The sequence below is a fragment of the Vigna unguiculata genome, chromosome 3 (genome assembly GCF_037176805.1).
Source record: "Vigna unguiculata cultivar grain cowpea cultivar isolate G323 ecotype 2 chromosome 3, ASM3717680v1, whole genome shotgun sequence".
Taxonomy (NCBI): domain Eukaryota; kingdom Viridiplantae; phylum Streptophyta; class Magnoliopsida; order Fabales; family Fabaceae; genus Vigna; species Vigna unguiculata.
In genome coordinates this window covers 14,248,994-14,310,202 of record NC_140794.1, presented here as the reverse complement: position 1 = coordinate 14,310,202, position 61,209 = coordinate 14,248,994, and the positions used below count along the sequence as shown (strand labels likewise).

Sequence of the window (61,209 nt, the reverse complement as noted above, 5' to 3'; positions counted from 1 at the left end):
GGAGGAGAAGGTGAAATGCATAACTTGTGCCATGAGAAAAATGTGCAAAAGAGGACGATAAAACACGTGAGTCTAAAAAATAAAGGGGATATTACATCGATACCCTTATACAACTGTCGATGAGCCTTTTTGCAACCAAGGAGACGTTGGTCGCTCCTCTAGTCTTGGGGGTTGGTGTTTCAACCACTCTCCCCTTTGTTCTCATGAATAATCCTCATGTGCGACGAGATCCTATGTACTAAGAAAATGTTCTCAGTAGTCTCCTTTTCCTTTCCATTATCATCAGCTTCCACCCTCCTCCTTAGTTTGGCATTCTTGTCCTCCAGAGCATCCATCTCCTCCACACTCATTTTCCTGAACTCAACAAACTCTTGTTGCATTTTTGCCTGCGCTTTCAGGATCGTCGTTATATTGATCGTGGAGGGTCCTGATTCTTTTGCTCTAGCCATCCTGCTTCGCGTAGACACCATAAACTTCTTTCTTCATAAAATATTAGTCGGTCCCATGGTAGGCGCCAATTGTTATTATAGAGCTAAATATATCCTACGGAGACTCCAAAACACTTCAAACCTTCAACTCCAAGGGTACTCGTCCTCTTTCTAAGTACTCGTCATCCTTAAGCTGGGTAGGGGTTGTACTTGCAAAAGACACTCTAACGCTCAAGTTAGATAAATATATTAGCAATGTAGTAATTAATGAAAACATAATTAACATACCTCGTAAAATGTTTTATTTATATTGATGTTTATAGGCCCTTACCTGGGTGGGCTTGGGCCACAAGGCCCAATTACTTATGGCTGATTGTGGCCACTATAGTTAGCGTAGTGTTATCCTAGCCAAATAGATAGGGACCAGATACATGTTGGCTTAGTAGGCCGACAAGTACCTGGTCAGGAATAGTTCTTGTCGAGTCCGAGGGTAGCTTAGTCATATACAATACATAAATTATGTTAACAATATTCATCAAATTAGTTTATTAATTGATTACCTAATTTAATTTTTAATTGTTAAAATTACATAATTAAGATTTAACAAATTTGAAGCTAATGAGAGAAGAACAACGCTAAATTCGATAATGGTAAAACAAAATCTCAAATCATAATATGCATGATCGTTGGAACTATGAATCAAATGAAGAGTTTAACTTTCCATTGGTATCCATGAATGGAAGATAACAATTCAAGGAAAAAAAGTCATATAGAGAAAACAATATTTTTTATTTACAATGTGAAAAGCCTAAAAATGAATTTGGATATTTCATTCAACTATACATAAATTCTTTTGTACTAATTTGTAACGTAACTGACTACAATTCATTATGCCTTTATTAATCATAATACAATTGAATAAAAAAAATCCAAAAATACAAAAATCACAAAGTCAAGAATTTAAAATTTAGAAGCATAGTTTTTTACATGATGGTTGACCTTATTATAGTCTCACTGACACAAAAATAGCTTATTATGTCTGTCCATTTATGTCTGACCAACAAATATCAGACGTAAGAAATTTGCGGTGCATTTTTATAAATAATTTGTCATTTTTTATGTCTTACGTAAAATTTTGATTTTTACGTCTGATCCTTTGAGGTCAAACGTAAATTTACGTATGTTTCTCAATGAGTTAGACATAAAAATCAAAATTTAAATTTAATGGGAAGGGGACAGAAAAAAAATATCATTAAAATAATCCTAGAAGCAGTTTCTTTCCCACTTTCTCCTTCACAGAAAGTGCACAAAACCCCTTGCGAACGACGACAACGAGAGTTGCAACCTCTGTAAGGCCTCCGTTGTTGCTTAAAGCTTCTGTTTTCTTTCTCTGTGGTGTTCGTCGCATTGAAAAACATCATTTCTACTGACTATTTTCGACATTGAGGTTGATATTCTTCGACTTCTCTCTTGAACTTGGCATTCATGTGATGATGTATGAACCTGATATACTTTAAGCTTTGTTCCCTTTGGATTTTGGTCTGTGCGTGAAAAGGAACCTTTGGTCTGTGCGTGACGATGAAACATGTATATATGGGTTGATTTTTTTGTGAGTTTGTGGTATTTAATAATTTTGATTTGTGAAAAAGAACAAGAAGGAGAATATTGTAGATCTTTTTCCTAGATTTGTATCAATACTAAGATCATATCAATTCAAACTTTATAGTAAAGGTTATTCCCTATACAATATAGAAAGTTCAAGATGAGACAAAACATTTGAAATATATTGGAAGATTTTACATTTAAATGTTCTAAGCTTACTAATTTCTAATCAAGATGAAAACATCTAATTTAACCAAAACTATGATTAACAAAAATTAAATTGATAGAAAAAAAGTTAGACTTTTTTGAATGCTTCTAAGAACATTTTTTTTTCTTTCTTTTAGTGACCTAATTCTTTTATAATATCAAGCATGGCTTCCACTACACTCCACCCTATGTTGAAGTATTATTTTATGAAAATGTAATGGTTTTAAGGGAATGAAAGTGGATAAATGGAATGGAATGAGAAAAGAGTTGAATTGTATGATTGTTTGGAGTTTTGGCTTCTGTGGAAGAAATATAAATCCTTGTTAGTTTATAGTTATGCATGATATATGTTGGACATAAGTCATCACTCTACTAGACTTACAAACTCACATAGAGTGTCATGTCTAGGTGGTGAGAGTTGAAGGAGGTTCTTATGGCAAGAATTTGAATCGATTTGTTAGGCCAAGTGGAGCTAGAGCTTTTGCTGCAATCCACTAAGAGGTTTTATGACTAGTGTAAGGTTTCTTGTGTCTAAGTTAATGCATAAATTTGTACATTAAGTGTAGAATCAATATATCGTATATGAAGTTTGTTTGTTCTAGAATATAATGGATGATTTTGGTGCAGTCAGTAATGTGGTATGTTTTAGTTGAAAAATTTAGAATATATGTATGTTGGAAATTATAACTAGCTTACTCTTTCTTTCTTTTTTCACTCCTAAAAATTCTCATATTACATGGAAATTTTCTTGCAAATTTGTTAAAAAAATTTGCAAGAAAAGACTTTTTTTGCTATTTTTCTAAGAATTTTAATTGATAGGTAATTCCTTCGTGTGTAATTATTTCCTACAAAATTATAAAATTTGCAAATATTTCCTACAAAATTTGTTGCAAAAAGTGTTTTATACAAAACATTTTTCAAAAAAATTGGCAGCAATTTCCTGCAAATTTTGTTCATAAGAAAATTTATAAGTATTTTCTAAAAAAAAAAAATCAAAACAAAATTGGCAGGAAATATAAATTTTTTTAGTAGTGTTTGTGTTGATTGCTATGTTTGATGATCATTATTATGGCTTGAGCAAACGAGATTGTAGGTGAGTAAAGATGTGAATTACTAGTGGGAGTCTTGAAGAGTATTTTTGTGCATGTATGAATATACTCGTGTAATCATAGTTCTTTTGAATTTGAATTATGTAGAAAGTAACTTCTTTTTGATAAACTTTACAAAAATGACTGTAATTACATCTTGGATATATTTAAGCAAGTCTCATGTTTGCTTAGTTAGTATAAATAAAATTTCTCTCTATTGTTTGTGTTACATTCCTCGTATAATATAACAATGTACATACGTATATGTAACGATATTAGCTTGTAAGGGATGTGTATTTACAATTTTAGCTATATGGTGAGATCAAAGAATGTATAGAAAATGAGATAATTTTCTTTATAAATTTCACTCTATTTTTGATTGATAAATATAATATATCTTGGTAATATATTTAGCAAAAGCATTTTTCTATTATTAAAATGCCGTGATTAGAAAGTAGTTTTGGGAAGAAGAGGAAGAAAGAGGGAGAGAGAGAAAAAAATGGTAAAATTGAATGAGCCAAGAGAGGAAGAAGTGGGTATTGGTGGAAAAATAGAAGATAGAAAGAAGAAAAGTAACTGGCAGGAAGGAACGCACACCCAACTTCCACGGCATGAAATTCTCTCCACCAATCACCAACAAGAAAAGGGAAGAAGAAAAGAAAAGATAAAAGGCAAAAGAACGTTGTTCAATCTCCCCCTCACTTCTCCCACTTTCACCACAAAATGAGAGAAATCCTCCACATCCAAGGCGGCCAGTGCGGCAACCAGATCGGAGCCAAGTTCTGGGAAGTCATCTGCGGCGAGCACGGCATCGACCACACCGGCAACTACAGCGGTGACTCCGAACTCCAACTCGAGCGCATCAATGTCTACTACAATGAGGCCAGTGGCGGAAGGTACGTTCCACGTGCCGTCCTCATGGATCTGGAACCCGGCACAATGGATTCGGTCAGGTCCGGCCCCTTCGGTCAGATATTCCGGCCCGATAACTTCGTCTTCGGGCAGTCCGGCGCCGGTAACAACTGGGCCAAGGGTCACTACACCGAGGGTGCCGAACTTATCGATTCCGTCTTGGATGTTGTGAGGAAGGAGGCCGAGAACTGCGATTGCATGCAAGGTATCCACAAAATTTTATTTTTTACCATATTAATTATCCATATGGAATGCACAATTCTTCGTTTGTGTTTTGGGAATTCAAGTTTTTTGTTTCCAATTACAGGGTTTCAAGTGTGCCACTCTTTGGGGGGTGGAACCGGCTCCGGCATGGGAACCCTTCTGATATCGAAGATCAGAGAAGAGTATCCTGATCGTATGATGATGACGTTCTCCGTTTTTCCTTCCCCCAAGGTATCTGACACAGTTGTGGAGCCGTACAACGCCACGCTTTCTGTTCACCAGCTCGTTGAAAATGCCGATGAATGCATGGTTTTGGACAACGAGGCTCTCTACGATATCTCTTTCCGTACCTTGAAGCTTGCTAATCCAACTTGTGAGTTTCAGATTTATTTTTCTGAATTTTGTTTTTGGTGCCCTTTTCAACATGGTATGCTCATAATGCTTCGTTTGTTTTTCTTGCTTGTTGCAGTTGGGGACCTTAACCATCTCATCTCTGCAACGATGAGTGGAGTTACTTGTTGTCTACGTTTCCCTGGACAGCTTAACTCTGATCTTAGGAAGCTTGCGGTGAATCTGATTCCATTCCCTCGTCTCCATTTCTTCATGGTTGGATTTGCACCCTTGACATCAAGAGGATCCCAGCAGTACCGGAACCTGACGGTGCCGGAACTCACTCAGCAGATGTGGGATGCTAAGAACATGATGTGTGCTGCGGATCCACGCCACGGTCGTTATCTGACCGCATCCGCAATGTTCCGTGGAAAGATGAGCACGAAGGAGGTGGACGAGCAGATGATAAACGTGCAGAACAAGAACTCTTCTTACTTTGTTGAGTGGATACCCAACAATGTGAAATCCAGCGTTTGTGACATCCCTCCAACGGGTCTTAAGATGTCTTCTACTTTCGTCGGAAACTCAACATCGATTCAGGAGATGTTCAGGAGAGTGAGCGAGCAGTTCACAGCGATGTTCAGGCGCAAGGCTTTCTTGCATTGGTACACTGGTGAGGGAATGGATGAGATGGAGTTCACTGAAGCTGAGAGCAACATGAATGATCTGGTAGCAGAGTACCAGCAATACCAGGATGCTACTGCTGACGAGGAAGAGTACGAGGATGAGGAAGAGGATGTTGCTTGAGGAGGCGTCGTCTTTCACTTGTGAAGCAGTGAAAAAACATTGACTTATTCATTTGTTTGTTGTTTTTGTATAAATCGAGGGTCATTGTTTAACCTGGGTTTTTGTTCATAAGGCCTCTGTTATTCAGCCATCGGATGTTTTTCTGGGTTAAAGTTCATATACATTAACGTATGCAGTTCTCGTATTTCTGTTCCCTTTAACATCTTTTTCTATCGCCATCATCATTATAACTGCTTCGCTTTATAATTCATTCTTTAGTTTTCACGTTACTTCTTTTAGATTTTGTTTTTAATTTTCGTTTTAATTATTCAATTTGTTTTGTTTATTTAATTATTTATATTTTAGTGATGAATTAGATTCATCCTTACATTGATTTTTTTCTGGAAAAATACTTACATTCTAAAGTTTGATTTTTTTCAAAGAATGTCCATGATGCACAAATCTTTACAATTTTGACGTGACCTTATCATTTTGTTAGTTAGGAGAAATTATTCTAGTACGATTTAATTTATCTTGAAGTAAATGGTTAATTAAGTAATATCTTCTTTTAATATTTAATATGCATACAAGCTTATTCCATATTCTGAATTTGAAAATTGATTCTGTATACGTAGCTTTTGTATTCATGTAAATATAACCTGTCACAATCTTCATTTTGTGGAGAATTATAAGTTATGGAAAGTGTTTCCAACCATATTCTTCATGCAGGTTTATTATTAAAGTTTTGAGAAGTAATTGTAAAATGAAAACTTTACGTCAAATAAAATCTTAAAATTTTTATATTTGATCTTGAAGATCTTGGGTCACATGTGTTCCAAATTAATTAAATTTCTTTGTATTTTAATGGTATTTTTTTGTATTTAGGGGTTCTTTTAAATTTAAATTTGTAAAAATGGGTTTGTTGAATTTTTTTTTTTTGCAAAATAGGGTCCAGTCGTCATGGTGGAGGACGACATTACAGATTAAATCGTCCTCCACTGTGCTCTTGGAAGTCGGTTTCCATTCACTTCAAAAGTGAAGTTGTCTTTGGACTTCACGACTTCACTTTTTGGTTTTTATTTTATTTTTTTTTACGTTCAGCTTTATGTATATTTTTTTTAAATATATATTATTTAGTTTTTTTAAATATTTGTCTATAGTAAAAATATAAAAAAATAGTTTTAAAAAATTCTAAAATACTTAATCTTTAAATCATAATACAAAATTAAAAAAATAAAATGATACAAATTAAAAAATATTAAAAAATCTTTCGATAATTATATTTGAATATTTAATTTGTTTAGGTTTATTTTATTTGTGTTTTAGTTAGTCTACTAACTATCAAATAAAAAGTATCATTTAATAAAATACTAAATTTGTAAAATCAAACGGAGAAGCAGAGGACGTTTTGACCAAATCGGAAGAAACTGATGGAAAAATCGTCAATGGATGAAAGGAGGATGTCACTTTGTTTCTCTACTATAAACAAATATTTTAAAAAAACTAAATAATAAAAATTTAAAAAAATATATATAAAGCTAAACGTAAAAAAAAAAAACAAAAAAAAAAACAAAAAGTGAAGTCGTCATACCCAAGGACGACTTCACTTTTAAAGTGAATGGAAACCGGCTTTCTAGAGCACGGTTTCACTTTTTGAAAAAAAAAAAGGAAACCGACACGGTGAAGGACGACTTCACTTATAATGTCCTCCTGCATGACGACCCTATTTTGCAAAAAAAATTCAACGCACCCATTTTTACAAATTTGAATTTAAAAGAACCCATAAATACAAAAAAGCATATTTTAATACATTTTAAATCTTTTCAATGAATGGATGACTATTATTTATGTACTTGATCGGTACTATTTCGGTGCGGAACCAAACGATCTCAAGAACTCTCTGTGTCGAACCTCCTCCTGTTCCTCCCTGGACTCCTCTTGGATCTCCCTGCCGTCTGCACTCCGGGGGTGGGGGTACCTGCAGGCACTCCGACGCTCAAGCCAGAGAGTGATTGATATGGGGTGTAATTGGTTAGTGAGAAAAGCGTACCTTTACCTATTCACTAGGCCTTAATTTATACTAATTTCTTAATGGACCTTTTATTATTATTTGCGGGCCGTTCGTATTCGAGGATCAATTCTTTCACTTTCCGACTGAGGTTGCACGCATCGGTTCTTTCCTTATTGGCTGAGATTGTTCTTCTGTGTCTTTGTTAAAGATCAGCTCTTTCCATTCTGAGTTTTGTCCGTATGTACTTTTGTCAAAGATCATCTCCTTCCTTTTTGGGGTTTGGCCGTTTGTACTTCTCAAAGATCAACTCCTTCCGTTTTGGGGTTTGGTCGTCTGTACTTCTCAAATATCAACTCCTTCCTTTTTTGGGGTTTTGCCGTATGTACTTCTCAAATATCAACTCCTTTCTTTTTTGGGTTTGCCCGTCTGTACTTCGCCAAATATCAACTCCTTCCTTTTTGGCTGAGATTGCGCGCTGCTCCTCTGTACCTCTACGCCATAATCACATGTTCCATCTGCCATTCCCTTGGGCCGGGATGTACTCGGCCAAAAGGGGCCAGGATATATCCGGCCATCACACTTATTTGGCCCTTTGTGTTGTGTTGGAGAAAAGGTGAAAAGCAGGTACCCTAGTGACTGGGCTACAACGAATGTGCCTCATACTTGGGCCGGGGTGATCCTGGCCATTTCTGTCTTATTGGGTCGGGATGTACTTGGCCATACACCAACACCAGCCCCCCAATCTCGTAGTGAACGAAGTGAAACAAGAGGTTGAAATGTGTAAAATCGAGTATGAAGGAAAGAAAGAGTGTGGTTGGCCGAGATGTACCTGACCATTCCTGGACGGGATATACCTGGCCATTCCTGGCTAGGATGTGGTTGTGACACTACCAACATGTGTCTTGGCCGAGATGTACCTGGCCATTCTTGGCCGAGATGTACCCGGTCATTCCTGGCTGGGATGTGGTTGTGATGCTGCCAACATGTGTCTTGGTCGAGATGTACCTGACCATTCCTGGCCGAGATGTACCCGACCATTCCTGGTTGGGATGTGGTTGTGATGCTGCCAACATGTGTCTTGGCCGAGATGTACTCGGCCATTCCTGGCCGAGATGTGGCTGGCCTCTTGCCCTACTAGGTTAGTAAGTCTGCTTTTGTGAGTTGTTATGTGTCATCTTTGTCGTATTTATTTTATCAATATGGGGGGATCATCTAGGACGATGAAACTTCCTTTCCCATTGATATAGATATGAGGGGATCATCTAGGGCGATGAAGCTTCCTTTCTCATTGATACAGATATGAGGGGATCATCTGGTTTGATGAAGCTTTCTTTCCCATTGATATAGATATGGGGGAATCATCTAGTTTGATGAAGCTTCCTTTCCTATAGAGAGAATGCTAAGAAAGTATTTGTTTGATGCACTTGATTTAAATGTGTGCGTGCTTCAGCGATGGAAAATGTAAGCGTAGAGTAATAATAATGAAAAATTATGGTTTATTCATTGCTACGATGCCTCATTAAAACCTTCTTGACCAAAACCCTCCTTAGGTTAAAAAAAAAGATCAAGGTAGGAAAGAGTACACCATTTATTATGCAATCAATCCACAAATCGTTCGTAAGAAGTCTGAAAATAAAAAATAAGCATTTAACAAACTAACTGTAATACTTCAGATGTGAGGCGTTCCGGGTTGTTGGAATAGAGACACCTGATAGGTGTTCCCATCTGTATGCGCATTTACCCACAACTTCCTTGACACAGAGTGGCCCTATTCCCAGTTGGGCAAGAACTTCCCCTCGTGTTTTCGGGCAGCACTTGCCATTCGCCACACTAGATTTCCTGGTGAAAAGACTTGGGTTTGATTTTGGTATTGTAGCGATGTTGGGCTCTCAACTTGGTGTATGGGTCTTTCTCTTAAGCTGTCTGTGTAGCATCTGCGTGCAGTTGGCTGGTCTACATGTACAGTGACTATGTCCCCCGAAGTTGACGAAAATTTTATAGCTAAGTGATATGTGGATATCACCGCACCAAGCATGTTCAACGAAAGTCTCCCTAGCAAAATATTATAAGAGGTGTGAGCGTCAACAATAAGGTATCGAATTTTTACCGTTCGCGTCGTTCTCCCTGCTCCGAATTTGGTGAACAAATCAATGTAGCCCTTTGTATTCACTCGCTCCCCTGAGAAGCCCATGATCGACTCCGAGTATTGTTGGATTTCTACTTCCGAAATTCTTAACTTTTTGAAAGTGACCCAATACAGGATATCCACTGAACTACCCTGGTCTACCAAGGTTTTACTTATTGCAAAGTCATCAATCTCCACTGAGATCACCATTGGGTCATTGTGTTGGGGGTCAATGGCTTGAAAATCATCATCACAGAATGTGATGGGTGGCATGTGCCGCCAAGGACATGTAGATACGACATTGACATTTTGGATTGCTCGGATGTACTTTTTTCTCGCGGACATAGTGGCTCTGCCTCCTGCAAAGCCTCCTGATATATAGTTGATCACCCCTCTCAATGGCTTCTCCCTCACATCCTGTTCATCATCTTTCTCGGGCTCAACCCTCCTTCTGGTGCCTTCTTCTTGCCTCTCCTGGTACCCTAACGTTCTTCGTGGTCGCTTCTCATATCTACCTTCTCGCTCTTCTGTGGAAGAGAATCCCCTTTCCTCCCGTTTGACAAATCTTCTCAGGTATCCTACTTGTATAGGCTCTTCGATTTTATCTTTCAGGGTAAAACAATCCTCCGTCGTGTGCCCATAATTTCGATGATACCGATAATGCTTAGTGGTATCCGCGTTTGGGGGAGTCGGGACCCTTTGAGGGGTTGCTATTAGGTCGGCATTCAAGGCCTCCTCCAAAATTCTCGCTTTGTTAGACACGAGGGGTGTATACCTGTTGTACTTTGGTTGTCTAGAGTCCTTGAACCTACTGTCAGGTCGCTGCGTTAACACCCTTTCTCTGTCAATGTATTTCTTTTCCCGAGTGTCTGATTGGGTCGTACTGCGAAACTCCTTTAATTCTTCCATCTGCATAAATTTGGTTGCCTTGGTTCGAAGCTCGTCCAGATTGCTCACGGGCTTCTTACATAGACTGTCAACGAACGAGCCAGGCTTTAACGCTGTTACAAGGTGGTGCATGGCGACCTCAGGATTTAGATTAGAGATATTCAACGATATCATCCCGAAGCGCTTCATAAACTCTCGCAGAGATTCTCCCTTCTCCTGTCGTATATTTATTAGCGCTAGAGAAGTGAGATGGTGTGGCTTACTGGTGACGAACTGAATGCCGAAACGGGTGACCAACGTATCAAAACAATCAATAGAGTTAGGTGGTAATCGTGTGAACCAGTTGAGTGCAAAACCCTTCAGGGACGTTGGAAACACACGATAAAGAATTGCGTCATCTGAAGTGTACAACCCTGCTTGGGTGGTGAATACGTCCACGTGCTCCTCTAGATCAGTAGTGCCATCGTACCGGCTCATAGTCAATCCCTTCTAGCGTACAGGAAGTTCTACCTCCATGATCCCGTCCACGAAGGGGTGGCGTCTAGTTGTTCTGGGTCTTGCGCCTGTTTGGTGGGTGGTGGTATGTACCCTGAATTCATCTCGTCTTGTGCCGCCTTCTCCTTCTCCATTACTGTGAGATTCTTCCCTTTGTTGGGAATTTTGCTCAAGTTGCCTTCGCAACCGCTGGTTCTCCTCTCTCAGGGCATTTATCTCTTCTTCGTTCTTGCGTCTCAATTCTTCCAACTGGCGGTTCATCTCTCGTTGCATCTCTGCTGCTACTGTATTTTGATCGACTGTTGCTCTTGTCGACACCATCCTTCTTGAGAATTGTCTGGCCCCACGGTGGGCGCCAATTGTACCTGATCGGTACTATTTCGGTGCGGAACCAGACGATCTCAAGAACCCTTTGTGTCGAACCTCCTTCTGTTCCTCCCTGGACTCTTCTTGGATCTTCCTATCGTCTGCACTCCGGGGGTGGGGGTACCTGCAGGCACTCCGACGCTCAAGTCAGAGAGTGATTGATATGGGGTGTAGTTGGTTAGTAAGAAAAACGTACCTTTACCTGTTCACTAGGCCTTAATTTATACTAATTTCTTAATGGACCTATTATTATTAGTTGTGGGCCGTTCGTATTCGAGGATCGATTCTTTCACTTTCCAACTGAGGTTGCACGCATCGGTTCTTTCCTTATTGGCTGAGATTGTTCTTTTGTATCTTTGTTAAAGATCAGCTCTTTCCATTCTGAGTTTTGTCCGTCTGTACTTTTGTCAAAGATCAACTCCTTCCTTTTTGGGGTTTGGCCGTCTGTACTTCTCAAAGATCAACTCCTTCCGTTTTGGAGTTTAGTCGTCTGTACTTCTCAAATATCAACTCCTTCCTTTTTTTGGGTTTTGTCGTCTGTACTTCTCAAATATCAATTCCTTTCTTTTTTGGGGTTTTCCCATCTGTACTTCGCCAAATATCAACTTCTTCCTTTTTGGCTGAGATTGCGCGCTGCTCCTTTGTACCTCTACGCCATAATCACATGTTCCATCTGCCACTCCCTTGGGCCGGGATGTACTCTAGCCAAAAGGGGTCGGGATATATCTAGCCATCACACTTATTGGGCCCTCTGTGTTGTGTTAGAGAAAAGGTGAAAAGCAGGTACCCCAGTGATTGGGCCACAACGAATGTGCCTCATACTTGGGCCGGGGTGATCCCGGCCATTTTTGTCTTATTGGGCCGGGATGTACTCGGCCATACACCAACAATTTGTTTTAATTAAAAAAAGAGAGAAGACTTTCTGTTTGAATTTTAGGTGTTACAACGAACAATAATTATAGAAAGATTACCACTGAATAAAAATTTAATCCAATAAAATTATATAAATGTGAAAATTTGCTTTCAAGATAAAGGTAAAAATTAATCACATAAAACAAGATACAAAATACATGATGAATAGTAATTAAAGGTAGAAATGAGAAGATAAGAACAAGAACACATAAAAAAGTCAATTAAGAATAAAAGAAAAGATGCAAAGTTAGAAGAGACTTGTAAAAGTGGTAGAAGAGTCATTTTTATGATAAGTTCAACAAAAAAAAAGCGTCACTTGTCTTTTAAGAGTTCGAAATAAGATTCAAAGAAAATTATCATTTACAAAATATTCTCAAACAAGCTCAAATTCTCATAAAATTTAAAGTAACATTATATAAGAAATGCCTATTTATAGCCAGGTTGGAACATTACAAGCCAAATGACACTCAAATGTGCCTCTAATCAAATGCAAATAAATGATCTAGAATCCATTCGTATGTGGCCAAAAATTATTAAACAAAAAGTAGAGGAAACTTGAAATTTAAAATTAAAAAATATAAAAAGAAGGAAGCTCTATCATGCTTGAATATATGCCTTCATGCTTCCTCGGATATGTCTTTCTCACCCTTGTTTCTTTCATTGGTCGAGATTTTTTTACACATAGACTCCAATTTCAAATTTGACTTGATGTCTTGTGTTTGCATCTCTTGTTATTAATCTTGGATTCGCTTCTAATATTTTCATGGCTTTGAGAAAGTTGTATTACCTTATTCTGATTTTATTATTTGCACCTCCTCAAATACAAATGATAAGTCTAAGGAACACAAAATATAGAAGAAAGAGAAATGTTTTGTTGATCAAAGTTGTGTCTTGTCATGCTTCTTGTGATTTTTCTAGAAATGGTATGTTCTTGCTCATTTTCTTCTTGTCTATTCATGAACTCATCACATGTGGTCTTCAAATATAGGAAAATTTCTCAACACTTTATCAATATGATTAGAAATATCATAATATTTGTTGAGAATTCCAAACTTGTTCAGTATGGTCAAAATAGTGTTCCACATTTCCTTGACACTTTTGAAGACATGAACCTTCGAGTATTCCTCTTTAAACAATGAGCATATTAGAGCATTGTGTGCTCTCAAGTTTTACAAGTATCTATGTTTTTTCTCTTTTTTTCATGAGACCATTAGTGTCATTAGGAGCAAGTGGCCTATCAAATGCTAATAAAGGTTGCTTGATGGCTTTTTAAAAATGTTCACAAGCCTTCTTTTAAAGGGTAATCAATAAAAAATGTATATGTAATTTAAGGTTAAGTAATAACATAATTTATATATCAGTTCACCTCAATATAAGCTACATCAAGTTATCCAATGAAAATGACAAAACGTTCCACTAAACAAATTATACTATAAGCATTATTATTGTTGCTTCTGGCTAAAAAGGAGAATGTAAAGCCATTCGTGATTATCCCATTATACAATGCCTCTCCAAGCTATCTATGAAGAGACTCTCCAAACTGTCCATTTAAACTCACCTTATGTTTAAGCACATATACATAAAGTTTCCCTAGAAAAAATGCATAAAGTCTCTCTAAGTTATATAACAAAAGAGTGTTGTTTGAATACAAGGTTCACACTTAACTTAGAGTGAATATTAAATAATTCATTCTCCTTGCTTTTAGAGGTGCTATTTGATGATAGTAAAAAGTTTACAATGACAACAGTTCTTTATCTAAGACATTTATAAGATGAACGATAATTTCAAAACCTAGAAGGCTTTTTCATGATCTAATGCATGCGAGACTCTCTTGTATTTTTTTTTTTTGCAAGGAATAGCTTCCTTACATAGATGTCTAAAATGAACTATATTAGATTGTGTGCTTCAAAGCATCTTGACTGAAAGTTTTTTTAGAGGTTCAATAATTTTTACTGACAACCTCGACTTGTAGTATAAGGAGTTGGTGAAATCACACTTTATATCTCAAACATTTCTTTATATCACTAATAATATCAAATTGAACATCCATACATTGAAGAATAATATCATATATTGATGAGTGGTACTATGTGTTAAAATCTTCCTTGAAAGATGTTATTGGTCAACTCTTAGACTTCATACTATGTAGCATGGCAATGATGTGTCTTATGTTACATGTGAAATGCATTTATTCCACTAGGGATATGTCATTTGTTGTTTGTGATTTTGTAGACTTGTGTGTTCTTTGGTCTAACGTCAAGTGTTACATACATTTGTTATTTTTTTGCATTTTATTTTTTTACTTGTGTCTTGTGCATTCATTCTATTGTTGTTTTCATCGAAGATAATTACTTTGTTCTTGACATAGTCAACTAACACATAATGCATATGTTGTTGAGTTCTTTATTCTTTCACTTGGTCATGCATTAAGCATGTGTCTATTTTAAGCTTGTTTGATCTTATAATTTATGTTCGAACCTTGGTTTTTCATCTTTTCATGCTTTATTTGTCATAAAACATTATCTTTTGTTTGTCTCCATTATAACCATTTTGGGTCACACACACACGCACATGCGCGCGCACACACACACACAATAATAATAATAATAATAATAATTAAATATGTTAGGTCATTATATGGTTAAGAGCATATATGTCATGAAATATTTAAAGTGTAGACACCATAAGCAATATTCTAATTTGATTAAGGGGCTAATTAAAAATATTGAAATTAAGGAAGTAAATGAGAGAAGTTACATAAAGGGTTATGGTCCCCATCATAAGAAAAAAATCAAGAGGGAACATCCAGGTGCTCTACAGTTAGAAGACCAAATACCAAATTTCATCTACTATTTTCAATGGCCAATTCAGATACGCTTCCACATTTTGCTCTATAGGGTTTTGTAGATTATTCTATTAATTAAGGGGTTTAATTGCTTATTTATGATTGGTCTGTTTGAGTGCATAATCTAACAATTGGTATTAGATCATGTTAGTTTTTGATAAAGTTTTCGGCACCTAATTGCATGAACCCTAATTATGACAAATTAAACCCTAATTTTGGAAAATCCTCGTCTTGATGTTCATCTCTCTGGTGGGTTTTCGAAACATAAATCCCCAATTTTGAAACCTACAAAATCCTTACATCTGAAAGCCCCAATTTATTTGTCCTCTTCCCTGCGATGGTGGCACCGTAGTCTAAGGTGAGTTTGTTGCTCAGTAATTCACAATGGCACTTTTGGGTTTCAAACTTGTTTCTTTCTCATGTGGTGGAGGCGTATCAGTTCTTCGTCGTGGTGGGTTGCCTCTTTGGGAGCCACGAAAAATTTGGTTCATGCTCTAGTGCCATGGTGGAGTCGTGAGGAAGACGTGGTGGTTTTGTCTTACAACAGCTTGCTTCGAACAAAGGTGGAAGAGATAAGTCGTTGATAAGTGTCTAGAATACGTAAAATTTCCATACAAACTTGACATTTATCATGCTTTAATTGATCATATTTTGTAAGTAAACAACCTATTTTATCTTATAATTACAGAATGAGGTACTAAAAATAAGAAAAATAAGAAATTAATGAATTTTAGATGATTTTATAACAATTTCTTGAAGAATTAAAAATGATTCAGCTGAGCTCTAGTAAGGCGGTCAAGGAAGGATCCAAAATATGACTTTTGGAGCTGAGCCAAACCAAAATGGTGCTTAACACTTAAGGCAGTGCATGGCTGAGTCATAAGAGAATGTGCTTAGCACTTAAGGCGGTACATGACTGAACGCCAAAAGTTGGGCTGAGCATCGCCTAAAAAGTTCTATAAATAAATACCTTAGGTCCTCATTTGAAACATTGAGGGGAGGCTAAAAAATGTAGTAGTGGGATAGAGTAGGATTTGTGAGTTACGAGGGAGATGCTCTTAATGTAGATTTTATGTGTAGATGTTGTGGGAATTGCATTGCAATGTTCTATGAGTAGTTGAACTCCCTTATGTTCAAGTTTGATATAATCAATTATGATTCTATTCACTTCTACTTAGGTATTTATCTTTGCTTTCATTCAATTTTTATGATTTGATTTATGCTTAATGATGACTTGATCACTCATCTATTTAACTCATTTGGATTGAGTTGGGAAACCGGTCTTAAACTATAGTCCAATCAAATCATCATACATGTATTGGTGCTTATTTAAGTAGCCAAAGGGGATGCTGGATGAAAGGGTCCTACACATGTCACATATTCATTCAACGAGTATTGCACATTAAAGCAAAGATTCATTCTACTAGGAGTTGAGGAATCACACTAGGTTTGAAGTTCTTAGGTTCTAGTGTATCAAGAATGAACCTAGATCTACATAGAAAAAGTACTCCCAGGACATTGAATGATTTGCATAGTAAGTAAACAAGATGATAGTGGTGCATAGAAGAAGATAAGATTAAATCAATTCATAGCCCCTACTCCACTCAATCTATCTAATTATTATTATTATCTATTTTTACACATACTCTTTATCACAAACCAAAAATCCAAAAATCAAACTATTAATATACTTGCTATATTCCTGTGGATATGATACTTATTGATACTATTACATACCAATACACTTGTTGGAAAATGGTTGTTGTGACACAATCATAAGTTGTTCATGGCGAAGATGGAGATGTTCATTGCTAATGGCGAGTTGTAGGAGACACGTCGCGGTTGTGACTATGTTCTTGTTCTCACGCGGTGGCCTCCATCTCAATCATAATGGTGACTCTGTTCTAGTTCTCACACATTAGCCTCCATCTTTGTTGCGGTAGGGACTAGCGGAGAGTCTTTGTGTGATGATAGGTCTCTACGCAAGTTTCGGTCCTTAGTGGAACAAATTTTAAGAATTGGAAAGAGAACATGAAAATTGTTCTTGGCTGCATGGATTTTGACCTTGCATTAAAGATTGAGATTCTCCTACAGACTCTAATACCTCTGAAGAGAGGAAAGACTATGAGAGATGCTTAAATCGCATGGGTCATTCTTTGCTCTATTCTAGGGTCAATTTAGCTTTAGTGCCTAAAAACCTTTGGTGGTTAGATTTGATGCAACTACTAACATCAATGTTTCAATGAAGGGTTGCATAAGCTACAAAAAATTAATTGATTTTGAAAGATGGATCTATGTTGGAGATGGCAAATCGATGGAGGTGGAAGTTATATGGTATTTTAGATTATTATTATTGTGCATTATTTTTTATTTGGATTTGAAGGACACTTTTTTTGTGTCATCATTTAAATGGAATTTGGTTTTAGTTTCCTTTTTGGACAAATTAGGTTACGTTGACTCTCGGTGAAGGGTGTGTGAATTTGTCCAGCAAGTGTATTGGGTCAATTATAGTACAACAAGGTCGTATCCACAAGGATTTGGTATGATAAAGAAAGTCTCCTAAAATTAGATGATGACAATTAGATTCTTAAGGAATAAAAAGGAGAAAAAAAATCCAATGAGAGCAATCATACTCTTAAGGAATAAAAAGTTCTCAAAATTTGATGAGAGCAATTAGTCTCTCAAGGAATAAAAAGGAGCAAAAATCTGGTGAGAGCAATCAAACTCTTAAGGAATAGAAAATCTCATAAAATCTTATGAGAGCAATTAGTTTGTTAAGGAATAAAAAGGAGCAAAAATTCGATGAGAGGAATCAGACTTTTAAGGAGTAAAAGATCTCCTAAAATCCAATGAGATCAATTAATCTCTTAAGGAATAAAAAGAAGCAAAAATCTAATGAGAGAAATCAGACTCTTAAGAAATAAAAAGTCTCTTAAAATCAAATGAGAGCAATTAGTCTCTTAAGGAATAAAAAGGAGCAAAAATCCATTGATAACAACCAAACTCTTAAGGAATAAAATGTCTCTTAAAATTCGATGAGAGCAATTAGTCTCTTAAGGAATAAAGAAAAACTCCTAGAAGAACAAAGAACATCTTGAAAGATTTTTAAGAAAATTGATAGTCTCCCAAATTTCAATAATAGTTGGTTAAACAAACAAGTCTCCCAACCCATTTGATTGAGCAAATAAGTCTCCCAAATTTTGATGGTAGTTGGTTCGACAAACAAGTCTCCCAACCCATTTGGTTGAGCAAACAAGTCTCCCAAATTTAAATGGTAGTTGGTTGAGAAAACAAGTCTCCCAAACCATTGGGTTGAGCAAACAAGTCTGCCAAACCATTGGGTTGAGCAAATAAGTCTCCCAAATTCTGGTGTTAGTTGGTCGAATAAACAAGTCTCCTATGAAATCACCTTCTAAAGGATCAAGAAGTCTCCTATGAAATTATCTTCTAAAGGAGCAACAAGCCTCCTAGAAGCAATCAATCTCTTGAGGGAAAAAAAAAGGCAACCTAAAATCAATGGAGCAAATAAACTCCTAAGAAGTGCTTTACAGTTTTTCAGGGGATCAGAGGTATATATATATATATATATATATATATATATATATATATATATATATATATATATATATATATATATATATATATATATATATCAAGAAACATGATTTTTACTTGGTCAACAACATTAAATCATCCTTGAAACAACATTAAGCCATGGACAAGAACTTTTTAACGGTTCATATTCTCAAACAGTACAAACTACAAAATGTGATATTAAGATCGTCATGCACCTTAGTAGTTCCTTTTTGGAGATCCAAGATTGTTTGGGCTTATAATAGAAGATATATTATTTGAGTCAATAATTAAAAATAAAAATCTTAAGGGCCTAAATTGGTAAACTCTTGACGGCTTCTTCTTGTCCTATGCATATAAATGCTCAGATTGGGGGATTGTGTGGTAATAAGCCCAACATTAGTAAGAGTTTGATCAAGAAATGTTGATTTATTGGCCATTTATAGAAGGTTTCAAAGGGAAAGTAAAGAGTTGTATATTGAAGAACATGGAGAGAAGAATTAAAAAAGAAGGTTATCTAATATTAACAAGAGAAAACAAAAAGATTAGCGAAGAAGAGAATAAAAGAACAGTAAAAAAAATAAAATCCGATGAAAACTAATTATATTATTTGCCTTGTTTTTACACTAATTAATTGCCTTGTTTATCATTACCAAAACTTGGACAATGAAACAACACTGAAATATTTAAGACTTACCTCAATATTCCTTCTTATTTCAAGATTAAGATTATTCAGTTCTAAAACACATCTCACAACTTAACAGGTGAATAAATTCACCTTACTTTCATACCAAATTATTAACAAAAAATCACACATATAAAGGAGATTTAAAAAATAATTATTGATATTGTTGTTGTTGATCCTTATATTTTAGTACACACCAATGCATACCAATATTTTTTTCACAAAATTTATAAAATGGATAAGTGTGAATAAGAAGCAAATTACATTACAACATAATAATCAGTATTTATCTAATAGAAGTACTAATACTGTAATTTCTGAAAAGAAAGTAGTTTCTATCCTAACCTTAATATTAAAAAAAAAAATTCATTGACTAAACCAACATAAATAACTAATATTAGAGAAGCATATATGTCCTAAAACTAAATTAATAAGTCATCATAAGATTAAATAGGAGAAAACGTAATCATTAATAATTAATTTTGATGATTAAATACAATAAACAAAACTTATCGAAGAGCATCTTGGATCTCATAATATTAAGATAAAATAAAGGGGTTAAATATGTTTTGGTCCCTCAAGTTTTAGTAAATTTTGGAATTAGTCCCTCATCAAAACTTTATACCAATTTAGTCCTTCATCTTTTAAAATGCGTGAATTTAGTTCTTTTAACCAAATTTTGTTAAGTTTATTTGACGTTTCAAGTGCATTTCATGATAGTATTTAAGTTAACATTGAAACAAAAATGTGTCGAACAATGTAAATAATTTAAATACTATCATGAAATGCGCTTGAAACGTCAAAAAAAACTTAACAAAATTTGGTTAAAAGAACTAAATTCACGCATTTTGAAAGATGAAGGACTAAATTGATCAAAAATTTTGATGAAGAACTAATTCCAATTTTCATTGAAACTTGAGAGACCAAAAACATATTTAATCCTAAAATAAAGTGGACACATACATGGGTATAAAAAAGCAAATTATAATTAAATAATAGTAGAAAGTTGTTTACGGTTCATAAACCATTTGCTCATACCATAAAACCAATTTCTGATGTAATTGCTGGAAAGCAAATATAATGCTGTAATGCTGCTGTCAATGTCAAGCTGAAGCGAAGCAACAGGGACCTTTTATATATTCATAAACCAACAACAGAAACTTTAGCCAGTAAAAAAGTAGCTTCGATTTATGGTCACTTTTTGGATATTTTAAAAGGCCAATATTTAAATTTATTTCGTTTACAAAATCAATTATTTAATTTTATTACGACCATCACACATTCACAGTAACCATTAACACTTTAATATATGTAGCTTATATTATTACGGTTCAGCATTGAATAATAATAAATAATGTAGTGGATGGATTATTTATTTTTTACTTAATTAAATTTAAAATATATCAAATTTATATAAAAATTCAAATGCTTTTAATTGAGTTATTATAAAAGAAATTTAATGCTCAAAATATTTTTTTCATTTTTCATTTATTATTTGAAATTTGTTCTCAGTTAGTTCTTTTCTCGTCATTAATTTCTTCCAATGTATTAGTTAATTTGTGTATTGCTTTTTAAAAGGGAGCTGGTCAATAAATTAAAAAACAAAAATAGATACGAAAAATTTAAGTTAATCCGAGATCTGCAAAAAGATAAAAGTAATAATTATAGTCTTGTTTGATTATAAACGAAACTTCAGAGTAGTTAGATAAAATAAAAATATTAAATGTTTTTTATAATTACTCGATTAAAAAATATTAAAAAGAATTACTTACATCTTACATATTAAAGGTGAGAAATTAGAAGAAAGAGGGTGCTTAAGGAGGATGATGCGCTGGCAGTGACGGAAACCAGAGAGTGAAAATCGGCATAGTTTTCTATTCCGATAGAGAAAGCGTTAACGGCTAGAAGAGAAGGAAGAGGAAACATAAAATGGAGGTTCAAATTCCATTCTCATTCAGCTGAATTATCCATCACAGAGTATTCCAACTCCCTCTCCTTCGTGAAGAGGGAGCTCCGCTTCTGCTTCGGATCGGACCTTTCTCTCTCTCTGCACTGTTCGTTTCCCTGCCCCACTTTCATCTTCCAGATCTGCATTTCTTATTCGTTATTCCGTTTAATTTTCATTTCTTTCCTTCTTTCAGCACCAAGATGGTTGCCCAGAAATTCCTCGTGGATTTGAACAAGCCTCTTGTGTTCCAGGTAAACCCAGTAACGTGCTTTTCAATCTGCATTTTCAGGAATCGTCACGTGTCTTTACGTTTTCTCTCGCTCACAGGTTGGGCATCTTGGCGAAGACTACGATGAGTGGGTTCACGAGCCTATCGTAAGCAAGGAAGGCCCTCGCTTTTTCGGGAGCGATTTTCTGGAGGTACGCACATTCCTATCCGTTATCCATTTTCGTTTTTTTTTTTATCAGATTGTCACGTTGGATCGAATGTTAGGTTAGCTAACGTTGTCGTGGTTCTTCATTGGGACAGTTGTTCACGCGCACTGCGTGGTGGGTGATTCCGACCGTTTGGTTGCCTGTTGCGAGTTGGTTCATTTCTAATTCTGTAAAGTCAGACCTCCCTTCTGAACAAGTGGCTCCTTTCGTCCTTCTGGGAATCTTTGTGTGGACTTTGGCGGAATACACCTTGCACCGATTTCTCTTTCATGTTAAAACCAAGAGCTATTGGTGTGATTTCTCTCTTTCTCTTCACAACTTCTTAGCTAGTCTAGTTAATCTATCTCTGTATTCATGTGATCGATACAATCTATATGCATGAGATTGATTACTTGTTTCATAATATTGCATCAGGGGAAACACCTTTCATTATCTTCTCCATGGCTGCCACCACAAGCACCCCATGGATAGCTACAGACTTGTTTTCCCCCCTGTTGCAGCGGCTTTGTTAGCTCTCCCGGTAATTTCATTTCTTACCTCATAGAGAAAAAATCATGCTTTTCCATGCATTCAGAGTTGTTACCATGGTTTGAACTTGCGGGTTATGTGGTTCAAATGCGACTTAATTGTGCAATTGGTGACTTTAAAAACCTTTATAGCTTACCTCATACGGGAATCCAATGATTGCCCCTCACCCGGTCATGTAGGATCCGGCTTCTCTAAAGTAAAAATTCAAAGTATATCATTTCAGATGCTTATAACAAGATCAACGGTTTATATAATCATGACATGACTGCATTAGAATACCATCTGTTGATTTTCCCAACCACTTAGATTAGATTTTCTCAATTTACTGGAGTAAGATTCCATAATCTAGATAAATTTTTTGTTATGAGAAACTCTGTTTTAACATACATAAAAAGTTTCACTTGTTTTGCTGCATACAAAAAAGTTGCCAATTAGTTCATCAAGATCCAGTGTTATTATTATGGCTTCAAAAACCTTGTTGTAGATGCAATGCAATAAAATTCATTAATGCTGTGAAATATTGTATTTGTTCACGTACTAAGAATTTTTTTCTTTTACTTGCTTTTACGATGTTGAAGTCTGTTAATATCAGTTTTTGTTCGTGAAAGGAAATGCTATTAGAGGAGGTAAATGAATGTGAGGATCAAATTTGATATCTTGAGAATTTAAAATGCTTTCAATACTTTTGTCACTGAGAAAACAGTAGAATTAGTCTAATGAATTGTTCCCCTCATGAATCAAAACACAAAAGTAGCCTTATCAAGCAAATAGTTTTGTAGCTTCTGAAAGAACATCTTTATACCCGTGATCATATTCTGGTTGGAGCTTCCGAAAGTGACTGCTTCTGGAATGGCTTTGTTGATGTCACAGGGGAACCTAAGCACCACACCGTCTGTAATAGAGTTTGCAGATTTCCTCTGAAAACGGCCAGAAAACCTTTTTTTTTTAGCATTTTGTGACAATGATTGATTACTATAAAGATGTTGGTGATATTTAGAGATACCTCTATTCTGTGCCCGTTCTTTTCTAGCTTAACTTGATAAGCGGTTTCATGAGTTGATTTTGTTGCTTTTGTCTTCCGTGTTCAGATCTGGAACTTAGTGAAGCTTATGTGCACCCCTTCAATTGCTCCTGCCGTGTTTGGAGGTATTTTGTTGGGCTATGTGATGTATGATTGCACTCATTACTACTTGCACCATGGTCAGCCAAAATCTGAAGTTCCCAAAAGTCTAAAGGTAAAGCTCTTCCCCTCCTTTAGCTGTTAAATTGCAGGGTCCAATGTGCTACTGGAAGAATCATCTTGTCAATGAATAAAACTTGGGCTGTTTATCAGATGCATTTCATCAAAAAATTGGTCTTTGTATATAATTCGATTACAAATTGAAGGGCACTGAATTCATATGCCTTGAAATTGAGGCATTCATTTTCATTTTTAGTTAGCCTCTTAAACTGACCATAAAATATGATAGCATTCTCCTCTCTCCAATCTTCTAGAGATTTGTATTGTCTCATTTCTTCTGGAGCAAGATTGTTTCTCAGAGCATGATAAGCATGATGATGATTGCCTCTTTCTTTTTGGTCATGATATAGATTTTCTGTTGCTTATAATGTATTGGCAGCTATCTAAAATTATAAGCCAGGAAAAAGGCATATGGTAATTCCTTCATTATTTTGCAGAAATATCACTTAAATCATCATTATCGTCTCCAGAACTATGGCTTTGGGATCACTTCACCCCTGTGGGATAAAGTTTTTGGAACGGTTCCTCCTCCTCCATCAAAGAGTGATGTGAAACGTAGATAATTTACTGCCATCGTCACATTTGTTCATTGGTTAAGCATAGTATAATCAGGAGCTTCAAACGAGATATGTCGATAATTCATTATTCATGTCTTGGTTGTTTAATTATTTTGCTCCTCGATTGATGTTTCTGAGGGCTAACGTGTGCTACCATCTTGTGTCAAACATCCTGTAAAATCTTAAAAGGGTATCTAATTTTTTGCATAAAACTCGCCTCCGTTTGCATAGTTCTTTATGTTGCAACTCTGCTTTCTGTTTCTGTGTGAATCCTTTTACTTGGGATACCTAGTTCTGTACCTTAACTTCTAATATCAAAGAAATCAACGTAGACAAGCAAGTATCACCACAGTACCTTATGGTTTGACTCGTTTTATATTAAATAAAGGTGGGTTCACTATTTACTTAGCATGTTTTTTCTTTTTACAAAATAACTTCAAATTCATTTTATTATGTTTTTGTCTCTAAATAGTTACTTTTAAATTTTACTAGGATATAGGGTTTAAGGTTCAGGTTCACTGTTTACTTAGTATTTTTTTTCTTGTCTTTTTTATAAAATAAATAAAACTTAATTATGTTTTAAGTTTTCGATAAATTTCGAAACTTGAGTCTCTAATAATTTTATATTTTATAAGTTTATAATATTATAGTATCATAATTTCAAAATTTCTAAACTTTGATTTTATTATTTTTGTAATTTTACAATTTCATAATTATATAATTATATAATTTTATATTTTTTTAAATTTATAATGGCTGAATTATAGAATGTAAAATATTAACGGTAATATTACATAATTAAAAATTATGAAATTAAATTATAAAATTATATTTTTTTGTTTTACATTCAATAATTTAGTAATTTTATTATTATTTATTTATCTAATTTTATATTTTATAATTTTAATTTGTTTTAAAAATAATTTTCATTAAATACAGGAAATCCTAAAAGAAATTCTCGTTATTAAAGTCTCTTCATAAAGTATGTGTAAATTCAATTGAAAGATGGACTTAAAACATAAGTCAATAATTAATATCAAAAGTGTTTGGTTAAAGATGAATAAAAAAGTAAAAGTTAGTATTTTTAAAATAAAAATTAATGTTAATATATTATTATTATTATTACTATTATTATGAGATAGTTTGCCGTGAAAAATTACGAGAAATCTCAATTCATTCATACATGGGACAGCTTTTGTTATGGATAATTATATTATTGATTGTATTAGGCTTTAGGGTTGTTTTTATGTATTTTCTTTTTTTCTTGAACTAACAGTTTTTCTTGTGACGTTTATTGATTTTTTTTAGCTTTTATAAATTTCCATTTTATCAAATAATAATAATAATTATTATTTTTAATTTGTTTTTTTATATTTTATTTCTTAAATACCAAATCGGCTCGAAAATATCTAGTTCAGCCCAAAACTAATGTCCTGTCATAATTTAATTTTTGGATTGGGGAATAGATATAGGGAGGGGCTTCTGAGTGCATCTCCAATCATTTCTCCTTCAGATCAACCAAAGTAGGTGACGATAATTAGAAAAAGCTATTGACCTTCTCATGTTTTTTAACTCAAACCCTGCACCTCCAAATTTATGTTTTGAAAATCTCTTCAAGTTCTCTTCTCTAAGAGTCTAGATTTTTTATTAATTTTTTTTAATATTATTCTCTACTGAATATTAAAAATATATTATATTGATATTTTAAATATTTTTTTAATATATTTTAAAATATCAAAATTAGTGATAATCAGTGTATTATGAAAGTACAATAAAAAAACAACACACTAGAAGAACAGTAAAAAAAAATGAACAAAGAATCCAAATTTCCTTTCTAACCTCCTCCAACGACATTTTGCCCTAATGTTTTGTTGTGTTGCTCTTTGTTCAACATCAACATTGTGGTCCCTCTCTGTTCGAAGTTGTACTCCATTATTCAGTAATCCCCACTCCTATCTTTCTCTTTCTCATTGTTCATTTGTATCATTCACATATTTATATGTATCTTGTTATTTTCATTGAAAATTTTATTTTTGATTGTATGTTCATGTCTTGTTGTGCTGAGTTGTTCAAAATCTTCTTAGTTGCATTCTTGATACATGTTGATTCAATTATTCATATACACTTCGATAAAATATGTTACTAAATATCAGATGTCAACATTCGATTTATATGATAAACAAATTTTGATATCCAATTATGCTCAAACACAGATATGTACATATGGTATTCTTCTGAAACAAATTTCGACATCCATTTGATAATCTTAAGAAAATATTGACAGTAAACTTTCGATATACAAAAAATTAGTTAAACACCAAAAGTCGACATTTGGTTACGACATGTACCAGATAGGGATGGGAACGGGACGGGGCGGACACGGGTTTCATTATCTCATACACATCTCCGTAAAAGAAATTCATCCTCATCCCTATATCCAAACTCAACGGGTATCAAACTTTTGTTTCATCCCCATCCCCACCGGGTAACGGATATAATCTCGTATCCATACCCATTTTCTTACTACTTCAATATTAATTTTAATTAATTTTTATAAAATAATAAAAAATTACGGTGAAGGAAACATAATATTATCAAATATTCAATATTGGAAGGATGTTTATTTCTTCGATATCAAATACTTTAAAGTAAATTATAATTGTTTACATTTTAGATTATAATACCAACTAAAATTTCATGAGAACCAAAACAATTATTAAATTTGCAAATATTAATAAAACATTTAAAAATATTTTTTTTAAAATATAAAAGAAAAACAAAAATTCAAATTAAAATATATTTTAAATGTTTGTTTACCTCAATCTTTTAAATTCTAATGAATCTCTTTTTTATACACCAATAAAAGTTATAATACATCATTTGATCAAAATGATACAAAGAACAAATAATAATTGTAAGACCCACTTTTATTGAGTGACCTAATGTTAAGGGCTGCCTCATTGTTGGACCTAAAGGGTTGGCCCATAGGGTGCCAAGGCCCCTAAAGCAGCTAAGGTTCCTCAATTGCAGGTCATTCTGAAAAATCAGTGCCCTAACTCACCCATTTTCTCTCCACAAAACCTCTGCTAGGGTTTCGAAGTATGCTCATATTCGCGTTCAGCTTGACCTTGGTTCGGCTCACTTTTGCATGTTTAGTTCTAGAGCTGCTGTGCTCCGTGGTTCAGTGTCGAAGTCTCGTATAACCCCTTTTCAGGTAAGGGAAGCTATGATTCGCTTGTATTGTTTGATTTGTTGCTTGTTTTGTTTTCATTTCATGATGGCCTAACTTGATTGATGATTTAATTGATTGGAAATCGTTTGAATGTCATTTTGGCCTGAATGCTTATCTGTTGCGCACGAGAACAGTGGTGAGTACTGTCTTTCTCGCCCAAGCAAGCGTGTCTCGCCTAGGCAAGATTAACAGAGGCTCGCCTAGGATCTTCTGCTTGAACTGTCGCTCAGGCGACGAGTTTGCATTTTTGAGCGAGGGTGATCTCGCTTAGGCGAAAAGGGACTCGCCTGAGCGAGAGATCGCAGAAGCTGTTGTCCCATTCCTCGAGCCCTCGCCTAGGCGAGAAGGGGCTCGCTTGAGCGAGACCTTTTAGCTTGAGCGAGACTGGAGACAGGTTTTGGTACTATTGTTGAGTGATTCACTGATGTGTTGCTTGCTTGTCTTATCTAAATGCTTTACTACAAGGGTTGAGGGATGATGCCATGGTTACGGTATGAGGTTGAGATGGAAATAAGATGTTGCTTTATTGTGTATGAATTGGGAACTGTGAGTTGTATGATTGGCTGTTTATATACATATGCATGTCAACATGATATTAGTATTTATGGGAACTCTCTGATTGGTTGGTGACACATATACAAAGTCTGAGAAGGACGTAATTCCATGACTCTTGTAGTGAGAGTTCATGGTAGTGCCTCACCTAATGGACGGAATCCCATGGGCCTTCCTATTGGGAGTCCCTGGTGGTGCCTCATTCATTGTACTTAATCCCACGAACCTCGAGGTGAGGGTTCATGGTGGTGCCTCACCTAATGGACGTAATCCCATGGACCTTCCTATTGGGAGTCCCTAGTGGTGCCTCATCTAATGGACTTAATTCCATGAACCTCGGGGTGAGGGTTCATGGTGGTGCCTCAACATAAGGACGTAATTCCACGGGGGTATCGTGGTGGTGCCTCAAGGCCAAGACGTAATTTCACGGAGGTCTCGTGGTGGTGCCTCATGTAAGGATGTAATTCCACGAAGGCCTCATGGTGATGCCTCACTGCTAGGACGTAATTTCACAGTTTGATGGTTGTGCCTCATCGTATGTATCCGGATAGTCAAGTCTAAATGCCTTAAGTGGTTTGGGTATATCATGTGTGGATATCTGTTAATTATGTTTGGTTTTGAACTTACCTACTGAGTGTTATAATATAAGGATTTGTTACACTAGCTTACCCTTTCGCTTGTTTGTATGTTGTGTGTGGCTTTCTCCATTGCGATGATCATTAATTTTATTGATGTGAGCAGATGTGAGAACCCCTGGCAGTGGTAATGATAGTAGAGATGCTGCAGCTTGATGGTTATGGATGGGTATTGAGCTCACTATGGGGCCCGTGGCTGAAGGAGTTTATTTAGTTAGAATTTCTCTTGTTATGGACAAAAACTTGTGCTATTTTTGAACTATTGTATTGATGATAAACAGTGTGGTGCCTCATTTTTTTTGTTATGAATATGTTTGGGGTACTGTGTACCTTCATATACCAATTTCCGTACTCTTTGGATATTTATATATGTGGCATTTTATTAAATTGGAATTATCTTTTTAAAATGGGATGTTACAATAATCATAATAAAAGTTTAAAATAAATTATAATTCTTTACATTTTAGATTATAATACCAAATAAAATTTCATGCGAATCAACTCACTTATTAAATTTACAAACATTAATGAAACCTAGTTGATAAAATTTAAAAATATTTTTCTAAAAATATAAAATGAAAACAAATATTCAAATTAAAATATATTTTAAATGTTTGTTTACTTCAATCTTTTAAACTCTAATGAATCTTTTATTTTACACTAATAAAAGTTATAATACATCATTTGATCAAAATGATACAAAGAACAAATAATAATCATAATAAAAGTTTAAAATAAATTATAATTGTTTACATTTTAGATTATAATACCAAATAAAATTTCATAAGAACCAACACATTTATTAAATTTGCAAACATTAATGAAACCTATATGATAAAATTTAAAAATATTTTTTTAAAATTATAAAAGGAAAACAAATATTCAAATTAAAATATATTTTAAATGTTTGTTTACTTCAATCTTTTAAATTCTAATGAATTTCTTTTTTATACACTAATAAAAGTTATAATTCATTACTTGATCAAAATGATACAAAGAACAAATAATAATCATAATAATAAAATTTTAACATAGATCTTATATCTTTTGAATTTCAATTATGTTGGATGATGATAAAAAAATATTTATGACAATTACATTAAATTTTTATATTGTAGTAAATAAAAGTTATTTATACAATTATAGTGAAAAAATTACAGTATGATTGATAATGAGTTAGAAAATAAAAAATAATTAGATAAAATATATCGAAATAGTATTCTACATAATGAAAATAAACAAAAAATAAAAATATTAACAAATTAACAAATGTTTACAAATAATTTGAGAGACTATTGAAAGAAATCGTACAAAGAAAAACAAATGTATAATTAAGGGTATGATAAGTTAAAAAATATCTTAGAGATTTAAGAAAACTTTTCAAATATCAACATATGTATACTCAGTGGCGGAACTTGGACTAAAATTGTAGGGGGGTCAAATTAGATTTGTTATATATAATTTTTTTAGAAGAAAAACTATTCATTTTTTTTCTCTTCATTTCCTCTTCTTATAACAAACACATATAATAGTAGAATTCAAAAAAATATTACTATCATTCGCTATTATATCATGATACGAATTCATGAATACCATTTTAGATAAGACATTCGTATCTCATCAATTTGATTTGGTGGTATTGTCAAATTTGATGTCGTTTTTTCCAGATCACATTCTATTGAATTGTTAAATTCATTATATGTAACTCTGATAACTTTAGATATTTGTTTTATATTGTCTTAAATTCTTGGTTCTTATTAAATTTCTCAAGCTTAGTTAACGTAAATGCATTTCTTTTTCATCTTCATCACAAACCTTTCTCTTTGAAAAAAATGAATCAATTTTTTTACTTTTTATCATAATCTTTCTAATATAAATTTATGACCTCTTACCTATTTAGAAAAAATAAAATTTATATTCACAAATCACAATTATCACAATGCAAAACATAACAAAACTCATACTACTTTAATTAAATAAGCAATACTGTATAAATTCAAAACTTAAAAAAAAAATACCATAGGTAGCGAAAAACACAAAATCCCTAAATTTCATAATTAAGGATTATAATAATTTAGGAAAAATTATAATTAGGGTTCATACCAATTTCATAAAAGAATCCCTAAAATCATAATTAGGGGTTATATTAATTTGGGATAAACTTAATTTGGAAGAAATATCCTAAAAAGAATCATAAACTAACATACATAAATCATAATAAGATACTAACCTTGATTTGTAATAGATCATGCAAGAATGTATACATGAATCTCAATCTATGTGTTTCCAACCTCTATTTCCCAACCTTTGTATTTATCTCTCTTCACAGACTTTCATGATAATTTACATGATGGAAAGATCTTATAGTCAGAAAAAAACCCTAATCTCTTTTATAAATTAATGTCTCTATTAAAAATTTTTATTTTATCTTTTATTATAATTTTCCATAATATAATTTTAATATAAATAATATATAATATAATTTCAAAAAATATATAAATATATATAAAAAAAATTCAAAAAAGAAAAAAATGGGGAAGCCGTGGCTCCCCCTTGTCACATCCTAGTTCCGCCAGTGTGTATACTCAATGGTTGAGAAATAATATAAATTGTTTTGGTGAAACAAAAGAGTTCTTCAAATGACACAAAAACTAATAATAATAAGTAAAAGATTTTGTTTTATATTACCTAGTAAACGAAAGATTTGCGCTATTAAATACTTAAATTGAAAGTTTTAAACATTCTCACGTGAAAGGAAAATTTACAATAAATAAAAATAATAAAAGTAGTAGAAATATTTAAATGTGAGACATAAATTTATTTTAATTGACATACATCTTTTTAACATAATTACATAAAGGTTATGATAAGATGAAAAATATAATTGAGATGCGAATGAGTTTCAAGATAAACCAAATAATTAGAAGAAATAAAAAATAATATATATATATATATATATATATATATATATGGTTACATGATTAATTATGAATATTTTAATAATTTAAATGAGGACGAGTATTATGTACATCCCCATACCTATCTCCATACCCAATTGAAAAAGTCGAGGATTCTCCATACTCAGTCAATGTGGAGATTTCCCGTTGAAATGGGAACGAGTTCGAGCAATACCTACAAGAACAAGTTTATTTGTCATCTCTAGTACCGGACGTAGATATCCGATTTATAACTTAAAAAAAAATTTAATCACAAAGCTTATGTATCCTTTCGGTATCTAACTTTTTTTTCTTAACCATTTCTTTAATTTATTATAATCATTTTTTTTCCTAATTATGCCTTTTTTTATTTAATATTTTTATAATTGTATTGTGATTATTTAAATTTGTTCCTAAACAGTTAATAAGGTTTCAGGGTATTTGAAATAATTAATCACTTTTTTAATTTTTTTAAAAAATAATAAATTAAATACCGACTGTTTACATCAATATGTAACTTTTTTTTAATTGTTTATGTAATTTATTGTAATTCATTTTTTAATTATTTTTATATTTATTTAATACTTATATAATTTTGTTATGATTATTTAAATCTATTAGTAAATAATTAATTAGGGTTTATGGTATTTTAAAGAATTAATCACTATTTTAATTTAAAAAAAAAAAAAATTAATCACATACCAAATGTCCAACATCATGTATCTAACTTATTTTTTTCAAACTGTTTCATTATATTTATTTAATACTTTTATAATTTATTATGATTATTTAAATTTGTTAGTAAATAGCTAATCAGGGTTTAGGGTATTTTAAATATTTAATCACTGTTTTAAAAAATAATTAATTAAATGGATGTCCACGTCAAATATGTAATTTTTTTTATATTTTTTATTTAATTTATTACAATTAACTTTTTTCATAATTATACCTTTATTTATTTAATAATTTTATTATGATTATTTAAATTTATTTAAAAAAAATTAATTAAGGTATTTTAAATAATTAATAACTTTTTTGTTTTTTTGAAAAATAAATAAGTAAATACCAGATGTCGACACCTGGTATGTAGCTTTTTCGGATGTTGACCTCCACTATACTACAAAAATATATGTTGTTTGAATTGTGGATCGAGCTCCGGTCAATATGTGTATTGATCGCGAACATCAGGTATTTAATTAATATATTTTTTTAAATTTATCGTTGGTTCTGGTAATTAATGTACCTATTTATTTAACATTTTTTTTTACATTTCAAATATGTTTTTCTTGGTATTAAAATTATTGTTTTATTAATTATGTTTTTAATATTTTTAAACATATTATTAAATTTAAAATTTTTGAATTTAGCTTTTATATTTTTTTGTGATTTTTGTTAATTAATTGTTTTAAGTTTTATATGATTATGTTGTGTCATATTATTGTATTTGTAGGTGATTGTAATTATGAAATATTTTCATTTGAGTTTTTTGAATTCACAAGTAAATTCGACTTTCGTGTCAGATTTTTCTTCTTTTATTATTGATATGTGCGAAAGAGGATTATACACCTAACTTTACAATTTTTCCTACACATGAAGATTTAATTAGGTGAGTTCGAGGAGTTGCATATAATCTTAGTTTTGTTAGTTTTATTCTAAGATCCAATAAATATAATGGACAACCTGTACGGGATACACCCGACCTCCACAACACTCCCACTATACACTCATGAGTGGAGACACTCCTAATTCTCATAACTGACACCTTCTCGACCCCTGTACAATTAATTTTAGTGATAAGTTTTATGCTATCAAATAATATAATCCTTAATTTTTAAAAACGTTGGATGTATTAATTAAATATTAAAATATAAAGTATAAGTAAAGGAATATAAATTTTATACTATTATTTAGTTATAAATTATTATTAAAATAAGTGGAAACTATGAAAAACTAATATATGAAAAATTAATTATAGTACTTCATCGCATTTGTATTTATTCTATTTTTATCTGATAGTTGTATTTTTAAAATGCTGATCATAAATGAGTCTATACCATGATCATAATATGATTAAACGAAAATATTTAAAAACTTAATAAAACAAAGAGTAAAACACATATAATTAAATAGAAAGATTTATTTTCATTGATTAAACCCATATATATATATATATATATATTTATATAAATAAGAGAATTAATAAAACAATTGATTATAGAAAATAATAATCTGAAATAATTACCTGAATGTAAAAGGTTATAAAAAAATATGTAAAAATCTACTAAACCAAACGATCGATTGAAGTTTGTATAATTTTAACTATTAAATATATATATTTTTTAAAAAATAATCTCAATTAAATATATCATATTTTGTTACTCAAAATCTTTTTCCTGGTCTTAGTAGAATATCATACCATTTACCATTTTTTTGATGTTTACAAATTTTGATTCAATACCACAACTTTGTAACCACCTTTCACCTTTCCAATAAAAAAGAATCACGTTCCCAATTTTTCCATAAAGAGTAATTTTATAATAAAAAGTATTTTATCTACATCCACAGTTGTTATGATTATTTTATTAAACAATTTTATTATTTAACCACTCCTTAAACCATCCCACTCCTCTTTCTAAAATCAGACCAACCACTCCACAAGTGAAGAACCCAAAATTATTTGAGGCTGCATATTCTCACACTTTAGTTTAGTCAAATTACAATTAAATATATATAATTTTTATTTTTTTAAGATTTTAAATGTATATATTAACACAATGCTAAATAACATAGCTATACATCGATTAATGAATGTATAGAATTGTTTCAAATATTTTATATACAAGCGATTGATAAATGTTCACTGAAAGAAGCAAAGACAGCTAGCAATAACTAAAAGTTACTCTTATTCTGAGTCAAACTAACATATAAAATGTTATAAAAAAAACCAAGTGTATGAAAAGTTGTCGAATACTTCCTGAATTTAAGTCAAACAAGTACTTTTTTTCTCTTATGATTAAGTCAAACAAGTATTAGTTCAAGTCTCACTAAGTAGACATTTGGAACAGAAAACAGAAAATCTTAAATGCTCAAATGCACACAACAGATTTCCACAAGTAACATACAGAGAAGTCACTGTCAAGAATCACCCAAGTTATTCCCAACATACAAGAAAATAAACTAATGGCAAACCAACTTAATTGTGAATGCTCATATTATTTGACCACAGATTCAAATGAAGAACAAAAGCAGATTTAACCATAATTTTCATATTGATCTACAGTGGCTTATTATGCTAATGGCTTCAAAAGAGGGATACTCTGTTCGTGCCTAAAGAAATTAGAGGGATCAACTTTAGTTTTGACCTTCACTAACCTGTTGAAGTTACCCTTGAAATACCTATAACCCCACGACCGAGCCTCAACAAAGCTTGTGTTGTTCTTCTTGTTCATCCCTATATCCAAGTCTCTGTAATTCACATATGTTTCTCTTGGATACTTGGAAACATAGGGAGCTGTGCGGGAATAAAATTTCCTGATCCAGTTCATGTGCTTTGCCATACTCTTTTCTCCATCAAGCCAACCTGTTACATACTGAACTTTGTAGAGAACTCCCTTTCTGTGAGGGAAAGGGGTGGCAGATTCTGCAATCTTGCTCATCATGCCTCCATAGGGGTTCCAAATCATTAGGGGTCCATCTTCCTGCAGAAAAACTTTCCATAGGGGATTCAGGGACTTCTCTGGGATCACTTCCCTTACAAAATCTGATTTTGCTTTGAAGTAAGCCTTTGATGTGGATTTCCCTTGCAGCAAAACTTCTGGGGCTGTTCCATCTGGGTACCCAGCAATGTAGAGAACAGATTTGATCCAACTAGTCTCCACACAATCTTTTCTTCTCAAACCCAACTCAGGAAAACCATGTTTCATCACTTGCAGAAGCCTATCAGCACCACCAAGAAAAAGAGCATTGTACGAGGTTGTTACTGTTCTTTTCCCTGGAACACTCCCATTCCCTGTCTGAATCAGCACTCTGATGAAAAGATCTTCATCAATCTTTGGAGCCACTTTCTGCCATCTGTGAAGAATCTTGTTCCCTCCTTGTTCAAGGGTCTTGGTCACCGTGAAAACAGTCACAGTTTGTGGCACAGGAACCAGCTTGATCTTCCACCACAGAATAACTCCAAAGCTTCCTCCACCACCTCCTCTTATTGCCCAAAATAGGTCCTCCCCCATGGCTGCTCTATCAAGAACCCTCCCATTAGCATCAACAATTTTAGCATCTAGAACATTGTCAACGCCAAGACCATACTTTCTCATCATGGAACCGTATGCACCTCCTGTGATGTGCCCTCCAATTCCCAAGGATGTGCAAAGCCCTGCAGGGAAGCCATGGACTGAACTTTTCTCTGAAATTCTGTAATACACTTCTCCAACAGTGGCCCCAGCTTGGATCCAAGCCGTGTTGTGTGCAATATCAACATTCACTGCACGAAGTTTGACCAAGTCCAGGATCATGAATGGTTTCTCAATAAGTGAAACATAAGAGAGCCCTTCATAGTCATGTCCCCCACTTCTCACTCTCATGTGAATACCAAGCTGTTTTGCACAAATCACTGCTGCTTGGACTTGAGAGTCATCAAGTGGGGTGAATATGAAATCTGGTTTTGGCACTGATGGCAACAAGTACCTTAGATTTTGGGCAGTGGATTCAAGGATGGAAGTGAAGGAAGCATTGGTAGAAGTGTAGATTGAAGAGGAAAACTGGTTAGGAGTTTGAGAATGGAGTGTTAGGCAATGGTTGAAAGGTTCTTGAATTGGGAGTGAAGTGGTGAGTGAAAGTGATAGTAGAACTACAAAACTTGGTAAGGTGAACCAGAGAAACTGCATGGTTCTTTTCTTTGGTTTTAGCTTTCTTCTGTGAGTTTGAGGAAGCTAAATAATACACTGATTGCTTCTTGGTAATGGTAGTTTATAGAGGCAATATACGTGTACTTGAGCTAAGTCAAACGTCATGTGAATTGGTATTTCATTTTAGGTTTGGTGGAAAATAATAGAAGCACGATGTGGAATTAGTTTTCAACATTGAGTTTGGAATCCGATACATTTCACACCCAAGATTACTGTGTGATATCGTTATTTTTCCTCTATTCAATTTTTGCTTCTTCCCACTACCATGTGTACACAATTGTATATATGACACAATGCCCTTGGGGTATGATTGGATTGACTTTTTTTAAGCGATTGGATTGAATAAAGAAAATGAAATGATACAGAACCAGTTAAAGCAAAATGAAATAAAATATTCATTTTCATATTTCACCATGTTATAATGGAGTAAAGCAAAAGCTTCATTCTCATAGAAGAAATAAAAGTGAAGATAAATCAGAAAATATATAGAAAATATGTTTCACTAATTTTATTACATTTTATCTCTACTAAACAAGTTTTAAATAACAGCAAAAAAGGTTTTACGTTAGTAGTGTAAAGTTATTTTGCATTATAATTTCATCACATAATATCATATATTATATTTCATCACAACACAAACTCATACAACATAATAGAACCATATTGTTAACTATTAGGTTTATATCTTGCTCAATATCTAAAAATTAAATTATAAGATGAAATTTACATGCCATTCAATATATATATATATATATATATATATATTATATATATATATATATATATATATATATATATATGCAATTATTTTTCATTACCTACGCATATTCTTTAAATAATATACAATAAATGTTTTTCTTTTTCTAATCGTAACTTCTCATATATTAAAGATAACCCTTCAAAGAGCATCATCTAACACTTGAAAGGAAAGAAAAGAAATATATTTTTTAATCATCATCCATAAGATAATTAATTAAATTATTCTATTCTAAAGGTATGCTACAATGTTACTTTTCTTCCTGAAGAAAAAGTATAATTATAAAAAGGTCCTTGAAGTCTAAAGAAAAAAGAATATGCTCAATTTAATCTTGTTATTAAAAGAAATTTGCTAAAGTCAATGCTTATGAATATATGAGACAACATCTCTTAATTTGACACATTCTATTACGTAATAGTTGAAGTTATATATGTGGATGACTAATAATTTTTTTTTTCATTTTCTTCAAGAATTATAACCTTACAACATTAGTCATTACACATATTAATAATATAATTAGTTAATAACTTGATTTATATAGACTATTTGGTCTGAAATCTTGTATAATATTGGTGTTTTGAATTTACTTAATAACTACTACCACACGTTATAATTACTAAGGTAAATGACTATATGATTAAATACATATAATGCAAAATTTGGAATTACGTAAGCAACATACAACTTTAATTTATGTACAATGTATAACTTAATTAAAATTTTGAAAATACTTGTAACGATAATAAGTATTGAAATTCAAACATGAAATTATTCTTAAAAGAAAAAACAACTTTCACTTTCAATTGCAACATGTGATTACATGTACGACTTCAATTTCTACATAGATAAATAACATAAGTACACAAGGACATAAAGAATATATATTCTAAATTTAATAACATTTTTATATTCAATAACTTTTTGATAGAAATATTATATACTTTCAGGATAAATTTGAGTTATGTGTGTGTGTGTGTTTTAAATTTTTTATTTTAACTTTATACTACCTTTGTAATCGTGTAGCATATACAAATTGCAACGGGTTTATTTAAATTCAGAATTCTAAAACAACAAAATAAAGGCGAAACAAAGGACATCTAACCTACCAAGGAATCTTTCAAGCATTATTTTGAATTCACAATTCTAAAAAAGAAATTATAAAGGCGGAAAGCAAAAAAAAAATGCCTTTTAACAAGCAAAGAGTTCAAGCATGCGATAAACGAAGCTGCGGGGAATATAAGTGTGCTTTTTGGTCTCTTTATGAAATAGTTTTATTTTGAGAGAAAAATACCTTTTATATATTTCTAATTCTGACTCATTTTCATGTAAATTTCTTCAATTTTTTTTTTCAAACGTAAAAGTAATCAATACTCAATTCCAGATTTAAATCATCAAATTTCATGAGTCATATCATATAATTTCAATAATTTCTAGAATGACTTAAGAGCTTTTTGATAAAAGAGAAGATAAAAAGAAAGCAAACTGGATAATGTTTGACAAAAGCAAGAGTTCAACAACTCCTTTTAGTAATCAATATGTCAGAAGTTACAATCATGAACTCCTTTACTTCACTTTTTAAAACAACGTTTTCAACATTGAACTAAATTAAACAAACCACATTCAATAAATAAAAAACAAAATGGATATATATTTATTTAATTTCTTAAAATAGTTGTAGAAAATTTGGAATTATTCAAGGTATATATGTAACTTTCTTTTGTAAATAAAATTCACTATCTGGAAGAAGTTCAAAAAGTAATCAATGAGTGACACCACATCCTTAAATGCCGTTAACGTGGTAGACAGCATGTTTCGTAGAGTCAATAATTTATGTATGATAATCTCTTACACCCTATGTTTTAAGATAAAAAATCAACAACTTTTTTAAAAGTTGTTCCAATATGCCGAATGGCAGTTATATCAAATTACAGAATATATTATTTTACTTAACACTATTCATTACATAAGGGTTTTTATGGATAGGTTGACTCTCAATTTCACATTTATGAATGATTAAATATTTTTGACAAAATAAAAGGAATGAAATACTTCGATGTCCTGTAATTAATGTTTTTAAAGGGTTTATCTTTAAAAGGAACATGAAATTGAATTAAAATGTGGTCATATGGTAAAGGAGCATTGTCCATATTAATATAATATTTTTTTCTGAAGTTTGGGCAATGTTACTTGTTCGGGATAGCAGGCAACGATATATGATGTAGTGCAATATACATTTTCTATTTTCATGTGTCTTGCAAGTATTCTTCCTCCAATGTTGACATTGTCACGACAAATCATTGATTTGCCATTGTGACTCATGTTTCTCTCAAAACACACACCGTGAGTCCCCAACTTAGTAAAATGATAAAACATATTTATATCCATTCTAATCGGTATCTTCTTAACTTCACTAACAATAACCCCTTCATCAGTAACTTGCAAGTTGGAATAAAAAATTCTGACTAATTCCGGATAATAAGATTGACGATGACACAAGAAAGGTAATAATCCCAAATTATGCAGTATATCATAAAACTCAAAGTTTTGCTTCTCAATAAAATCATCTGGAAATCTTGGTTCAATAATATCTCTGTTGGAAAATTTGGAAGAATACCTTTCATATTGAGCAACGAAGGAGAAAAGTCTTTGGGGCTGCGACGGGGGGATAATTTCATTAGCTTGGTTCTCGATGATTATGCCATTTTAGATGGATTTTTTACAATTTAATCGGTGGGTTTTGTGGAGAATTGAAAATAAGAAAGATTGCAAGCAACGAGAGGTGATTTGGTGAAGATTTGAAACAACAATGGTCAAATTAGGGTGCAGGAGGGGTAGTGTGTGAGGGTTTTTGGAGTGGCTGGCAGCGGCGGAGAGAGAAAATGTTACTTTAATAGTGGAAGACGACCTGTAATCGATTACAGGGCTTGCTTAATTGATTACAGGCATATTTTTTTTAGGAAAACCTCTTATTAATCGATTGCATGCTTGATGTAATCGATTACAATGAGGTGTTTTTTTTAAAAGAGTCATTGGTAATCGATTACTAGGTGGTTGTAATCGATTACAGAAAGATGATTTTGGTATAAACCTACTCTTAATCGATTACCAATACCTTGTAATCAATTACAGTATAATTTTTTTCTTTACAAATCACTTTTAATCCATTACAAGGGTCTCGTAATCGATTAATGAGGGTGAGCTTGAATTTATAATACAACGTGGCAAGTGTTGAAGCACTAAAAGATTTGAAGACATTGCATACATTAAATTTTCAAAAAAAAAAAATGAAGTACATCGACATTTGTTGACATCACAAGCAAAGAAAATAAATGAAATAAATTATGACCAAAATCTATATTTTGTATTCTTGCGCTCATCAACATACCATCCAGAATTGATGTCCTCATATTCTTCCGCAAGTGTTGGTGGTCGAATATCTCTGGTTTGGATGAAAAAGTCAATATAGGAAGAAATGCGTGGACATTTAACAGATCGATCTAGACTTTTAACATGATTCTAGTGATTGATCATTTGTGATACGTCATAGTCACATTTGATTTCCGCGGTATCGTGCACTCTGCGTCTATTGTGTATTGTCGTGAGTCAACGATAATCAATTTGTTTGACTATTATGCGATCACCACACTCCACTAATTATGTTATGGTTTCTAATAACTGGTTGAATGTGCAATCGTGTCTCATTGGAAAGGTTTTCTGGGCACCCGAATTGAATTCCAAACCTAAACCATAACTATTCTCTGTGATCCCAACGCCTCTCAGAGGTCCACCATAATAAATAATTGTTGGTGAAGTTGGGAGGGAGTTTGAGGATGACGGTGTGGTGTTTGGAGTTAAAAGAGAAAGGATTTCTTTAGCAGATCTTGTAAATGTTACATACAACTCAATGATTGTAACATATGAAATGCATCTTCATCGGTCGTCAATTCAACTGCCTCATACATAGTATGTCCTTCAGAAGTCATGATGGGTCGTCTGAAGTAGAGGTTGTTTATGGATATCTTTGAGGGGTAGGGAATGGTTGTGCGAACTTTTTCTTTTAGCACGTTGTATGTGCAATTGTATGGAATGCGAAATAATCGAGGACTATCACATATTTGTTTATACATTTTTAACTTTGTTATAAGTTGAAACTCTTTTCATGCACTTTATTTCCATATTTAAATCATTTCATTTTAGTAGTAACAAATTGGACTCGATGTACATAATTGTTTTGTTTTATTTTGTAGCAAATATGACATTTGCTTGCTCTTTTTGTCATATATTTATGTACCTATATTATTTTTTGTTTATTTTAGTTGCATTGAACTCTATATTTTTTAGACTTCAAAATAAACATATGGTTTACTATATTTTTTAATATTTTCTATGATTTTTGGAAGTTGGGGTAAATTTGTTACATTCTTGTATACAAACATGTGTGGATTTTATTTTCCTTGTTTTAAATGATCAAAGCTTCTATACAAACTAGAGAGATCTAATCAAAGAGACGAAATTCACCAATTTAGTTTCCAATTTTAGAAATTGTCTCTTCTTTTCATTTTCTCTCAACTTTAATAATTATCTTTTCATTTCCTTCTCTACTTTGTTTTCTTCATTCTTCATCTCTGTTAAATTAATTCCAAAAGTTCATTTCATGAAATAGTGATCATACAATCCAAGTTGACTTTTGCATAAATTATTTATTGTTTTCAATTTGTTCTTCTTCTTTCTAGGTCTAGATTTGTATTTTATGTTATTAAATTGAACTTGATTTCAGAAATCAAATTAGGTACCAATTGAATGTTGATTTGGTAATTAGATATAGATTGGATCGAATGATATTTATTGTCACTATTGACTACAAACAATTATGATAAAATGTGAATACTATTACTCTAAAAGAGAAAATACAATAACAATTCCTCACATGTGAGTAACTTCACAAATTAAAGAGTATTAAGATTTAATGTTTTCCACAAAGAAAAAAACATCATACTCAAATAAAGAACTTAGTATAATTTGTAATTTTTGATATGTTATCTCATACTTCATGTATGGAACACTAGCATATTTTCCTTTATCATTACAAAAAAATAGATATTACCGACGGTCGAGATCCGTCGATAACAACATATATCCGTCGGTAAACTACTTTTTTCGACGGATTTCTGACGGGCCAAAATCCGTCGGTAAAAGGGTCATAGCTAACACTTACGAACGGATATTGTCCGTCGGTAATTACCGACCGCAGGATCCGTCGGTAATTACCGATCGCAAGATCCATCGGTAATTATTGACGGCGGGATCCGTCGGTATATACATGAGTTTGACGCAGCATTTCCGACGGATTGTCGACGGAATAATCCGTCGGTAATTTCAAAACAGTTTTCCAGTGCAATTTGTATTCGCACAGTCCACAAAATTTATCAAACCTGCAATCTCACAAATACAATCAGACTTGCCCATCTTATAATTATCTGTAGCCAATCCAGACAGATATCTTATACATACATCACACGCATACGCATAAATATTTTAAGAGTCTGTATATAAAAGTGAAATAAAGATAAACATCTTTCAATCACAATGTCATAGGTTATGTTTAACTAATGTAAAAGCATACATAAGTAACAAACTCAGTATAGAAAAAAGTCCTAATAATCTACATAATCATCTGAATGATTTTCTTCTGTAGGCTCTTCTTGTTGCTCAATCTATGGCTGGACTGGTGTGGGTTGGACTGGTGTGGGTTGGACTGGAGTGGGTTGTTGCTGGGGCAGTGTTGGGTTGGACTGCTATTGTTGAAGACGGGTCTGGGCATCAACAGGCAGAAAGGCCATGACTAGATTTTTGAAGTTTTGAAACTGACTTCTCAAATTTTCATAAGCTTGATCACATTCTTCTAGTCGTTGCGTGAGTCGGTTCACGGCCTCCTCAACATTGTTGGAAGAAGATGCTTGTTGTTTGTGGATACCTCTTCCAGTAGTGTAACCTTTGCCAAGTTCTCTAGTGCCATAAAGTCTTCCTTTATTTTTTCCGCTGACAACGTCAACCCAACACTGTGTCCTAATGACATCTTCCTCATCATTATGCTCTGACGCCTCAGCACAGGACCCTTGCTCAGATCTGACTTGTGAGAGTCTAGTTGAAAATTCTTCCTGTTAAAGAAAACAATGACAAATTATTTAAATAAGGTACAACATTTAAGTTTAAAGGAAATAATAATTAGTAAAAGGATTTCCTTACATGTGTTCTTCGAGACCTTTCATTAGCAAACTGGCCAGATCCCTTGCGAAGATGAGTTTGGTAAAATACCTCATCAATATATGCCTCTCGCCCCAACTCTTTTTCCTTTTAACAAAATAAATGGTTATATGTATACATCTATTTTAAAAGAAGTAAATTATATCATAATATGAAAATAAAAAAAAATTAAGGTTTATACCATACGAAGGGCATGCTCATGAGTGGTAATGGAACCACCTGTGTGTAGGGTCCCACCCTTTTCTGAAGCTCTATTCCTCTGGGATGTAATTTGCTTGTTGCCATAAGAAGGAGAATTCCAATGTTCTAGCAATCGATTCCAGATATGGTCCCCAATCCAATAAGGGCGCTCTCCTACAATCCGAGCATCTCTAAACATCTCAGATAGCCTATGAGATGCTTTGGAGTGGAATTTTTTTTTAATTTGACCTTCGTGCTCAGGTCTTCACTGAATCGACCTCTGTAACAATAAATCAAGTACATATGATCTTGACAACAAAATATGCATGGTATTTAAAGTCTAATAGCAGTGACCATCTACTTTTCATTTGACATACATACATAAATACAGAATGAAAATAAGTTTCATGACGTTTTACCTTAAATCGTTGCCAAAAATGTTCTTTCTCTTCTGGAGGTATGGCACCCCATGATGGCCAAGGCGAAAGGAACTGTTGCTTAATAGATCTTGTGATTGTCTGAGAAGCAACTCTAGAAGGAACAAACCTAAATATAAATGCATAAAAGTCATAAAAAAGAAGGCAAGGCAAATAACAAGTCATGGCATACAAATTAGTATTTAAGATCTAAATAGATATTACACCCGATTAAAAGGCTCAATCATCGGTCGCTCATGGAGAGGAGGGTGAACATCATCAGCAGCTGAATCAGGAGCATCTACTGCAGGAGAAACATCAGGAGAGGGATTAAAGGATGAGGAAGGTCTACAAGAAGTGTGAACCACAACAGGGGAGGGTCCTTGATGGGAAGGTTGTGGTGTAGAGGTAGGTGGTGCAGGAACCACAGTAGGGTTTGGTGTGAAGGTAGGTGGTGCGGGAACCATAGTAGGGTGTGGTGTGAAGGTAGGTGGTGCGGGAACCACAGTAGGGTGTGGTGTGGAGGTAGGTGGTGTGAGTACCATGGTAGGATCTAGTGTGGGTACCACAATAGGGTGTGGTGACGGAGTGGATGTAGATGGTGTGGTAACCCCGACAAGGTGTGGTGTGGGTACCCCAGCAAGTGATGGTGCCTGAACGGGCGCACTCTGTAGTATTTGGCTAGGAACCCTTATGATATACTGTGGTGGCTGTCTTCTTGGCTTTGTCTTCTTCCCTTTATCAGAACTAGATCGACGTCTAGGTGACGTTGCAACAATCAAACTATATAAAACAACAAAATTGAACATCAAATATCAACAAGATAGTTATTTTACAGTTTAAAATGACAAGTGTTGTTCACATTACCAACCACAAAATAATACTTTTATAAGTGAAATACTTAAAGTTTGCAAAAACATAGTTAATGAATCTTTTACATAAATTTAACAATTACAACAACCACAACAATAGCTCACAACAACTAAATAATTCAATCATCATCGTCATCCTTCTCCTCATCATTTTTGTCATGATCGTTATACTCGTCGTCGTCATCATCATCATCATCATCATAATCTTCTTCTTCTTCTTCTTCTTCTTCTTCATCTTGGTCGTCTTCATCTTCTTCGTCTTCTTCTTCTTCTTCTCCATCTTCTTCTTGTATTTCTCCTTCCAATTCTTCAGGAGCACCATCAAAGTCATGCAATGTAGATACACTTTCAACTTCGATTATTTCATGGGCATGTGACATTTCATCAACTTGATATGGAATATCCTCTTCCACCTCATTTGACTCAATGCGACCCCTAGGCTTAGTTTGTATCACAACACACCAACCACTTTTGTCGATGCTCCGAAATGCTGGATATGGGACATAGTAAACTTGTCTAACATTATTAGCTAGAATGAATGGATCAAAAAGTCGGTATCTTTTACTCATTTCAAGTTCAACAATATTATACCTAGGATTCACCCTTGTACCATCTCTAGAAGGATCAAACCATTTAGAAGGAACTACAAAAGAAGATAGTCAATGTACCTACAAAAGAAGAAGCCATTTAGAAAGTTGACTAAACTTTGACTTTTTTATTTGAACCTTAAATCCAAGTGTAAACTGATGGAGAATGTTTAGGAGGCTTCAATACACAAGTTCTAATTAACAGAAGAAAGGTGGAGAAAAGATCACAACTTAGAATTAACAACGTAATTCGAGTTTAGCTAGTCAAAACTCAAAAAATGAACTAGAAATTGGCCAAAATGAGCTAAGGCTACCAAATTAGTAAGGGAATTCTTAAGCAATGATGCAAACACAATCTAATTTGTATAAGAATGATGAAAACTTAGGCCAATGTGAGGAATAACATGGAACACGAAAATTCATATGTGGAGGCTAACTTTATGCATAAGTAGTCTACCACTCACAACTTAGTTAATGTTTTTCTCATTGAATTAGAGTGACTAACTTTGTGGCTTAGTTTGATGCAGAAAAAGTGATCCCATGGCAGAAAATGCAGCTGAAACAGTGGCCTAAATAAGCACTAAATTGGATGAAAAGTTGCTAAGTTGACCAAGAGTTGACTTTTTGCATTTTTGCTCTAATATGATAACTATGAAAACTGGTAAAAACAACACTTAGAACCTACTCAACAAACTTAAAATGACAAAATGAACCTAAGAAATAACTCAAAACTGAAATCTTACCTAAAACTCAAACTTTCACTACCTAAAACCTCTAAAAAGACACTAAAAATAGGTTAAAAACTATGGTTATGCTAAATCATGGGTAGAAGTGGATAGAAACTACCTAGACAAGTTTATAATGACTTGAAAAAACTTAATCCTAACACACAAACTGCCTCCGAAGAGATTTACACAAAATCACTACCTAAAACTAAGACTAGTCTACTAAATTAAGTATTTTCTATGTGCATGTACTACCCTAACCTATGCAACTTTAATCTAACTATCCACACAAGTTTCTAATGCCAAAATATGACTACAAAAGAACTCCCACGACTAAAATCAACAACAACTCGAAATCTAGGTCCTTAACACCTAAAACTGCAAATATTTAGAAATTAAGTACACTAGTGCATATAACTATTATAAAACTAATTGGACAAGTTCTAATTAATAGAAGAAAGGTGGAGAAAAGATCACAACTCAGAATTAACAAGGTAATTCGAGTTTGCCTAGTCAAAACCCTAATGGCCAATGGAAAGGACCAAAAACAAAACCAAAAAAATATGATAAATAACGAATGAAGATGCTAGCTAGCTAAATCAGATCATTAATTCCAATCATAAACATATCAAAATTCACTACTTTTCACGTTCAAGTTTTCCATTCACCAAAACAATGTAGTCCAAAATACATGCATCTATATAAATTGGTTAGTTAAAATGAAGTCTTCTAAATAATTATTAAAGATTGGTGATGATAATTATCATAAAATTAAGCTTCAAATCAGCAGCACATGCTCTGTCATTCAATTCGGATGCACTGCAGTAGGAAGAAAAATGAAAGGAAAATGGGTGTTACCTCCACGACAGCCCAGCAGCACCAAAGCCAATGGTTCCCCCACGGTCTGAGCACCTCGACGGCCGGAATGCCTCCACGGCCGGAGCAACACCAAACAGAGCACCCTCACTTACGCGGAAGCCCAATTCGAATTCCTCTCGCCACAAAAATGGAAGCAACTATCAGAAAAAAAATAATTGGTAAGGATGAATTAAAAGCTTGGATTATTGCTCGAGCAACAAAACCCTTACCCTGCTTCTATATCGACGTTAGAGCGAATCCCCAAAGTCAAACTCAAGCCACCGAAAGCGTTACTGGAAGGAGGCCGTCACGGCGGCGATTGGGAGTGGCATGGCAGCGGCAGTGGCAGCAGCAATGGGCGGCAACACTAGCGGCGACTTCAATGATGCGTTTGGAGAAGAAGAACCGAGTTTTGTAGTGGGGCGAGGGCAGCGACACTGGAAGAAGGCCGTTACGGCAAAGATTGGAAGTGGCACGACGACGGTTCAGAGTGGCAGTAACGGCGGCAACACGAGCGGTGCGTTCTCAGTGATGCGTTTTGGAGGAGACGAGTTTTACGAAATGGGGGGAAAGGATTTCTGATTTTTTTAAGTTTAATCCGCGAACTTACCGACGGACTAATTCGTCGGTAATTCATCAGTAATTGCATGAAAACTTTACCGACGGATAAATTCGTCGCCAGCTGTCTCTTGTGTTATTACCGACGAAAAAATCCGTTGATATTTTTCCCGCTTAAGATCCATCGCTAAATTTGTCGAAAAATTAATTTTACAGACGGATAAATATCCGTCGGTATTTGTCCGTCAGTAATTAACAGATTTCTTGTAGTGTATATATTATTGTGAAAACTGAGAGAACACCTTCAACTAGTAAGTTCCATTAACATATTATTATTAATAAAACTCAAAGGCCTTTTTCTCATGTTGGGTTGATGAATGAAGATGCGTTGAAGTTCTTTGTGAGTGTGATGATTTTGAGTTGAGTGGTTTATTGAATGTGTTGACATGTATGACATAGCAAAGATAATAGGGTTACCACCAATTAGATTCTATAGGAAAAATAACCTTAAGGAGAATGAGGGTGTTGGGATTTATGTGAAAGTAATCATGGATGAAGCCTCTTACCTTAGGAAGATCAAGATGAAAAGGAATGAAAGTGTAAACGAATGGTTTATAACTTGTACTTATTTTTTATTCTGGTGAACATAGTACTTTTTAAATAGTTGTAATTATTTTTACTTATGAAAGTGTAGACAGTATTACAATACTATTTTGTAATATATGAACAAATTTTAAATTCCATTATATATTAGAAGTGTTATAATTAACATAGTTTAAATTTTATTTTATTTCTATTGAAGAATACATTTATTTTAATTAATATTTCAAAAAAAATATTGAAGAAGCTATTAACCCTAAAAAAAACTAAAAAAAAATGAAGGATTTAAATTTCTATAATAAAATAGTTGCAAATAAATGAAGGTTTGAAACTTTCACAAAATAATAGTCACTAATAGGAGAGGTTAAAACCCTCCATAAAAAAACTTCTGCAATATAAATTACATATGAGAGGTCGCCATAGACATCTGCAAATAGGTTATGGCGACTCTAATTGCGAAGATTTTAAAATCTCCGCATATTAATTTGTAGAGGGTAAAAAGCCCCCCAAATTGAAAGAAAAATCTGCTTACAATATATATATTTTTTGTAGTGAATGGTCACAATTATGGTATGTTTAGGGTCATGTTGAGAAGGTTTATTGTTATAGTTGGTGGTGAAGGCTTTATAATTTATGGTTGGAGGATTAGGTTCATTTAGGGGTTGAAGTTGTTCAGATATGACAACTTCAAAGGGAGTGATACTTATAAAGATAAGTGTTGGTTGGGAAGTAGAAGGCTTAGGTTGGATAGAAGATATAGGCTTGTGAGATGGGAGTTGCACTACTTGAGAGATTTGTTATGAATGGCTTCTAAAACTCATTAGAACAAAATCATCATAGTTTGTATTATCATCAAGTGTTACCACTAGTGTGAAGACAAACAATATAACTTATGCAATATTGTTGCACTTCTTGGATGTGCTTTCTTGCTTCATTTATGTCCTTGGAGAAGGAATTTCTTGTCTTCTTAAATGATGAGAGGATAATAACATATACAAATAGTGACATTAGTGTAAATATGTTTAACCATCTTAATCTATCTAGGTTTAGGCTGGATATAATATTGTGATGGTTTGTCAAGTAGTGTTGTGCTAGTCAAGAGATTTGTTGTGAATTTCTTCCAAAACTCACTAGGACAAAATCATCATGGTTTGTATTATCATTGTGTACCACCACTAGCATAAAGATAAAAAGTATAACTTATGTTATCTCAATGCATTTGAATGACTTAAGTGCACTTTCTTGGTTCCTTTTATGTTATCAGAGAAGAATAATTATCGTCTTCTTAGAGAATAAAAGATTATAACATATAAAATAGTAACATCAATAAAATATATTTGACTCTCTCAATCTATCTAGATAAGAAATTAAAATGTTTAAATTTAGAAGAGATGTGATTTTATTTTTGAACAATCATTCACTACAAGAAAATCCTTAAATAATGACTAATTTTAGTGACAAAAATCAATTAGTCACTATAGTGACCAATTTAGATACCAATTTATAAACTAGAGACAATTTCTTTAGTAGCCAAAACCTTGATAGTTAATATTAGTGACCAATTCACTACAATGATCAATTTAAAAACTATTTTTAGTTACCAAAATTTTTTAGAAAATTAATATGTAAATTGGCCATTATAGTAACTAATTATTTTTTGTCACTACAATTTATCATTATTTAAGGATTTTATTTTGTAGTGCTTGAATATTATTGAATTCAATATGAGACGCCTTTACATTTTTTTATAACTTTAACTTTTAAATATTATATATTGTTCCGGTCTGGAAATTATAGCCAAAACCAGAACAATCAGTCTCTCTCTCTCTCTCTCTTTTGCTCTCTTTTTTCTATCCTGTGTAGCTTCTCCTTTTTCGTTTTATCAGGTTCCTTCTCTCTTCAGTTACCTCCTTTCCTGGGTTCCAGCTAACTACTAACCATTTCTCCACATATCTTTCCGTAACTTCTCTGATAATCTCGCAGTATGATGTTCCTAGAAAAAGGGCATACTCACTTGTCAGTTGCATAAAAGATCGTGGTGAACAATATTTTTTACCTATAAGGTTTACCGAGCTTGGCGAGGTGTCCGATGCTTCCGAGCTTGACGAGTTCAAATCCAGGAGAGTACACAACCCTCCAACTTTTCAATGTGCTTGCACTATGAGAAGTTGTCTTTTCTCTCCTTTCAGCAAATGACCCATCAATGACATGATATTTCTGTCTTTATTTATTACGCTCACCTAACTTTTACACGTGTCAGCTTATCGAACCGATGGTGGTTTTTGAATCTAACGGTTATAATTTAAATAAGGGTAACCGTTTCGTTTTCTAAAACATCCCTCACCTTCTTTCTTTGTTCATTTACATTAATCTCTTAGTAACCCTTGTCTGGTGCGCCCTTCGCGACCTCCATCATTGTGTTTCTGTTTTCCCCCTCTATGACTCCAACCAAGGTGTGTTTTTCACTTATCTTTCTTGAATTTTATTGTTGATGATGGCATTCTTGCATGCAAAAATTCTGTTTCTTTACCTTTCAGACTGGTGAACCCTAATCTAGTTTCGATTGATACTCAGGTTTATAGATTACTTTCGCTTTTCTTTCAAACACTTTTCTATGAAAATTTTCAGATTTAAAGCAATGGGTGTATCTGGGAGTCGCATTTGTCTTATTATTATGTTTTCAAGAGACTTAGGGTTTATGCTTAAATTCATTTTGTTTGACCTTAGTAGATCTAGGATGACTTCCTACGACTCACAATACCCTTGGGCTCCATTAAATCTAAAAAGGGAGTGTACTGGTTTCTGCACCGAGAGACGAATCCAAACCCTTGGGGAAAAACAGGCTTTATGTAAGGATGATGAAAACGATGTGGTTGTGGGCTTGTGTGAGTTAGCGTACTGAGGTTTAAAACCTCTTTTTATTTAGAGGTCGGACCGACGTAGCCCTCAGCGTACTGAGGTTTCATAGATAAAGTCGGACCGTATCGAACCCTCAACGTACTGAGGTTTAAAACCTCTTTTTATTTAGAGGTCAGACCGACGTAGCCCTCAGCGTACTGAGGTTTCGTAAATAAAGTTGGTTTGATTATATTAATCCAGAGAGAGAATTTCAAACACATTATATAAACAACTCCCACCTCGTTAAAAAACCCTACCGTGTGACAGGGAAAAAGAGTGTGGGGTTTTATTGCTTCAAAAGAAAGAAATGTACCAATAGTTTGTTACAAAAAATGGAGAAGAAAGGAAGTAAAGTGCTTAACTAAAATAGAAGCGCAAATTGGCGGCATTCCATGTTCTGGGTATAGAGGTCCCATCCAAGGTTTCCATTCTGTACGCGCCTCCTGGTAACGTTTCCCTAATCCGAAAAGGATCGACCCATTTGGGTGATAGTTTGTCCTCACCGACTTTGAAGTCGCGGGGAACGACTTTGGTTTGGTACTTTCGTTCAACTCTTCGTTTTGTGGCCTCTCTAGTGATTCGTGCCAGTTCTCGTATTTCTTCTAGGACATCCAGGTTAGCTCGGATTCCCTTGTTGTTTTCCTTCATGGTGACTTTAGTTCTGTTATCTGAAAGATTCCCGATCTCAACTGGTAATAAGGTGTCTGTTCCGTAAACTAGACTAAAGGGAGTTTCATGGGTAGTTGATTGAGGTGTGGTGTGGTATGCCCACAAGATTTTGGGAATTTCATCCGACCAGGAAGTTTTGGAAGTAAGTACGCGACGCTTAAGTGCTTTTAGAATTACCTTATTCGCTGCTTTTTCCTGACCATTTGTCTGCGGATGTTCGACAGAGGAAAAACATTGGGTGATTCCTAATTGCTTACATGTGTGTCGAACCTGCGCGCTGGTGAATTGGGTGCCATTGTCGGATATGAGTCTGCAAGGAACACCGAACCGGCATACTATGTTTTTCCATAAGAATTTTTCTACCTTTGATGCGGTGATTGAAGCGACTGGCTCTGCTTCTATCCACTTCGTTAAATATTCCACCGCCACTATAAGGTATTTCAATTGCCGAATAGCTGTTGGGAAAGGACCCAGAATATCTATACCCAAGGTATGAAAGGGCCAAGGAGGATGTATAAGTGTAGTCCTTCAGGAGGAGATCGATAGAAATTTCCATGCCTTTGGCACTGATCACATCGTTTGGCATGTTCCATGCAGTCTTTTTTCATTGTAGGCCAGAAATATCCTGCTCTTAAGGCCCTCAATAGCAATGTCCGACCTCCAACGTGATTGCCACAGATCCCTTCGTGTAGCTCCGACATGATTCTATTAGACTCCTCTTTCTCAATACACATCAATAAAGGTCTCGAGAACCAAAAACGAAACATATGTCCATCTATCAAGGTGTACCGTGCTGAGCTTTTCTTGAGGCGTTGAGCCTCAACAACATCTATTGGTAAAACTCCGTCAGCTAAAAAGGTTTTGATGGGAGTCATCCAAGATTCTGGGGCGGACGTTTTGTTCAGAGTCATTACCCTGAAACCATTACACGAGTTGACCCTAGGATTTGTCAGAGTCTCTTTTATTACTGACCTTTGTTGACCTGGTTTGGTACAGCTGGCGAGTTTAGATAGGAGGTCGGCCCGACTATTTTCTTCTCGCGGGACATGAGTCAATCGAAAAGTATGGAAAGTTGTGGCCAATGTTTTCATATAATCTAAATACTTAGCTAGCTGGGGATCCTTGACAGTAAATTCTCCATTGACTTGACCCGTAACTAATAGAGAATCGCTTCGAGCGGACAGTTGAGTCGCTCCTATTTCCTTTGCTAATAACATACTAGCAATGAGAGCCTCGTATTCAGCTTGATTGTTGCTAGCTTTAAAGGAAAATTTTAAGGATTGTTCTACAAGGATCCCTCCTGGACCCTCTAACACCATGCCTGCCCCGCTGCCTTTTTGATTAGATGCACCATCGACCGATAGGATCCATTCAGACATTTCGTTATTCTGGTTGGTGAGGTCAGATCCATTTGGGGCGGGCAAGGTGAGCTCGGCGACGAAGTCTGATAAAACCTGTGCTTGGACAGGACCTCGAGATTCGTAAGATACATCGTATTCTGCCAATTCTATTGCCCACTTGACGAGTCGCCCCGTCATGTCTGGTCGTTTGAGTACTTGCTTTACTGGTAAATCAGTTCTAACTTGGATGCTAAAACTTTGAAAATAGGGTCTGAGTTTTCTGGCCGAGATGACGATTGCTAAAGCGGCTTTTTCAAGGGTTGGATATCCTCTTTCTGCACCATGTAACAACCTACTGACGAAGTATATTGGACACTGCTTTCCCTCCCTTTCTTGAACTAGAACCGAGCTAATGGCATACTCGGTTACGACGATGTATAATTGTAGAAGGTATCCTTTTTCTGGCTTACAGAGCACCAGAGGTTGACTTAAGTATTTCTTTAGTTGAAGAAAAGATTCCTCACACTCCGAGGTCCATTGGAATTTCTCATTCTTCTTTAAACACTGGAAATAGGGACGTCCTTTATCTCCACTTCTCGCGAGGAATCTGGATAATGCCGCCATCCTACCTGTTAGTTGTTGGACCTCCTTCATACAACCTGGACTTCTCATGTTTATAATTGCAAGACACTTGTCCGGATTTGCTTCTATGCCTCGCTCGGTTAGCATGAACCCTAAGAATTTTCCAGCTTTGACACCGAATACGCATTTTTCAGGATTCAGCTTCAATTGATATTTGTTGATCGTGTCAAAAAGTTCTTGCAAATCCAAGGCATGAGTTCCATTTCCTGCAGAGGTCACCACCATATCATCGACATATGCCTCGACGTTCCGACCTAACATAGGTTGAAGAATCTTGTCCATCATCCTTTGATACGTTGCTCCCGCATTTTTAAGGCCGAAAGGCATTACTTTATAGCAAAAGTTCGCCTTAATGCCCATGAATGCGGTCTTATCCTCATCGGAGGGATGCATTCGGATTTGATTGTAGCCCGAGTATGCATCCATGAAACTTAGCAATCCGCAGCCTGAAACTCAGTCTATGAGTATGTCGATATTGGGCAGTGGATAAGAATCTTTTGGGCAGGCTAAATTCAAATCGGTGAAATCGACACACATCCTCCACTTCCCATTGGCCTTTTTTACCATTACTACATTGGCTAGCCAATCCGGGTATTGTATCTCTCAGATATGCTCAGCCTCCACCAGTTTCCTTATCTCCTCGGATGCGGCCCGAGCTTTTTCTTCGTCGAGTCTGCGTCGCCTCTGAATTCGCGGCTTCATTTGGGGATTTATATTCAACCTATGACAAAGTATGTCCGGGTTGATCCCAGGCATATCACGGGCCGACCATGCAAATGACGTCATGTTCGTGCGCAAGACACGGCACAAGGCCGTCTCGACAATTGGGTCAAGATCTGCGCCAATTTTCATCTTTCTCCCCGAGAGGATCTCGACTTCTTTTAGTTCACCTATAGGTCTCGGTCCTTGATCTATAGTCGGCCTTGGGTCGAGCTCTGTTTCTGGAAGATCTGTACGAGTAGGGAGTTGAGAGACATTGTAAGTATCTCGTCGAGAGCGTAGACTTCTTTCGTAACATTTACGTGCAACCTCTTGATCTACCTCATTGTCACTAATCTCCCTTCCGCTGGAAATTTCATTTTTAAGTGAGTGGTGGAGACCACGGCTCCGAGCATGTTGAGGGAGGGTCGTCCAAGCAGCATATTGTAAGATGATGGAGCGTTGACGACAATATATTTTATTATTATCGTTTTTGCGGCGTGCTCGTCAGAGAAGGTCGTTCTCAAGTTTACGTAACCGCGGACTTCTACTTGTTCTCCCGAGAATCCTACTAAGACTCCATCAAATGGCAGAAGTTGATCTCTAGGGATTTGCAAACTGACGAATGCTTCCCAGAACATGACATCGGCGGAGCTTCCTTGATCAATCAATATTTTGTGCACATTTCTCCCCATCAGAATCACAAATAACACCACTGGGTCGTCTTCATGAGGAACCACATCCTCTAGATCTTTTTTCGTGAAAATCAGATCGGCAATCGGCAATGGCGGTCTCGATGTCGTGGCCATGATTACACTTCGGGCGTATCGTTTTCTAGCCGACCTTGTCGATCCGCCGCCTGCGAATCCTTCTGCTATTGTGTTGAAGTCCCCCAGGATGGGAATCTCGTGAGACCCTTGCGTTGGCTTAAGTGATGATTTAGCGGGTTCTGTCTTGGGTAGGTCATCTTTGATGTATTTGCTCATAAGCCCTTGGCGAGCTAAGCTGATCAACAGACCTGTCAGGGAATAACAATTTTCGGTATCATGCCCATGGGTTTTGTGAAACTCACACCAGGACGATAGCTCTCTTCCACGAAGCCGACCAATCTCCAAGGGAAAACGCAGATGTTTGACCAGTTCATGATCTCTCAAGATTCGAATCTTGGGCTCCGACAGCTAGGGGCACATAGGCTTAGTTATCTTCTTGTCGAACGGACGAGGTGGATTGTATGGTGTGAACTTGCGACTGGCTCTTTTATGGGGAGAGGATGTTTCCAATACTTGTCGACGAATATCCTTTCCCTTATACTCCTGTGGGGGAGGTCGCCTTTCTTCCAATCTCTTCCTCTGCATTGCTTCCTCGGTTTCTATGTAAATGGTGGCTCGGTTCCTTACTTCCGCCAGAGTAGTGGCTGGTGCTCGAATTAAGGATTTGCTGAAAGGATTTGCTCGTAACCCCTTCACAAAGGCTCCCACCAACATCTCTTTGCTCGGATTCGTGAGCCCCATGCTAACGTCACAGAACCGGTTAAGGAACTGTTTCAGTGACTCCTCCTGTTGTTGTTTCATATCGAACATATCTGCGATTTGTAGCTGTTTTGGACGATTTACCGCAAACCTTTCTAGGAAGAGGCGGGAAAAAACAGGGAAAGAAGGGATGGCGGCGTTGGGTAGCTTGCCGAACCACTTCAGTGCTGAGCCCGAGAATGTTCCCACAAACATTTTGCAACGCACTACATCACTTCCACCCGATATCAACATTTGTGCTCGGAAAGCTTTCAGGTGTGCTTCCGGATCACCCTCACCGGTGAAAGGAGATACTTTAGGGATAAGGAAATGGGGTGGGATTGCCTCCTCCATGATCACCCTGGCCAATGGGTGATTTTCATCCTGCTCTGCCCCTCTTCGACTGATATTGGAGTCTCTAAAATTGCTACGCTCCCGCATCCAAGCTCGTAGTTCTTCGTTACTTTTATGCAATTGTTCCTGTTGACGCATCGATTCGTCTGAACGCTGTCTTGCCTCCGCCATTTCTTTCCTTAATCTTTCGTGTTCAACTTCCATTTCTACTCGTCGTCTCTCGCTCTCCGCTAACCACTGGGTTCGCTCACCGTCAGCTTGCTTTCTGATAATCTCGTTCTTCTGTCTCAGAGTTTCAATGTGTTGCATAATCTGCTCCAGGGTTGCTTGATTGTTGTTATTGCTTTCTGATGTTGTAATCGCCATTTTTGGATGTCTTTTCTCTTTAAGTGGTGCCAGTTTCAAGTTTTACCGTACCCCACGGTGGGCGCCAATGTTCCGGTTTGGAAATTATAGCCAAAACCAGAATAATCAGTCTCTCTCTCTCTCTCTCTCTCTCTTTTGCTCTCTTTTTTCTATCCTGTGTAGCTTCTCCTTTTTCGTTTTATCAGGTTCCTTCTCTCTTCAGTTACCTCCTTTCCTGGGTTCCAGCTAACCACTAACCATTTCTCCACATATCTTTCCGTAACTTCTTCGATAATCTCGCAGTATGATGTTCCTAGAAAAAGGGCATACTCACTTGTCAGTTACATAAAAGATCGTGGTGAACGATATTTTTTACCTATAAGGTTTACCGAGCTTGGCGAGGTGTCCAAGGTGTCCGATGCTTCCGAGCTTGACGAGTTCAAATTCAGGGGAGTATATATATATATATATATATATATATATATATATATATATATATATATATATATATATATATATATATATATATATATATATAGTTTAATTTAATTTTTATATTTGGTCTATAATTTAAGTTGTTTTTTGTGTTTGATATTTCATTCAAAAATGTATAATAGTTAAAAATATTAAGAAACCTAATCAATCATTTAACGTGCCTATATCAATTCCTCCATTGTTTTAAAATCTTCAACAACTCTTACTTGTGTATCTTAAGGCAATTAAAGTAATAATTTATTAATAAAATATATTAAAATTAATCAAATAATTCATGAACACGTAATAAATGAACGGTTTTTCTGAAGTCTTCAATTTAGATATTAAAAGATTACTAGTAGTAGGTAGCACAGTTTTTGCTTAAGAAACAACACTTCTGGCTCATGCATAATCAAGTGAAATACACAGATCACAAAGATAACAAATAATTAGGTACACAATCTGTATCTTACAACATCAAATCAACCATAAACAGAGTAACAAATATAATTTTATACTTATTGCTCCAAACTTTGGATTCCACAGTCTAATGACTGTAGCAGCAAAAGCCTTATTTCCCATTTTTTGGCTTTTATGATCACACTGGAAGAGGTGGGATACTCTGTTCATGCCTGAAGATGTTTTGAGGATCCACTTTGGTCTTAATCTTCACCAACCTATCGTAGTTGTTCTTGAAATATCTATAACCCCAAACACTTGCCTCTATGTAGCTTGTGCTATTCTTTGTGTTTACTCCCAAATCAAGATCTCTGTAATTCACATATTGTCCCCTTGGAAAACTAGATACATAAGGAGCCATGTAGTTGTGAACGTTCCTAATCCAATCTATGTGCTTTGCAACATTCTTGTCACCATCTTGCCAAAAAGACAAGTACAGACTTATGAACCTTGTTCCCTTTCTGTAAGGAAAAGGGGTGTCAGATTCTGAAAACTGCTCCATCCTTCCACCATATGGGCTCCATAAAATCATGGGGCTGTCTTCTGCAACCACCCTTTGCCACAATCCTTCAAGTCCACTTTCTGGTATCGGTTCTCTTACAAAATCTGATTTTCCCTTGAAGAAGGTCTTCACTAGTGGCTTTCCTCGAAGTAGAACTTCAGGATTCGTGCCACTTGGAAAGCCTGCAAAATAGAGCACAGATTTGATCCAGCTAGTTTCCAAGCAATCCTTCCTTGTCAAACCCAACTCAGGGAAGCTTGTCTTCGTGATTTTAAGGAGTGATCTGGCATCACCAAGGAAGAGAGCATTGTACGAGGTTGTCACAGTTCTCTGTGTTCTTTGAATGATGATTCTGATGAAGAGGTTGTCATCAACATAGGGTGCCACTTCCTGCCATCTTTGAACAAGCTTGGTTGCACCTTGCTCAAGGGTCTTGTTAACTGTAAAAACTGTCACAGTTGAGGGCACAGGAACCAGCTTAATCTTCCACCATAGAAGAATACCAAAGCTTCCACCTCCACCACCTCTTATTGCCCAAAACAAGTCTTCCCCCATGGCGGCCCTGTCAAGAATTTTACCATTGGCATCAACAATTTTAGCATCTATGACATTATCCACCGCTAAGCCATATTTTCTCACCATGGTTCCATATGCTCCTCCTGTAATGTGCCCTCCAAGTCCTAAGCTTGTGCAAACCCCTGCAGGGAAGCCATGAACTGCACTCTTCTCGTATATTCTGTAGTACAGTTCACCGTTTGTGGCACCAGCTTGAACCCAAGCAGTGTTGCTTTCGATATCAACCTTGATTTCTCGGAGCTTGATCAAGTCAATGACTATGAAGACGCTTTCAGTTTCGGAAACGTACGAGACTCCTTCAAAGTCATGGCCACCACTAAGCACTTTAAAATAAATCCCAAGTTTCTTGGAGCAAATCACTGCTGCTTGAACATGGGAATCTCGGGTGGGTGTGAATATAAACTGAGGCTTTGGTGCTGAAGGCTCCAAAAGCCTTTTATTCTGCCCGGAGGAGTCAAGAACACTGCTGAATGAAGGATTGTTTGGAGTGTAGATTAACGAATTAAACGGAAATGATCTGTCGGAATTCAAGTTGAGACATTTGACAAAACTTTCTTGATGTTTTGCTGAAGTTGCCAATGAGAGGGATAATAGGATAACTACAAGTGGCAAGTGTGAGATTGGTGACAACATGGTCTTTTTTGTTCAGGTTTGGGACTCTTTGTTTTTGTGCCATGGAGGGTGTCACCAATGTTCTATATATATTTCAGCTATTGTGCCAGAATGCAGTAGCATTATATGATGTTTGAGGTAAGACATGCGTCACGCTGACAAAGAAGAGCATGAACATTTGTTTGGAGTGAATGTTCTAGTTTTAATCATGATTTTTATTTGTTTAACAATTTATTTTCTTAATAATGATATAGAGTTGAACAAAATCTTTCATGCTTTAACATTTTTTATTTAAAGCAATTTCAAATAAGATATTGTAATAAAAAGATACGCCCTTTATAATGCAGTCCTAGTTTTATTATTTGAGGAAACATACAATACAGCATTGATTATGTTGAGAAATTTCTTAGTTTATAATATGACATTGACTTTCTTGTTTCATCTCAAAAGAAAATGTGGTATTACTATTACAATTAATCTTTAGTAATGTACAAGCCAATGCATTATCCCACGGGTTTCTTGATGTTTTTTTGAATAATTGTATGAGAGAGCCATGTATTTTTCCTTTTTGCAGCATTATGCTACTTGCACCAAATAAAACAAATTCTGTATAATTTTATATTACCTTTAAACCTGGAATCCGTTTGGTGGCCTTAGGGTGGTAATGATTCTTCGGAAAGAAAAAGAAGATGAAGAAATTGAAAACATTAACTGGAAAAGAAAAAAATAATAAATAATAACATGCTTCAAAAATGGTGCTCTAAGTGCAAGAAAACTAATCATATTATGATTGACACATGCTTCAAAATTAAATTGTTCAAGGTCTTTCCTCTGATTACCTTTACCACCTATTCGTGTATCGATACAAAACACAGGAAATTATCTTTTCCAAATTGTGCTACGAGAACACAAATAATTTTTGAGCTTATGCATGTTGATTTACGGGGATCCTTTTGATTCTTTCATTAATAGTGTTTTATGTTTTAGGTGTAAGAGTCAAACATCTACTTAACAATTTGTCAAGTCTTTTAATCTTTATTCTAGTCGTTCGGTTCTTCAGTTTGTTAGTCAATCGGTGTACCTGTTAAAGGAACTCCAATGCTAAAGTTAAAAATGGTTCAATCAGAAAAACAATAAATGTTGTAATAAATGCAAGAGAAAAGATCCAACAACATTACCTTTGACCTATATTTATAGTTTCCTACATAGGCCTATGATTAGGATCGGCCTAATTATGACCCAATTACTTTTTAAACTTGATTAATGACTTGTCAATGCTAATTACAAAACTAGTTAATTCATTCTTACAATGTTCAGCCTACCATTTGGATAACATATCATATAATTTGTATAAATGGATACTGGACTGGAATCTTGGGGGCAATCCAACATTTGGCACTACGAGTGATCCTCTCAATCATCGAGCGACTTTTATTCATTGCACATAACTTGCATAAGAGGACATCAAGTGGAACCTTGGGGCAGTCCAACTCTTGACATTGCGATGAATCTACTTTGTCAATGAGTAGTTGTTGGTCACATTAGTGCAAACCTTCTTGACGTAAAATCACTCTAGCGGGGGTCGGTCGACTGATAGGGCAGTTGACCGACCCATGTAGTAGAAAAGCCCCTAATGCCTTGAGTAAGGTCTTGTGCCAAAGCAAAAAGGGTTTGATTAGTCGCTCATCATACTACTTCGTTTGGGGATGTGACACTTTGTGGACTGTGTTATCGCCTTGCGATTCGTGCTTGTTAGGCATGAATTTGAAGAGTCGTGTCTTTTGGACTGTTGAGGGGTGGGAAATAAGATGCTCCTCGTGTTGCCATGTGTCCCAAAGATTTTCTATAAATAGGAACAATGGTCTATGTCATTTTCATAGTTTTCCTTTC

The 61,209-nt window shown here is 34.7% G+C and overlaps 3 protein-coding genes and 2 pseudogenes across 3 annotated transcripts; 2 read left to right on the top strand and 3 right to left on the bottom strand.

The window, feature by feature from the left end:
* The first annotated feature begins 4,004 nt into the window (after positions 1–4,004).
* On the top strand, positions 4,005–5,762 carry LOC114176077 (tubulin beta-1 chain-like). The gene is made up of 3 exons (XM_028060987.2): positions 4,005–4,442; positions 4,545–4,814; positions 4,911–5,762. The coding sequence occupies exons 1-3, from the start codon at positions 4,049–4,051 to the stop codon at positions 5,576–5,578; spliced, it is 1,332 nt and encodes a 443-aa protein (XP_027916788.1). The 5' UTR covers positions 4,005–4,048; the 3' UTR covers positions 5,579–5,762.
* Positions 5,763–9,336: 3,574 nt separating this feature from the next.
* LOC114175070 (uncharacterized) lies at positions 9,337–11,058 on the bottom strand. The gene has a single exon (XM_028059829.2). The coding sequence runs from the start codon at positions 11,056–11,058 to the stop codon at positions 9,337–9,339; it is 1,722 nt and encodes a 573-aa protein (XP_027915630.2).
* Positions 11,059–21,253: 10,195 nt separating this feature from the next.
* LOC114176490 (dihydroceramide fatty acyl 2-hydroxylase FAH1-like) lies at positions 21,254–24,377 on the top strand. Its single transcript, XM_028061544.2, has 7 exons — positions 21,254–21,511; positions 21,599–21,656; positions 21,733–21,825; positions 21,935–22,131; positions 22,255–22,360; positions 23,457–23,603; positions 24,046–24,377. The coding sequence occupies exons 2-7, from the start codon at positions 21,606–21,608 to the stop codon at positions 24,169–24,171; spliced, it is 720 nt and encodes a 239-aa protein (XP_027917345.1). The 5' UTR covers positions 21,254–21,511; positions 21,599–21,605; the 3' UTR covers positions 24,172–24,377.
* A 10,198-nt stretch (positions 24,378–34,575) lies between these two features.
* LOC114179537 (monolignol oxidoreductase AtBBE-like 13 pseudogene) lies at positions 34,576–36,492 on the bottom strand (annotated as a pseudogene).
* A 20,996-nt stretch (positions 36,493–57,488) lies between these two features.
* Positions 57,489–59,398, bottom strand: LOC114179891 (monolignol oxidoreductase AtBBE-like 13 pseudogene; annotated as a pseudogene).
* Positions 59,399–61,209: the final 1,811 nt, after the last annotated feature.

Bases quoted from the DNA above. Each gene is read 5' to 3' on its own strand.
- LOC114176077 (XM_028060987.2), top strand. From the start codon at position 4,049: ATGAGAGAAATCCTCCACATCCAAGGCGGCCAGTGCGGCAACCAGATC. The intron at 4,443-4,544 runs GTATCCACAAAA...TTCCAATTACAG, and splicing joins GAACTGCGATTGCATGCAAG to GGTTTCAAGTGTGCCACTCT. The intron at 4,815-4,910 runs GTGAGTTTCAGA...TGCTTGTTGCAG, and splicing joins GAAGCTTGCTAATCCAACTT to TTGGGGACCTTAACCATCTC.
- LOC114175070 (XM_028059829.2), bottom strand. From the start codon at position 11,058: ATGAGCCGGTACGATGGCACTACTGATCTAGAGGAGCACGTGGACGTA.
- LOC114176490 (XM_028061544.2), top strand. From the start codon at position 21,606: ATGGTTGCCCAGAAATTCCTCGTGGATTTGAACAAGCCTCTTGTGTTC. The intron at 21,826-21,934 runs GTACGCACATTC...TCATTGGGACAG, and splicing joins TCGGGAGCGATTTTCTGGAG to TTGTTCACGCGCACTGCGTG. The intron at 22,361-23,456 runs GTAATTTCATTT...TTCCGTGTTCAG, and splicing joins CGGCTTTGTTAGCTCTCCCG to ATCTGGAACTTAGTGAAGCT.